The sequence below is a fragment of the Sapajus apella genome, unplaced genomic scaffold, assembly GCF_009761245.1.
Source record: "Sapajus apella isolate SASKATOON/1434 unplaced genomic scaffold, GSC_monkey_1.0 scaffold47, whole genome shotgun sequence".
NCBI classification, from domain to species: Eukaryota; Metazoa; Chordata; class Mammalia; order Primates; family Cebidae; genus Sapajus; species Sapajus apella.
Genome location: NW_022436987.1, coordinates 9,655,448 through 9,722,005, shown reverse-complemented (window position 1 = coordinate 9,722,005; position 66,558 = coordinate 9,655,448). Strand labels below are relative to the sequence as shown.

The 66,558-nt window shown below is 38.7% G+C and overlaps 2 protein-coding genes, 1 non-coding gene and 1 pseudogene across 4 annotated transcripts in view; 2 read left to right on the top strand and 2 right to left on the bottom strand.

The window, feature by feature from the left end:
• PSMA1 (proteasome 20S subunit alpha 1) overlaps nt 1-680 on the top strand; it is a 14,052-nt gene extending 13,372 nt beyond the window's left edge. The window contains exon 10 of the mRNA XM_032241026.1: nt 310-680. Coding sequence (XP_032096917.1) covers nt 310-366 — 57 coding nt within the window. The 3' untranslated portion in view covers nt 367-680. The remainder of the gene's footprint in view (nt 1-309) is intronic.
• Nucleotides 681-5,970: 5,290 nt separating this feature from the next.
• On the top strand, nt 5,971-49,871 carry COPB1 (COPI coat complex subunit beta 1). Of its 2 annotated transcripts, none has more exons than XM_032241023.1 (22): nt 5,971-6,131; nt 6,819-6,966; nt 9,922-10,151; nt 10,869-11,038; nt 14,475-14,589; nt 16,936-17,028; nt 19,308-19,445; nt 20,466-20,585; nt 22,797-22,904; nt 22,989-23,135; nt 24,172-24,317; nt 26,772-26,868; nt 27,806-27,966; nt 29,127-29,247; nt 38,429-38,656; nt 39,139-39,318; nt 42,240-42,384; nt 43,126-43,245; nt 46,760-46,905; nt 47,809-47,898; nt 48,681-48,836; nt 49,487-49,871. In XM_032241023.1, exons 2-22 carry the CDS (start codon nt 6,876-6,878, stop codon nt 49,544-49,546), a joined length of 2,862 nt encoding a protein of 953 aa, XP_032096914.1. In that variant the 5' UTR covers nt 5,971-6,131; nt 6,819-6,875; the 3' UTR covers nt 49,547-49,871. The 2 variants fall into 2 exon arrangements, with proteins under 2 accessions (XP_032096914.1, XP_032096915.1); XM_032241024.1 differs by having other exon boundaries at nt 5,997-6,096.
• LOC116525385 lies at nt 24,911-24,972 on the bottom strand. The gene has a single exon (XR_004257669.1). It is a non-coding gene; the product is annotated as a U7 small nuclear RNA (small nuclear RNA).
• LOC116524958 lies at nt 32,255-32,992 on the bottom strand (annotated as a pseudogene).
• Nucleotides 49,872-66,558: the final 16,687 nt, after the last annotated feature.

The window sequence follows — 66,558 nt, the reverse complement described above, 5'->3', positions numbered from 1 at the left end:
GCAACCTCCGCCTCCCGGGTTCAGGCAATTCTCCTGCCCCAGCCTCCTGAGTCGCTGGGATTACAGGCACGCACCACCATGCCCAGCTAATTTTTTGTATTTTTAGTAGAGACGGGGTTTCACCATGTTGACCAGGATGGTCTCGATCTCTTGACTTCATGATCCACCCGCCTCGGCCTCCCAAAGTGCTGGGATTACAGGCGTGAGCCACCGCGCCCGGCTACTCCATTTTTTATAATATTTGTGATTACATGTATATATTGATCAGGTGTTCATTTTACATATTTTCTTTTTTCTTTCCCTGTTAAGCCTGCTGAACCTGCTGATGAACCTGCAGAAAAGCCTGATGAACCAATGGAACATTAAGTGATAAGCCAGTCTGTATATGTATTATCAAATATGTAAGAATACAGGCACCACATACTGATGACAGTAATTATACTTTGAACCAAAAGTTGCAGAGTAGTGGAATGCTATGTTTTAGGTATCAGTCCAGATGTGAGTTTTTCCAAGCAACCTCACTGAAACCATATAATGGAATACGTTTTTCTTTGAAAGGGTCTGTATAATCATTTTCCGGAAAGTATGGGTATCTGTACTAATGTTTTTATATGAAGAAAATAGGTGTCTTTGTGGTTTTAAATACAACTGTGAAATAAAATTGTTTCACCACTCTGGTATATTGGGTTTTTGTTTTTTTCAAGTAGCTTCAACTATATATATTAGTATGGGATTACAACTGATCACTTGTCAAATTAAATCGCCTTATTTTTAGTGATGGAGAAAAATATTACCTCTTATCTGTCATAGCCTTATAACAATTCTCCAGTGTATGGACTGGCTGCCTAAGAATCCGTGGAGATTTGGTTTAGAATACAAGTTTCAGGGTTCAACCTTGGTGATTCTGATTAAAACCTAAGAAACCACCACTTCCTGACATAAACATCAGTTATCATATGAATGGTTTTCTTTCCAACCAGCAGATGGCAGTAGTTGTAGCTCTGGTCTTTGTAGGGAACTTCTTCAAAAATAACACTTGGGAAATTTTAATCCCAAACCTTTTATCCTCTCCAGTCCCACTCCAGCATGATCTTTAATTTGCCTTCTTTTATTCCCATGAGTGGTATACTCAGGTGTTGCAGAACCATTTTTATCTTAGACCATGCAAAACGAAATTAAAGGAAATCTGATTTTTTTAAAAAAACCTCATAATCCAAAATTTGGCTGCTGATGTCTAGAGGGGTTATTTTATTTTCTGAGATAATACATCTTTCTGAAGAGAAGTTCATTTATAGATGGTAACCTATTTTAGATCTATTTCTAATTAGCTACTATTGGCTTTGGGCAAGTTACTTAGCCCTATTTTAAGGAAACCCTTTGGAGAATCATAGTGAGGGTTAAAAGGGTGAATTTATGTCATAACACCTTTTTTTTTTTGAGACGGAGTTTCACTCTTGTTACCCAGGCTGGAGTGCAATGGCGCAATCTCGGCTCACCGCAACCTCTGCCTCCTGGGTTCAGGCAATTCTCCTGCCTCAACTTCCTGAGTAGCTGGGATTACAGGCACGCACCACCATGCCCAGCTAATGTTTTGTATTTTTAGTAGAGACGGGGTTTCACCATGTTGACCAGGATGGTCTCGATCTCTTGATCTCGTGATCCACCCGCCTGGGCCTCCCAAAGTGCTGGGATTACAGGCTTGAGCCACCGCGCCCAGCTGATAACACCTTTTAAGCGCTAAAATTCATAAAATGTTATTCCCCCCCCCCCAACTTTTCTCAAATCTTAAAAAGCCTTAGTAGGTTTAAATCACTCTGATTTCTTAGAGAGTGGTAAAAGTAGCCCTGGAGTCTTATTAAGGAAAAGATTCTTAAGTACCGTAGTCTTATTAAGGGAAAGATGTCTTAAGTACTAGAATGTATGAGATGTCCGTTTCTCCAGCAGTGGCCTCAAGAATCTACCATGTCAGCTTGGGAGTTAGACGCAAGTACCATGTGGCTCTTTGACCTACAACGGATTTCATCAAGCACATGTAACTTTACACACACACACACAATAAAACAGTGAACTCAGGAACTCCCACCTGCCTCCACACTCAATGGGTATGTAGTCTGGGGAGGGAGCATAGTGGGAAATTTAATAATCTGCCCTTTACTTAGGCAGGTCTCTCTTCCATTGTGTCTTCCATTGGGTAAGCCTCTGTCTTCACTGAATGATTCTGTTGTTTAAAGACATTGTGGCCGGGTGCAGTGGCTCATGCCTGTAATCCTAGCACTTTGGGAGGCCAAGGCAGGCGGATCACCTCAGGTCAGCAGTTTGAGATCAGCCAGGCCAACATGGTGAAACTCCATCTCTACTAAAAAATACAAAAATTACCTGGGCATAGTAGTGCGCACCTGCAGTCTCAGCTACTTGGGAGACTGAGGCAGGATAATTGCTTGAATGTGGTTGGTGAAGGTTGCAGTGAGCCAAGATGGTGCCACTACTCCAGCCTAGCCAGGCGACAGAGTGAGACTCCATCTCAAAAAAATAAAGATACTGTGGCCGGGCGCGGTGGCTCAAGCCTGTAATCCCAGCACTGTGGGAGGCCGAGGCGGGTGGATCACGAGGTCAAGAGATCGAGACCATCCTGGTCAACATGGTGAAACCCCGTCTCTACTAAAACTACAAAAACTTAGCTGGGCATGGTGGCGCGTGCCTGTAATCCCAGCGACTCAGGAGGCTGGGGCAGGAGAATTGCCTGAACCCAGGAGGCGGAGGTTGCGGTGAGCTGAGATCGCGCCATTGCACTCCAGCCTGGGTAACAAGAGCGAAACTCCATCTCAAAAAAAAAAATAAATAAATAAATAAATAAAAATAATTAAAAAATAAAAAAATAAAGATACTGTATGTTTATCATTGTGGAACATGCATCTGTTCCACAAATGCAAACCATTAGTTGGCTTGTATTCAGCTGAAAAAAAAATTATTGTACTTCGGGAGCAATTTAAGTAATTTTTTCCACGTGACTTTTAGTCATATACTGACTTTAAAACTTAAAATCGTCTCCACTCCAGTAATTCTCAACCCCACTGTATATAGAGTTCATTGTGATGCCCTTTCATGTTTGAGTTTGTTGTACTCACATATTCCATTTACTCTTTTGAATAATTACAAACAGTAAAATTCCTAATGATTTTTTATAAAGCCTGTCACTTTGTTACAAAGATACTCAATTCACCTGGAATTTATTGAGCATGTATATGTGCAGCTCTGAAGAACTGGCATGGAATAAAAGGCAGTGGCTGGGTGTGTTGGCTCACACCTATAAATCCCAACACTTTGAGAGGCCAAGGTGGGAGGATTACTTGAGTTCAGGAGTTCAAGACCAGCCTGAACAATGTAGTGAGATCCCCATCTCTACAAAATTTTTTAAAAGTTAGCTAAGCGTGATAGTACACACCTGTAGTCCCAGCTACTCAGGAGGCTAAAGTGGGAGAATCGCTTGAGCCAAAGTCTGAGGCTGCAATGAGTTATGATCACACCACTGTACTCTGGCTTGGGTGACAGTGAGACTCTTGTCTCAAAATAGTAAAAATAATAAGTAAACTAAATAACAGGATTCAGGTTCTAGTTCTAACTCTTTGGCCATTACATGATTTAGGGCAAGTACCTATTCTCTAGGCCTTGACTTCTTAGATACCACAATTTCTATGGTCCTTGATCTAATGACAGGGTCCTTCCATTTATAATTTAAAAGGCGTTCAAAATGATACAGTTACATCTTACAGTAAAAAAGCCCAAAACAAAATGTGTTTTACAACAGGTCAGGAAGAGTTAGTGAGGGCAATATTAAGGTCCTGATATCCATTTAAGTAGCTTTGTACTTAAGAATATGGAAAATATATATATACTGCCAATGACAATTTTAGGGTCAGATCTAAATAATATGTAAAACATTACATTGTCTTGCCTTTTCATATTCAGTACTTTCCTTAATGACTTGAGTTATGAGAAACCTCAAAGTTATTCTGTAACACAGTGAACCTCTGAGGCAAATGAAGTCTGTATGGTTTAAGTCCTATACCATGATGGCCCTAAACTGAGCTTTCTTACTGTATACTAGTTTTTATTCCTTTTTTGGCCTCATTTCTTGCTGACAGATTGTCACTTCTTGGTAAGTCAAGTTGGCTTGGAAACCAGATAACTGCATTTGTAAAACTTCCACGTTAAAAACGAATACACAGGCTGGGCGTGGTGGCTCATGCCTGTAATCCAGCACTTTGGGAGGCCAAGGTGGGCAGATCATGAGGTCAGGAGATCGAGACCATCCTTGTTAACATGGTGAAATCCCGTCTCTACTAAAAAAAATACACAAAATTAGCTGGGTGTCATGGCACATGCCTGTAGTCCCAGCTACTTGGGAGCCTAAGGCAGGAGAATTGCTTGAACCCCGGAGGTGGAGGTTGCAGTGAGCCGAGATTGCGCCACTGCACTCCAACCTGGGTGACAGAGCGAGACTTCTGTTGTACATACATCTTGGACTGATCTCAAGGGAATCATGCTGAGTAAAAACAATCCAGTCTCAAAAGATTATATTGTATAATTCCATTTATATAACATTGAAATGATAAAAATCATAGAGAATTATTAGTGGTTGCCGCCGGTTGGGGAGGGAGGTGGCTATGGCTAACAAATGACAGCATGAGAATCCTTGTGATGGAATTGTTCGGTGTCTCAGCTGGGTTGGTGATCACACAAATATAACCATGATAAAAAAAAAGTCTACAAGTAAATATAAAAACAAGTGCATGTAAAACTATTGAAGTCTGAATAAAGTTGGGTGAATTACATCTGTCAATTACCTGAAACTGATATTGTACTATAACTATGCAAGATGTACCATCGGGAGAAACTGGGTAAATAGTATATGGGATCTCTGTATTCTTGTCACTCTATAATTAAGATTAAATGTTTTTAAAAATGAATGCATAGAATCACAGGGGGGCAATCAAAGTGCTGTCAATACATGGCCTTTGTGATACATTTTGTGTGCTCAAAGAATTTATAGTTTGGTTGATGTTTCTAAAAAGAGAAATCTCAAAAGAGCTAGATCCTGCATAAATGAGGTACTTTTTGTGTTCTAACTCCCTGAGATGAACCTGTTAATTAGGGCAGTTTCTGTCAGACCTGTTTTTATTCACGATATTTTTCTTAAGCTTTAAAATATTTTTTTATTAATAATTGGTCATAAAACCTTTGTGAGGGGAGCGGGGGTGCAGGGGTGGGGCGTGCTATGGAACTTCAAATGGGCAAAACCGAAAGTACTATGGCTGATTGCAGCTGTAATAATTAGGTCTTTGTAGATACGTAAAATCCTTTAAAACAGTGACTGTCTCCCTTTATGCATAAAAATTTTTTTCTGATCTACTTGGTGCTCAGAAAGGATCACGAAAGAAGTCATTATTAAATAAAGAGCAGAAATTATACCAATGTGACTTTCGATGTTCAAATAACTCCAGCCCTTCCTGCATAGAGGCAGATTTAAACTACTAGCGATTTAAGAACGGAAATGGATTTTAATCTAGTGATCATTAATAAAATAACTGAAATTACTTTCCCAATAATATTAGTTACTTTCCCAGTTTATTAGCAGGTGAGCAAGAAAAAGGATTCCTGCGTTTCCACTTTCCAGTCCTGAGCTCTTTTTCACGGCGGGAACACAGCCCTGTAAAAGTTTCCCTCTCTCCAAGCACTTCCTCCCCTTGATTGTTACTGTAAGAAGGAACGATTTCCAGTTAGCTTTTAAATGAGACAGTGCTTAACTCAGCGCTCGGCTTGCAGGAGAAACTATAAAATAAGTGGTTTCATTGCTCTGCGGCCTAATCCACCCCTAGACGAGAGAACAGGAAGAAAATAGGGTATACTTGAAGCGCGCAAGTGCTGCACATAGAAAGCATGTCCTCTCTGAGTCGCCGTAGGTGCTAGGTGGCTGTGGCTTCTGTCGTTACCCCACCCCCTTCCACGTCAGCGGAGGACTCTGGAGCCGCCGCTGCTGCGAGTTGGAGTTGGAGTAGAGGGCTCCGCGGCTGCCCCAACCACTGCCCCCGGAGCCTGGTAATGGGCCACAAGGCTCCAATCCCGAACGCTTGGTGGGTCGGGCAGAGTCGGAAGAACTGGCTCTCCAGATGGAAGATGAGGAAGGGGAGCAACTAGGCCGCTTGCGTCTGGGCCTGGCAGAGGGGACCGGGTGGGGGCGGGGGACTAGGAAATTCCGAGTCCGACGCTCCATCCCGCCCTCTGTATTGGCCAGGGGTCTTTTCCCTCCCAAGACCCTGAGGCTTACCCTTTCTGGCCGAGGTCTGCTTTGCTATAGGAAGGGGAGGAGGAAGCGGGTGGGCAGAGGTAGGGGTTTCACGCGCAGATTAAGGGACACGCAGGCAAAAGTCGGAACCCACCAGGGACCGCGATAAAGCGCTTTAGGGTTTTGGCAGAGTATTCAGGCACAAGGTCTCTTAACTTGAGCATGCAGATTGTGTGTTGTGTAAAAAATCTTATGTTCCATAACATTGTGGGGTGGGGCTGGGGGACTGTCACTGCTCTGTGGGCCTTCGTTCTGCTGTACAACATTCTCAAACACCGGACCCGGATTCGATGAGGGAGTGGTAGATAATATACCTTATGCTGGAGCTGACAGTGTGGTTTTTACTAAAATTTATTTTTATGGGAACACGATATAGATTGACCTGCCCTTTCTAATACTTTAAAGATCACTATAGTTACTGGTTTGCGGGTTAAAAAAAAAAATTGTCATGATATCTCTGTGTTTATTTTTCTAGATTTTCTGACATCCTTAAATCTTATATCGAGGATTGATTATAATATAACCAGAAATCATGACGGCTGCTGAGAACGTGTGCTACACGTTAATTAACGTGCCAATGGATTCAGAACCACCATCTGAAATTAGCTTAAAAAACGATCTAGGTAAACTTTGATATTATTTTGAAAATGAAATAAAAAAGTAAAAACCTCATATTTCATATTCTTTTATAATTAGAAATGCTTAATTTTTGTCTAAGTTTTTCTAGGATCTCTTCAATAGACGTTTTATTAAAAATGTGAACTTCTTTAGACTAAATATTGGTTGTTTGAAATAGAACATCTCAGTTTATGTAATAGTTTAGATAGTCCTCAAAATGTCTTAATTTTTGTGCAGCTCAATATATTATACTTAATGTAGCTAATGGTTTTTTCTAGGCATCAGGTTGAGGATGTATATTGGAATATATTAATTCCATCCTGCACTTAACTTCATGTTACTTAGCTTGTAAACCAAAATAACTGTTCTTTGGGTTATAAAGAAATTGTAGTAGTTTAGATATTCCTCAAAATGTCCTAATTTTTGTGCAGTTCTATATATTTAATGTAGCTGATTATTTTTTCTAGGCATCAGGTTGAGGATGTGTATTGGAATATGTTATTTCCATTGTGCACTTAACTTCATGTTACTTAGCTTGTAAAACCAAAAAGAACTTTGTTCTTTGGGTTACCCACCCAAACACTTAACACTGGAATAAACATGTGTTTTCCAGTAAGGTTTAACTTTTCATTTTTATAAGCATTTTTGCAAATAAGAAAATAACTATATTTCTGAATTTTATTTTATTTTATTTATTTTTTTTTTTTTTTGAGACGGAGTTTCACTCATGTTACCCAGGCTGGAGTGCAATGGCGCGATCTCGGCTCACCGCAACCTCCGCCTCCTGGGTTCAGGCAATTCTCCTGCCTCAGCCTCCTGAGTAGCTGGGATTAGAGGCACATGCCACCATGCCCAGCTGAATTTTTGTATTTTTAGTAGAGATGGGGTTTCACCATGCTGACCAGGATGGTCTCGATCTCTTGACCTCGTGATCCACCCGCCTCGGCCTCCCAAAGTGCTGGGATTACAGGCGTGAGCCACCGCGCCCGGCCTGAATTTTATTTTTTTAATGTTTAATTTGTGTGGGTACACAGTAGGTATATATATCTATGGGATACATGAAATGCTTTGATTTTGCATAGGCATGCAGTGCATAACATCATGGAAGAATGGATTATCTATCCCCTCAAGCATTTATCCTTTGTGTGACAATCCAATTATATATATTTTTAGTTAATTTTAAATGTACAATCAGATATTGACTGCAGTTACCCTGTTGTGCTATCAAATATTGGGTCTAACTTATTTTTTCTAACTTTTTTTTATACTCATTAACCATCCCTACTTCCCTCCGACTACCCTTCCCACCTCTGATAATCATTTTTTTTACTCTATCTCCATGAGTTTGTTTTGATTTTTAGCTTCCACAAATAAGTGAGAACATGTGAAGTTTGTTTTTCTGTGCCTGACTTATTTCATGTAACATAATGACCTCCAGTTCCATCTTTGTTCTTCCAAATTACAGGATCTCATTCTTTTTTATGGCTGAGTAGTACACTATTGTGTGTATGTACCACATTTTCTTTATCCATTTATCTGTTGATGGACACTTAGGTTGCTTTCAAGTTTTGACTGTTGCAAACAATGCTGCTCAAACAGGACTGCAGATATCTCTTTGATGTACTCATTTCCTTTCTTTTGGATATATACCCAGCAGTTGGATTGCTGAATCATGGTACTCTATTTTTAGTTTTCTGAGGACCCCCCCCAGCTGTTCTCCATAGTGGCTGCACTCATTTACATTCTCACACAAAAAAAATGTATGTGGGTTCCCTCTTCTCTACATCCTCTCTAGCATTTGTTATTGCTTGTCTTTTAGATAAAAGCCATTTTAACTGGGCTGAGATGATATCTCATTGTAGTTCTGATGTGCATTTCTCTGATGATCAGTGATGTTGAGCACCTTTTCATATGCCTGTTTGCCATTTGTATATCTTTTTTTGAGAAATGTCTGTTCAAATCTTTTGCCCATTTTAAAATTAGATTATGAGATTTCTTTCCTTCCTGTAGAATTGTTTGAGCTCTGCCAGGTGCAGTGGCGTGTGCCTGTAGTTCCAGCTACTCAGGAGGCAGAGGCTGGAGGATTGCTTGAGTCCAGGAGTTCTGGGCTGTAGTGCGCTATGCCGATCGGGTGCCCGCACTAAGTTTGGCATCAATATGGTGACCTCCTGGGAGCGGGGGCCAACCAGGTTGCCTAAGGAGAGGTGAACTGGCCCAGGTAGGAAATGGAGCAGGTCAAAACTCCCGTGCTGATCAGTAGTGGGATCATGCCTATGAATAGCCACTGCACTCCAGCCTGGGCAACGTAGCAAGACCCCATGTCTTTAAAAAAAAAAAAAAAAGAAGAAGAAGAATCGTTTAAGCTCCTTATGTATTCTGGTTATTAATCCCTTGTCAGATGGGTAGTTCGCACATATTTTCTCTTATTCTGTGGGTTGTCTCATTATGTTGATTGCTTCCTCTGCCGTGCAGAAGCTTTTTAACTTGATTTAATCCCATTTGTCCATTTTTGCTTTGGTTGCCTTTGCTTGTGGGGTATTACTCAAGAAATTTTTGGCCAGACCAATGTTCTGGAGATTTTCCCCAATGTTTTATTGTAGTAGTTTCATAGCTTGAGGTCTTAGATTTAAGGCTTTAATCCATTTAGATTTTATTTTAAAGTAAGTTGAGAGATAAGGGACTAGTTTCTACATTAACTTGGTTAGGAACCAGAAATCTAAACTATTGCCTTCATATTGTGTATAAAGAGTCTGAGATCCAGAGATAAATGACTTGAGCAAAGACAGCTTGTTTGTGACAGAGCCAGGTAGAGAACTCTTGTCACTTGGGTTTGTACTTTTATTACCATTGCTGATAGCAAAGTAAGAAGGTATGTTTTATTTTGTTAATTGGTTTTAAATTTATGTGATGAGTTTTCTTTTGAAATAATTGTGCTTTTTTTTTTTTAATTTTTTATTCAGAAAAAGGAGACGTAAAGTCAAAGACTGAAGCTTTGAAGAAAGTAATCATTATGATTCTGAATGGTGAAAAACTTCCTGGACTTCTGATGACCATCATTCGTTTTGTGCTACCTCTTCAGGATCACACTATCAAGAAATTACTTCTGGTATTTTGGGAAATTGTTCCTAAAACAACTCCAGATGGGAGACTTTTACATGAGATGATCCTTGTATGTGATGCATACAGAAAGGTAAACCAAATTATAATTATTTCTGAATATTGCTTTGAATTTAATTGTAAAATTGGTAGAATGGGCTTTGTTTTATTTTTATTTTATTTTTTTGAGACGGAATTTCACTCTTGTTACCCAGGCTGGAGTGCAATGGCGCGATCTCGGCTCACTGCAACCTCCGCCACCTGGGTTCAGGCAATTCTCCTGCCTCAGCCTCCTGAGTAGCTGGGATTATAGGCACGTGCCACCATGCCCAGCTAATTTTTTGTATTTTTAGTAGAGACGGGGTTTCACCATGTTGACCAGGATGGTCTCGATCTCTTGACCTCATGATCCATCCGCCTTGGCCTCCCAAAGTGTTGGGATTACAGGCGTGAGCCACCGCGCCCGGCCCCTTATTTTAATTTTTCAAATTGATTCTTTGATAAGATGTAAGTTGTAGAGATTTGGAATTAAAGTTGTAAAGAGTTATTGTAAGAAGTTTTATTGTCACTCTTTTCAGACATTTTCTATGCATTTTGTGTGTATATATTAATTAAAAAACAGACATACGTGTAAGGCATTGATGAGATAGGTAAAAATTGATTCAGTCAACAAGAATATGAAGGAAATTGTCTGTTAATTTAGGTCTTTATCAAGCTTATTTTGATTTTTTTCATTGGAAAGTTTTGCATTAAAATTTTCTTTTTGTAAAAAGCTAAAACTCAGCATTTCATATTTAAATTTTTATATCAGGATCTTCAACATCCTAATGAATTTATTCGAGGATCTACTCTTCGTTTTCTTTGCAAATTGAAAGAAGCAGAATTGCTAGAACCTTTAATGCCAGCTATTCGTGCATGTTTGGAGCATCGACACAGCTATGTTAGAAGAAATGCTGTTTTGGCCATCTATACCATCTATAGGTAAACAAAGATACTGCTTTGGCTTCGTTCTGTGAGGACTGTTTAGTCTCAACCTTTTAGACTAGTGGTTCTAAAGTGGTTGCTTACGGACTGAATATAGCTTGGAGATATGTTTTGTTTGGCCAGCACTGTATGTTTTCTTATTAACAACATTGAAAAGTCAAAAGATCTGGCAGCGCTGGCTTTAATTTCCACATGACAACGTTCTGCCGAAATTGAATAACAGTAACCCCTGTTAAATAAGCTATATACTTTCCAGTTTATGACAGTGCCTATCATTCTCAACCATATTACTCCAAGCCACTTTATATGTTCACTTGCGTAGTCTCTATAGGCTTTGAACTTTTGACCTTGTTTTATAATTCTTTTTGTGGAATGTTGGTGTTTTCTTTTTACCACTAGAAGGTTTGAGGGGGTAACTTTTTTTTTTTTTTTTGGGGGGACGGAGTTTCACTCTTGTTACCCAGGCTGCAGTGCAATGGCGCGATCTCGGCTCACCGCAACCTCCGCCTCCTGGGTTCAGGCAATTCTCCTGCCTCAGCCTCCTGAGTAGCTGGGATTACAGGCACGCGCCACCATGCCCAGCTAATTTTTTTTTTTGTATTTTTAGTAGAGACGGGGTTTCACCATGTTGACCAGGATGGTCTCGATCTCTTGACCTCGTGATCCACCCGCCTCGGCCTCCCAAAGTGCTGAGATTACAGGCTTGAGCCACTGCGCCCGGCGAGGGGGGGAGCTTTTTAAATGAGAAGGGCTACAGTTCTGATTCCAATTCTTAGCTGAAGATTTTGGATTTTTATTTGTTTTGTTTTGAGACGGAGTTTCGCTCTTGTTGTTCAGACTGGAATGCAGTGGCGTGATCTCAGCTCACAGGAACTTCCATCTCCCAGATTTAGGTGATTCTTCTGCCTCAGCCTCGCAAGTAGCTGGGATTACAGGTATCCACCACCATGCCCAGCCAGATTTTGTTTTTTTTTAGAGACGGGGTTTCACCATGTTGGCCAGCCTGGTCTCGAACTCCTGACCTCAAGTGATCCACTCACCACAGCCTCCTAAAGTGCTGGGATTATAGACATGGGCCACTATACCTGGCTGAGATTTTGAGTTTTTAAACCAACTTAAGGAACCAGTTAGATGAAGCTAGAATGCTTAGTTTTTACAGTCACAGGTATCAATCCATTAAGAACTACAATGTCATTTTTTTGTGGGGGGGTGGGAGGAGACGAAGTCTCACTCCATTGCCCAGACTAGAGTGTTGTGGTGCAATCTGAGCTTACTGCAACCTCCACCTCCTGGGTTCAAGCAATTCTCCTGCCTCAACCTCCAGAAAAGCTGAGTCTATAGGAGGATGCCGCCATGCCTGGCTAATTTTTTTTTTTTTTTGGTATTTTAGTAGAGACAGGGTTTCACTATGTTGCCCAGGCTGGTCTCAGACTCCTGAGTTCAGGCAATCTGCCCGCCTCGGCCTCCCAAAGTGCTAGTATTATAGGCGTGAGCCACCGTGCCTGCTCTACAATGTAATTTTTGTAAGCATCTTTGTACTTCAGCAGATTTGTTGGTTAAGGTATAATTTTAGGCCAGGCACAGTGGCTCACTCCTAATTGGAGAGGCCGAGGCGGGCGAATAACATGGTCAGGAGATTGAGACCAGCCTAGCCAACATAGTGAAACCCCATCTCTACTAAAAAAGAACTATAAAAAATTAGCCAGGCATGGAGGCACATGCTGGTAATCCCAGCTACTCAGGAAGGTGAGGGACAAGAATTGCTTGAACCCAGGAGGGGGAGATTGCAGTAAGCCAAGATTGCATCATTTCTCTCTAGTCTGGGCAGTAAGAGTGAAATTCCGTCTCAAAAAAAAAAAAAAGATATAATTTTATAGTTATTTTACTATTAGATTTTGTCTGTTAAGGCAAGTGGTATTCTGGTTGATAATGTAGATTAGTTCCTTTAATGTTCCCATACAGACTACACAAATTTTAGAATTTGTGTAGTCTGTATGGGAACATAGTGCACATACAGAAATGAGGACATTTATAAGACAGTTGGAAATTTGAACACTGCCTATGTCATATTAAGAAATTATTTCATGAGATAAGATGAGGAATAATTAATTAGTTTAACAAGAAAAGAGTCCTTGATTTTAGAGAAACCTACCAGTATATTTACAGAAGAAAAGATATACTGCCTGTGATTTACTTCAAAATAATATGAAAAGAGGGAAATTTGACAATGATATAGATGAAACAAAACTAGCTGTGAATTAATAATTGTTGAAGCAAGTTGATGGATTTCATGAAGCTAGTGTTCACTCTTCTGTATACTAATATTTCTAAATTTCCAAAAGAAGAGGTGAGTCTGTAAGTAAATATCGAGCACAACTAATAAAATTCAAGGGACTATTTTTTTCCTCTTAATGTAATTCTTAATATATTGATATGCTCAAAATGTATGTACAATGGCCAGGTGCTGCAGTGGCTCACACCTGTAATCCCAGCACTTTGGGAGGCCAAGGCAGGCGGATCACAAGGTCAGGAGTTTGAGACCAGCCTGGCCTATATGGTAAAACCCCATCTCTACTAAAAATACAAAAATTAGCCAGCCGTGGTGGCAGGCCCCTGTAATCCTAGCTACTTGGGAGGCTAAAGCAGGAGAATCCCTTGAACCCAGGAGTTGGAAATTGCAGTGAGCTGAGATTATGCTACTGCATTCCAGCCTGGGCAACAGAGTGAGATTCTGAAAAAAAAAAAAAAAAAAAAATGTATGTACAACAGTTATTAGAGATACTAGTTAACAGATGGCATGTTGAATAAATCAGCTTTTTCTGTATTGAATTAGAAAACATATAATTTGATAACTTAATAGGTGTAGGTGTAACTTTGTGTTCCCTTCCCCCAATTCTAATCGATTTAAAGTTTCAAAAAGCAGACTGGGTGTGGTGGCTGCTGTCTGTAATCCCAGCACTTTGGGAGGCTGAAGCAGATGGATCACTTGAGGTCAGGAGTATGAGACTAGCCGCCTGGCCAATATGGCAAAACCCCGTCTTTACTAAAAAAACACAAAAATTAGCTAGCCGTGGTGGTGCATGCCTGTAGTCCCAGCTACTCAGGAGACTGAGGCAGGAGAATCCCTTGATCTGGGAGGTGGAGATTGCAGTAAGCCAATGTCACTCCACTGCACTCCAGCCAAAAAAAAAGTCTTAAAAAGCATAAGAATCATTTATGTTGTAAAGTTTGATTAAATTTAACTTTGGTGTTGTCAAGAGAGTTACTATAATAGTAAAGTAGGTTTTTATTAAATACAGATGTTACCTGTTTTATTTAAAGAAATTTTGAACATCAAAGTTTGATTAAATTTAACTTTGGTATTGTCCAGAGAGTTACTATAATTGTAAAGTAGGTTTTTATTAAATACGGATGTTACCTGTTTTATTTAAAGAAATTTTGAACATCTTATACCTGATGCTCCTGAACTGATACATGATTTTCTGGTGAACGAGAAGGATGCAAGTTGCAAAAGGAATGCATTTATGATGCTAATTCATGCAGACCAGGTGAAGTACTTTTTAAAAAATACTTTTATAACTGTATTTAAGTGAGAAAAGTATTACATAGGCTTAATCATGATTTTAGTCAGTAATTTTGTTTATAGTTCATGTGGTTTGTATAGTTTGATATTTTTAGATTTTTGGACTTATATAAAAATACATTTTTTTCTTAACCTTTCTCTAAAAGAATGCATGTGTATGCATTCTTTTTTTCAATTAAACATTGAAGAGGCATTTTAGAACAACCACCTTACAGTTTTTAAAAATTAAAATTATTATGACCGTGTGCTATGGTCCTCTATCTTGGGGCTTTGGTTACCTGTTCTTTCTTATGTTGGTATAGATCTAAAATTGTTTAGTAGAGAAAAACAGTAGCTTTGCATAGGTACACCCTTAGCCTTGCCTGTGGAAATAGGGTGGCCTTTGGTATAAATGTGTATCCTGTTAGACTCTTCAATTTTCATGTGTGGGTGCCAACTCTACATCCTGGTCTCCTGGTGGTTAAAGTATATGGATCTACTTTTGGTTAGCAGTTACTCTGTATATCTTGATGCCATCTAACCTTGAAATTTTTTAGCCAATATTTATCACCAAAATATGGGCAGTGATATGCATGAAAACTGAAAAATATGGAGTCCTTCCATTCCTCTGAAATCTAGATACTGTCGCTTTTTTCCACCCAGATCTTCCTTTAATGGATTCCCCCCCAGTTATTTAAAATTTTGGTAACATATACATAACAAAAAAATTTACCATCTTAACCATTTTTAAGTGTTCAGTGATTTTAAGTACATTTGTAATATTGTAGAACTATCACTACATTCCATCCCCTAATTTTTTTGTCTTCCAACACTGAAACTCTGTACCCATTAAAAAATAACTCCCAATAGCCAGGCGTGGTGGCTCACGCCTGCAATCCTAGTACTTTGGGAGGCTGAGGCAGGCGGATCGCCTGAGGTCAGAAGCTCGACCAGCCTGCCCAACATGGTGAAACCCCATCTCTACTAAAAATACAAAAATTAGCCAAGCCTGGTGACAGGCGCCTGTAATTCCAGTCACTCGGGAAGCTAAGGCAGGAGAAATCACTTGAACCCAGGAGGTGGAGGTTGCAGTGAGCTGAGATTGCGCCATTGTTCTCCAGCCTGAGTGACAAAGAGTTAGATTTGGTCTAAAAAAAAAAAAAAAAAAACTCCCCATTACCACTTCCTCTCAGTCCCTGGCAACCACCATTTTACTTTCTATCTCTGTGATTTTGACTACACTAAGTATTCCATATAAGTGGAATAATACAGTATTTGTCCTTTTGTGACTGGCTCGTTTTACTTAGCATAATGTCTTCAAGGTTCATTTATGTTGTGGCCTGTGTTGTAATTTCTTTCCTTTTTAAGGCTAAGTAATACCCCATTGTAAATATATGCCTCATTGTGTTTACTTGTTCATCCACTGGTGGACACTTGGGCTGCTTCAACCTTTTAGCTATTGTGAATAATGCTGCTGTGAACATAGATGTACACATATATGTTTGAGACTTTGTTTTCTGTTCCTGTGGGTATATACCCAGAAGTGGAATTACTGGATATACAGTGATTCTATTTTTAATTTTTTTAGGAACTGCCATACTGTTTTCCACAGCAGCTGTATCATTTCACATTCCCATTGGTAGTGCACAAGGGTTCCAACTTCTCCACATCCTTTCCAGCACTTGTTATTTTGTGTGTGTTTTTTAATAGTAGCCATGTTAATGAGCACTTGAAGTGGTATTCGATAATGTCATTTTGTCTTCCTAAACAAGATTGTGAAAGCTGCTTATATGAGCCACAGTGTTTTGTCCTCTTGTGTAATTGGTTTTACTAACCAGTGCTTTTGGCATTATGCTGTTAACCTACATTGAGGGACATAAATAGAAATAGTCCAATAAGATTTATTGATACTTTTACTGGAGAGATGTTTTCAACATCGTAGTTCTCTATATCACAGTGTCCGATATGTGATAACACATAGGAGATTTTTCTTTTAGGTCTCAGTAATAGGAATAACTATACACCTAAGCAACTGATTTTGATTGTATGGATACCCTGAATCCCATAACACATAGTGTTTTCCCTCTTTGGTTTAGCTGCTGGAAAATCAGACCCCAGGCTTGTGCCTCATTTCCAGAAAATACATTTAACGTTATATCTTTTATATGTTAACTTTATTCTTGGTTTCTTCTTTATTTCTATATTAGTTTCTCTTTGCCCTAATCTCTTCATTTGTTTTATATTGAGTTGTAATGTGTATATATTTTTAAGATGCATTAAGTCCTTCTATTGAATGAGGTGGAGTATGATAAATATATTCTTATTTTTTTAGGATCGAGCTTTGGATTACTTAAGTACTTGTATTGATCAAGTTCAAACATTTGGAGATATTCTGCAGTTGGTTATTGTTGAACTGATTTATAAGGTAAGAATGACAATCTATGATGAGTAAAATAAACTCAGCAGTTTAAGACAGTTTAAGGGTTAGTTTCTTTCTGGGATGATAATTGCTAGGATAATATATTTCAGTAGTATAAATATTTTATAGCATAGCCTATTAAAGTTTTTTTTTTTCTTTTACTTTTGGTTTATTGTATTTTCCAAGTAGAATACTTGCTTGTATCCTTTCTAAACCTCCATAAAGATTTCAATAAAAATCCATGGCTTGAGCCAGTACAGCTACAAATAAATCATTGTGAACTTCCCAGTCACTGAATAGATTATGAATTAGGCTTTAGAATAAAATTCAAGATTTTCTTGAGCATATATGAGACTACTCAAATCAAGCAAAAAAAGGCCTTAAATACTTGTTATGTTCCCTGTTTGAAAAAGAGAGTGGAAAAACTCTACTAAATACATTAATATGACATTGTAAGGCATTGACAGGAAATCTAAAACCAGTTAAGAGTTTTGGATTTTTAAATGAAGTACTACATTGGCAATACTTTAGTATGATACATTCTTTGAAAGAGCTGATTACAATGTAAATGTTCTGATAAAAGGTACAGTAAGATTCAACTTTGCTATTGATCCATTGGAGGCCAACAAAATGTAGGTCCAGAATGGCTTTATTAAATACTGTGGTCAAAACACCTATGGTAGACACACTGATTATAGCTGTCTTTGCTTCTGTAAGAAAGGGGTTCCTCTTAAGATGCCAGGATTTTGGAAATTTAAGATGAAACCAAGACTATAAATATATAGTTCTTTTTTTTTTTTTTTTTTAGGTGGAGTCTCACTCTGTTGCCCAGGCTGGAGTGCAGGGCGTGATCTCAGCTCGCTGCAGCCTCTACCTCCTGGGCTCAAGCGATTCTCCTGCCTCAGCCTCCTGAGTGGCTGGGATTACAAGTGTACGCTACCACGTCCGGCTAATTTTTGTATTTTTAGTAGAGACGAGGTTTCACCACATTGGCCAGGCTGCTCTCAAACTCCTGACCTCGTGATCTACCTACCTTAGCCTCCCAAAGTGCTGGGATTACAGGCATGAGCCACCACGTCCAGCCTATAGTTCTTTCTAATTCATGTGTGTAGTTTAGGATGCCACTGAGGTTCTCAAAATTAGCAGTTCTCTGCTATCTAATGACTTGTTTAGTAGGGTCTATGTTATAGTAAATGGGGATAGCTTTTAAGTCATGTTCATGTAATAGAGATTTGACTATCTATATTTTAGGAAAATCTAATACGAATACTGACTTCAAAAGAGAAATAAGGGACATTTGCTTCACAAGTAAAGGTATCAGGATGCATTTAGAATGGGATAGAAATTTGTAGTTTTCTCTCCAGTATTGAATATCATTAAGAAGTAGTAGTACTTGGAGAAACTGTGTTACCTTTTTTGCTTGAAAAACTAGTATTTTGCTTTTATTAGCTATTGAGATTTATATCATCATCATGTTTTTCTTTGGCATCCAGAATAAAAATTTACAACCAAATTTAATATCCTGTGACAGTACCCACATTAGTGTACTGTGTTAATGTGTCCTTGCTTTTGTTACTTTATATTTTCTTTTTCTCTTTCACTGTGTATAGCATACACATATTTTAAGCCATCAGAAAACCTTTTGTGAAACATTAAAAATATAAATTATGGCCGGGCGCGGTGGCTCAAGCCTGTAATCCCAGCACTTTGGGAGGCCGAGGCGGGTGGATCACGAGGTCAAGAGATCGAGACCATCCTGGTCAACATGGTGAAACCCCGTCTCTACTAAAAATACAAAAAATTAGCTGGGCATGGTGGCACGTGCCTGTAATCCCAGCTACTCAGGAGGCTGAGGCAGGAGAATTGCCTGAACCCAGGAGGCGGAGGTTGCGGTGAGCCGAGATTGCGCCATTGCACTCCAGCCTGGGTAACAAGGGCGAAACTCCGTCTCAAAAAAAAAAAAAAAAAAAAAAATTATAAATTATGATAAGATGAATAAATGAGTGAGTAGCTGTAAAAATTATTTTGTTCACACTATCCTATCTAGTAAAACCATTTCTTATCTATGTTTTTGTTGGCGTCTAACTTCTTTCTGAAATTACCAATGCTATGTCATAGTGTCTCATCCTATGTTGGCTGACATTTTCATCTGTCCTCATAAGACAACTGTTCTTAGCTTTGAGATTGAGAAAACTAGTGTCCCATAAGCCGACATCCTTAAAAAAATTCCATTTGAAAACCAGCATTCCTGAAATAAGTTGAGGTCTTAATGTTTTCTTCTCTAGGTCTGTCATGCTAACCCATCAGAAAGAGCTCGTTTTATTCGCTGCATCTATAACTTATTACAGTCATCCAGCCCTGCTGTAAAATATGAAGCTGCTGGGACATTAGTGACACTCTCTAGTGCACCAACTGCAATCAAGGTACTGTGATTCCTTTTGGGGCCAGATAAGATGATAGATTTCTGTCTTAGCACTTGTGATTTAGTGACGTTGCAATTCACTGTGTGGTTATATGGCACAGAGAAAACAACTACAAATTTTATAAAACGATTTGATGCCTTATGTTGTCCAATCTTCCCTTCTTCCTTCCTGCTTTCATACACATATATAGATGCAGATAGAGAATGAGAGTACAGTTAACCCTTGACAACACAGTTTCAAACTGTACAGGTCTACTTACACATGGCCTTTTTTTCCACCCCTGCTATTCCTGTGACAGCAAGACCAATCCCTCCTCTTCCTCTTCTTCCCCCTCCTCCTCAGCCTACTGTGTAAAGAGGTTGGGGATGAAGACCTTTATGATGATCTATTTTGTCTTAATGCAGTAAATAATTTCCTTATGATTTAACATTTTCTTTTTTCTAGCTTACTTTATTGTAAGAATACATTATATAATACATTTAACATGCAAAATATATTTTAATCGACTGTGTTATTGGTAAGGCTTCTGGCCAACAGTAGGTTATTAGTAGTTAAGTTTTTAGGGAGTCAAAATTGCATGTGTGGCGAGGCGCAGAGGCTGACACCTAAAATCCCAGCACTTTGGAAGGCCAAGCTGGGAGGATTGCTTAAATCCAGGAGTTTGAGACCAGCCCAGGTGACAAAGAGAGACACTGTCTGTAGAGAACATTTTTTAAAAAATTAGCTGGTGCTAGGTGTGGTGGTGCATGCCTGTAGTCCCAGTACTTTGGGAGGCCAAGGTGGGATGATCGTTTGAGGCCAGGAGTTTGAGGTTGCAGTGAGCTATGGTGGTGCCACTGCACTCCAGCCTAGGTGACAGAGCAAGATGAAAAACAATATAAATTAGCTGGGCATGGTGGCGTTTGCCTATAGTCCCAGCTATTCTGAAGGCTGAGGCATATTCGTCTGCGTACTTATTTTCAGATTTTATGCTTATGATAGATGAATAACTTCTTAAAATGTATTTCTTTTATTATATAGGCTGCTGCTCAGTGTTACATTGATTTAATTATTAAGGAGAGTGACAACAATGTAAAACTCATAGTTCTGGATCGCTTGATAGAGTTAAAAGAGCATCCTGCTCATGAACGAGTGCTACAGGTAAGAGTTATCTGAAACAGAGAGATATTAAATAAAATATTTTTCAAATTTAGGTCATTCTCAAGCTTTGCCCATCTTGGTTAACCTAAATGCTTGAAAACTGAGCAGTTTACAGTTTGATCAGCTAAAGTGTAACTATTGAGTCATCACTACTTTTTGGGGTATTACCTTTACCATAAAAAATATTCTAAAATGGTTCGGCACGGTGGCTCATGTCTGTAATCCCAGCACTTTGGGAGGCTGAGGCCGGTGGATCAGGAGTTCGAGACCAGCCTGACCAAAATAGTGTAACCCAGTCTGTATTAAAAATACAAAAATCAGCTGGGTGTGGTGGGGTGCACCTGGAATCCCAGCTACGTGGGAGGCTGAGGCAGGAGAATCACTTGAACCCAGGGGCAGAGGTTGCAATGAACCAAGACTGCGCCACTATATTCCAGCCTGGGCAACAGAGTGAGACTCTGTCTCAAAAAAAAAACAAATTCTAAAATGAATTGGTATTATCTTTTTTATCTTTTCAGTTTGTACTGTATTGACTATTCTTTTTTTTTTTTTTTTTTTTTTTTTTGGAGATGGAGTCTCACTGTATTGTCTAGGCTGGGGTGCAGTGGTGCCATCTCAGCTCACTGCCACTCCAGCTCCTGGATTCAAGCAATTCTCCTGTCTCAGCCTCCTGAGTAGCTGGGACTACAGGCGCATGCTACCACCCCTGGCCAATTTTTTATATTTTAGTAGAGAAGGTATTTCACTGTGTTACCCGGGCTGGTCTTGAACTCCTGAGCTCAGGCATTCCGCCTGCCTCAACCTCCCAAAGTGCTAGGATTGCAGGTGTGAGCCACTGCACCCGGCCGACTATTCTTAGCAATTGTGACATATTCATTTTAATTTGAATATAATTTATATTTCTTGGAAAATCATTATACCAATTGATTGAGAATAAAACATGATCGGATTCTAGAAAGTTATCATCATATTTGTTGAATCCATGAGAATAATAGTGGTTATAAAAATAAGACCCCGTGACAAGTAAGTGCAATGCTGATCTTGGATCACAACAAGAGCTATAACAAATTGCTATGAAGGACATTATTGGGACAGATTGAGAAATATGAATATAGTGTGTATATTAATTAATAGTATTGATCAATGTTAAATTATCTCATAATTATAATGTGATTATCTAAGAAATTATCCTTATCCTTGAGAGAGATACACTACAGTGATTAGCAGTAAAGAGCAAATGTGGGCCGGGTATGGTGGGTCACACCTATAATCCCAGCACTTTGGGAGGCTGAGGTGGGTAGATCACCTGAGATCAGGAGTTCGAGACCAGCCTGACCAAAATGGTGAAACCCCATCTCTATTAAATATACGAAAATTAGCCAGGCGTGGTGGCATGCGACTGTAGTCCCAAGTATTCAGAAGGCTGGGATAGAATTGCTTGAACCCAGGAGGCTGAGGTTGCATTGAACTGAGATCTTGCCACTGCACCGCAGCCTGGGCAACAGAGTGAGACTCCATCTCAGAAAAAAAGAAAAGAGCAAATGTGGAAAATATTAACTGGTAAATGTAGGTGAAGGATATACAGGAGCTTATTGTTAGATGTTTTAGAGCTTTTTTATCAGTTTCTAATTGTCTTGCATCTTTTAAATGTTACATTTTCTTATGGAGCCAAATAATATCACACTTAACAAAATTGTTAATAATTTATTAGTGTTATCTAATACCACATCCATATTTAAGATTTTCCCAGTTTTCCTAAAAGCCCTTTTTGTTTAGTTTGTCCAGTTTGTGACCATATATCATACCTGATGGTTATGCCCATTCAGTCTCTTAATTTTGAACAGTATCTTTCTTTCATGACACTGATTTGTTGAAGAGACCAGACCAGTAATAATATAAAATGCCCCTCTTTATGGATGTGTATGACTACTTTCTTATGCTTTTTAGCTTGTTCTATATTAACTGTAAGTTGGGGCCAAAGCTTGACAGAGTTAGAGTAAACATTGTCGGTTTGAATGTGTCATGTACTATTATTTCATATTGCAGTATATCAGGAGAGCCAAAATATCTAGTTTTTCCACCACTAGTGGTTTTGTTATTGATTAAAGGATTTAAGTGATGATGGATAAAGCCCACCGTTCTGCAGTGAAGACTTTCTTCTTGTGACTAGAAAGATCAATGTTAATTCTTGATTTTTTTGTCCTTTTTAAGGACCTGGTTATGGATATCCTAAGAGTATTAAGCACGCCAGACTTAGAAGTACGAAAGAAAACTCTGCAGTTAGCACTGGATCTTGTCTCTTCTAGGAATGTTGAAGAGGTAAAACGAAATTCTGGGAGCACTTTTTAAGCTACCAGGCCTAAGTATGATGTAACTCTCACTTATTTTTGCTTTGTTCCATAGCTGGTTATTGTCCTGAAGAAGGAAGTGATAAAAACAAATAATGTGTCTGAGCATGAAGATACTGACAAATACAGACAACTCCTGGTGCGAACATTACATTCCTGTTCTGTCCGATTTCCAGATATGGCTGCAAATGTTATTCCTGTGGTATGTAATTCTGATGACTTTAATTTTGAAATTCTCTAAAAGAATATTTTTTTAAAAATCTAGTTATTTGATAGTCAAACTCCAGAAATCTCAACTGTCTGGAACCATTAAATCTCATGGTCAGAAGTGATCTTTATGTTTGCCTCTACCTTTAAGCTTAGAAGGATGAGGACTCTGACTTCTTTCATTTACGTATTCATCAAAAAAACAAAAACAGTGACTAAAGAAATAGCTTTGCATATTATTCTAATTGATGTTATAGTTACCTAAAGTAAAATTATACTGTGTATATACTTTTCAGTAAGGCAAATAGATATTTATTTGAAATAGCTTTAGCCCTTAAAAGAATCAGTTATAGGAAAAATTCATGTACCTAGAAATATTTTGCTTTCTGTCACTATCAGATAAGTGAGGTATGTTATTATAATTTGATTTTTGCCTTTGAGCTCTGAGTGTTCTCTAAAATGATTTTATTTTAGTTATAATTTAGGAGGATCTAATTAATTTATTTTGAGTTTTTAGTCTCTAGCCTATCTTTTATAGTGAATTTTATAATTTTGTTGCATATAAAACAGGAAAGTCATGGTGACTTTGTTTACATAATAGTACTAGTCTCTCAATTTACATTTTGTTGTGTATTTGAAAATTATTAAGAATTTCAAGGGCCTGGCATGGTGGTTTATGTCTATAATTCAAGCCCTTTGGAAGGGCTAGGCAAGAGAATTACTTGAGACCAGGAGTCCAAGACCAGCTAGGACAACATAGGGAGACCCTGCCTCTACAAAAAAAATTAAAAATATTAGCTAAGCATAGTGACATGCCTGAAATCCTAGCTACTGGGGAGGCTGAGGCTGCTGGAGGACCACTTGAGTCCAGGAGTTCTAGGCTGCAGTGAGCTATGATTGTGCCACTGTACTCCAGCCTGGGTCTCTTAGAAAAAAAAATAATTATATTCTTTATTAATTTATTTCTTGTCCTAGATAAGTTTCTTTTGGAAAATTGTTTGTTCCATTTTCTCTTTTTTATTCTCTTTTAGTTAATGGAATTTCTCAGTGACAATAATGAAGCAGCAGCTGCTGATGTCTTGGAGTTTGTTCGTGAAGCCATTCAGCGTTTTGATAACCTGAGAATGCTTATTGTTGAGAAGATGCTTGAAGTCTTTCATGCTATTAAATCTGTCAAGTAGGTTTAAAATACATTTAAATGTAAGGTCAAGTAAGCATTTTATCAGTTTTTATCTTTAAGGGGTCAGTTGATAGAAAATAGAATGGAGGGAATGATCAAGCCAAAATGTGACAAGTGTAACAACAAACATCATACTACCGCCACTCTCAGTTAATCTATAATTTATGGCCTAAAATAAGTTTTTTAGGAGTGATTTAGCTCAGTGTCTCCATTTTTTATTATCTCTAAAACATTGTGAATCTTAAAGTAACTAAAGAACATATTTTTAAATGACATCACTTTTTGGATATTACTATTATTTACATTTTCCTTTCACATTTAATGAAGAGAAAGATTGAAAATGCAACCTAAATCTATTCCTTCAGAGAGCCTTTGCTAATGAGAAAGGATTGTTGCATCTAAATTTTGCTTCATTTAAAGCATCTGATGGATAGTCTTTAACAGACTTGAAGTATGTCTACTTAGATAGGAAGGAAAGGACAAGTACAAGATTGTTTTTATGATATGAAAATATATTTGTGGAAGTGAGCAGGATTTGCTTTATTTGTGAGAAAAAAAAAATTAATGATTTTTTTTTTTTTTTTTTTGTGAGTGGCTTTCCAGCAAATACCAGAAAGCCTGCTAAACAAATTCTAAAAGAGCTGTAACACTAAGGATTTGCTTTTGACAGCCATAATCTCTTATAGCTTTGGTTTCTATGATTAATTTTTTCTGAATAAATTTAATTAAAATCTTAGGGGAAAGATGACTTTATTTGGTTTAACATTTTAAACTAAAGAATTGTTGGCTGGATATGGTGCTCACACCTGTATTTCCAGCACTTTAGGAGGCCAAGATAGGAGGATTGTTGGATGTCAGGAGTTGGAGACCAGCCTAGGCAACATGGTGAGACTTTGTCTCTCTATATATTTTAATCTAAATGAATGAATGGTTGCTTTCTTTACTATTATTTTTTAACTGATCCTTTGTACTTGTTTTGTATTCATTGTTTTATTCATTGAAGAGACACCTTGCCTCGTCTTTTCAGTGACTGAAAATAAAAAGTGAATTACTTTACTTTAAAATAATATATTCCGGGTTTTTTTGCTTTTTTACTTTATTTGATTTATTTTTTTTTTAGAGAGATGGTGTCTTGCTATGTTGCCCAGCCTGGTCTCAACTCCTGCACTCAAGCAATCCTCCCACCTCAGCTGCCCCAAATGGTGGGATTACAGGCGTGGGCCACCTTGCCTGACCATAAAATAATATATTTCTTTTTTTTTTTTGAGACGGAGTTTCGCTCTTGTTACCCAGGCTGGAGTGCAATGGCATGATCTCGGCTCACCGCAACCCCCGCCTCCTGGGTTCAGGCAATTCTCCTGCCTCAGCCTCCTGAGTAGCTGGGATTACAGGCACGCACCACCATGCCCAGCTAATTTTTTGTATTTTTAGTAGAGACGGGGTTTCACCATGTTGACCAGGATGGTCTCGATCTCTTGACCTCGTGATCCACCCGCCTTGGCCTCCCAAAGTGCTGGGATTACAGGCTTGAGCCACCGCGCCCGGCCTAAAATAATATATTTCTTATAGTAGTAAGTGATAAAGCCAAATTTATCTTCACTGTGTCCTAAATGATCACTTTTCTGGGAAACATTTTGGTGTTTTATTTTTACTGCTAGGTTTACCAGTTTTAGAATGTTCCTAATAATAATTAATAAGAACAGTTATTTTACTTTTAATCTTTATGATTTCTGGAGAGAACAGAAACCTAGTTTTTGTTAGATTCTTTTAGAAATGTTACCTAAAATACTTTAGAACTGCAGAATCTTGTTGTTTTTTGTTTTTTGTTACTGGAACAGATGCTTGCTCAGTCGCCCAGGCTGGAGTACAGTGGTGCAATCTCAACTCATTGCAACCTCTGCCTCCTGGGTTCAAGCAGTTCTTTTTTTTTTTTTTGGAGAGTCTTGCTGTGTCTCCCAATGCCCAGGCTAGAGTGCAGTGGCACGATCTCGGCTCACTGCAACCTCCGCCTCTCAGATTCAAGCTATACTCCAGCCTCGGCCTTCCAAGTAGCTGAGACTACAGGTGCGTGCCACTGTGTCCAGCTAATTTTTTTGTATTTTTAGTAGAGACCGAGTTTCACCATGTTGGCCAGACTGGTCTGAAACTCCTGACCTCAGGTAATCTGCCCACCTCAGCCTCCCAAAGTGCTGGGATTATAAGCATGAACCACCACACCTGGCTGATTTTTGTATTTTTAATAGAGATGGGGTTTCACCATGTTGCCCAAACTGATCTTGAGCTCCAGGGCTCAAGTGGTCCCGTGGCCTCAGCCTCCCAATGTGCTGGGAGTACAGACATGAGCGACCACGCCTGGCCTTTGTTTTTTATTTGAGCTTAAATTCACAAAGAAAGATCTCTGCTTCAAGATTGGTTTGCCAAGTTCATATTTCAGCTCTTCTGCTGTCCTAGAATTTACCGAGGAGCATTATGGATCCTGGGAGAATACTGTAGTACCAAGGAAGACATTCAGAGTGTGATGACTGAGATCCGCAGGTCCCTTGGAGAGGTATGTTTTGCTTTAGTAAATGCTACTTTATATGGTAGTTTTTACTTGAGAAAATCTGACTTTTTTGTGGTGATTTGCTTGTTTTTATTTACGTTATTTACACTTCTGGATTTTGTTTGAACAAAATGTTCTGTGTTTATTAAAAAAAAAAAAAAGCAGCAGCTTGTAAAATTCTGCTTTAGCCTGTATTCTGGAGAAAGAATGCCTTAGAGTAAGTCTGACTTTAGAATATTTGTGTACTAAAACTGACAGTATTCTTCATGCTAACAACCTTGTGGTAGAATAGAAAGAACAGTGGACTAATTGTCAGGAGACTTGGGTTCTAGTCATTGTTCTGTCGACAGTTCCTCAACCTAACTGGACATCAGTTTTTTCACCTATAAAACAAAGGAATTAAAATAGGTAATGCTTAAACACTCTTAGTGCTCTTACATTAGATGATGGGCTGGTATTGAGTAATAAATACATGATAGCCATTCAGTTAATTTAAAAGATAGTTATTGAAGTTACTATGTACAAATAAGAAGGATTTTATTTTAGAAGGATGAGTACTGTTTTGGTTAAAATTTCAAGGAAGGGAATGAAGAAGAGGAATAAGGCTTAGTGAGCATCTACTTTGTGTTAGACACTGTCAAATGCATTTTTCTGTTAGGTAAAATGTGTGGAAAGAATTAAGATTTCCACTCAACAGATTAAGAAACTGAGGTCTAAAGTAGGAAGTGGCACGGAGAGAATTCAAACCCTGGAATGTCTAACTCTAAAGCCCCTATTCTACCTACTACATTATCCTGGGAAGGAAAGAAATTGAAAGCAAAGTTCGCAGTACCAAAAGTCGCATTAGGGTAATGCATTTTTTAGAGAAATGATTGAATATTTAAATATAATTTTGTTTGCTGTTGATACTATTACTAAAATGATATTTCCAATTGACTTTTAGATCCCAATTGTAGAGTCAGAAATAAAGAAAGAAGCTGGCGAATTAAAACCTGAAGAAGAGATAACTGTGGGGCCAGTTCAGAAATTGGTTACTGAAATGGGTACCTATGCAACTCAGAGTGCTCTTAGCAGTTCTAGACCCACCAAGAAAGAGGAAGACAGGTAATTTAGGCACATATACCCTGCCAGCTACACTACTTTTATTATTACTCTTGTATGTAAAACAGTCAAATGATTTCTTTCCTCTTTTTTTTTGCAACCAAAATGAAAATCTTTACAGTTAAGTTACTTGAGAAGAGGAAGATGTTTGAGTTCTTCCCCCTAGGAACTGTACTGATGGTTTTAATCCTCTATCCCTTTCAATATTTTTATGGAAATAACTGTTCTGTTTAAACTCAAATTATTTTTACTCAGAAAATGCTAAGTGGGTGAAACTGATGATATTTGGGTTTTATTGTTTATTAGCATCTGAAAATATTTTCAAAATTTTTCAGTTTCTAAATGATGGAATAAAATTTTGCATTTCTCTGTTAAGTAAATTTTAATGGTGAAAATGGTGAAATTTCTGTCTAAAATGTTGAATACCCACTGTGTGCTAGGCATTGTGCAAAGTAGTTTGTCTCATATAGTTTTGATAATAGGCCTTTGAGATAGAATATATTACCTCCATTTTACGGAAGAGAAATTTCAGACTTACCGAATAAATAAATAGGTAAGCTGGAATTTGGATGTACTTCATTAGCTGCAATTACATATGCTCTTAATTAAGTATTTTCTCTTTCCATATTCTTTTGGCTCTTGTGTCATTTGAAGGTAAGTTTTTTCGGTTTTTTTTTGAGACAGAGTTTTGCTCTGTTGGCCAGGCTGGAGTTCAGTGGTGCGATCTTGGCTTACTGCACCCTCTCTCTCCTGGCCTCAAGCAATTCTCCTGCCTCAGCTTCCTGAGTAGCTGGGATTACAGGCATGTGCCAACATGCCCAGTTAATTTTTGTATTTTTAGTAGAGACAGTATTTTAATTTCACCGTGTTGGCCAGGCTGGTATCGAACTCCTGATCTCAGGTAATCCGTGTACCTCAGCCTCCCAAAGTGCTGGGATTATAGGCGTGAGCCACCACATCTGGCCAAAGATACATTTTAAAGTCATGTATTATTTTTCCTTTTCCATTTTCCTCCTGGGAGCTAAGGAGTTAGTTAACTGAGGTATCCTTATCACTGAGGGATAGTAGTAAGAGTGTTTAATTGGAGTATGTAAAACATTTATACAAAAGCTATATGCTGCTTCACAAGTTGGTGGGTTTGATTTTCCTTGATTGCTTTGCAGACCTCCCTTGAGAGGATTCCTTCTGGATGGAGATTTCTTTGTTGCTGCCTCCCTTGCCACAACTCTGACCAAGATTGCATTGCGCTATGTAGCTTTGGTTCAGGAGAAGAAAAAGCAAAATGTAAGTACATTTATCATACATTTATCCAACAACTAAATATTAAGTGCCTACTATATACATTGAACTCACTAGTGAGGGATGCAAAAATTAATGCTAGGTTTCTATCATGAAAGAGTTTATTATTTAATAGTGGAAGTGGACACAGCAATATATTACTCTAAAATTGATAAAGTATATTCCTCTTCTGTTTGGGCTTAAAAAAAATTAAAATTAACAAAGTAATACAATAATAATGTCATGTGATTATTCCTGTGGAAGAGATTCACGGATTTACGAAGTCACTTGGTTTGCTAGGATTAGTTCAGGACCAGTGAAGGAAATGTCCTTCTCTCCAGCTTCTGCATCCAGTCTGTCATTGTCTGTTTTATCCCAGAATGTCTCTTAAATTATTCTCATCTGTAGTTCATACCTTCATTGTGGCTTCTGACTGTTTTGAATGAACACCCATTTACAATGGTATGTGGTTGGTCCTCCATATTCACAGCTTCTGCACCTGCAGATTCAACCAACTGTGGATCGAAATACCTTTTTAAAAAAATGATAAACCGAAAAAAAAAAAAATAGAAATTTGAAAACAATACAGTGTAGCAATTTACAGGCATACTTTATTACATTTTGCACATACTGCATTTTTTTTTTTTTTAAACAAATGAAGGTATGTGGGAACCTTGAGTAAGTCTGTTGGCACCATTTTTCTAAGTAAGCATATGCTTGCTTCATATTTCTGTGTTATGTTTTGGTACTTCTCACAGTATTTCAACTTCTTTCATTATTCTACATCTATTATGGTAATTCGTGATCTTTGATCTTTAATGTTACTATTATAGTTGTTTTGGGGAGCCAGGAAACATTCCCATATAAAACAGTAAACATAATTGTGTGTGTTCTGACTACTCCACCAACTGGCTATTACCCCATCTCTCTCCTGCTCCTTGGGCCTTCCTATTCACTGAGATACCACAATATTGAAATTAGGCCAATTAATAATCCTACAATGGCTTCTAAGTGAAAGGAAAAGTCACTTGTATTTCACTTTAAATCAAAAGTGAGAAATGATTAAACTTAGTGAGGAAGGCATGTCAAAAGCTGAGCTAATCCAAAAGCAAGGCCACTTTTGCCAAGTAGGTAGCCAAGTTGTGAATGCAAAGGAAATACTCTTGAAGGAAATCAAAAGTGCTACTCCAGTAAACACATGAATAAGAAAGTGAAACAGCTTTATTGCTGATAGAAAGTTTGAGTGGTCTGCATAGAAGATCACACCAGCCACAAGATTCCCTTAAGCCAAAGCCTAATCCAGAGTAAGACCTTAACTCTCTTCAATTCCATGAAGGCTGAGAGAGGTGAGAAAGTTCCAGAAGAAAAGTTTGAAGCTAGCAGAGATTCGTTCATGAGGCTTAAGGAAAGAAGCCTGTCTTCAGAACGTACAGGTTTGGCCTGAAGTAGCTAGTCCTGATGGAGAAGCTGTGGTAAGTTATCTGGAAGATCTAGCCAAGATCATTGATGAAAGTGACCACTCTGAACGACAGATTTTCAATGTAGACTAAAGAACCTTATCTTGGAAGAAGATGCCATCTAGGACTTTGAAAGCTGGAGAGAAGAAGTCAGTGGTTGGCTTCAAAGGATAGGCTGACTCTCTTGGTAAGAGGTAATACAATCAGTGGCTCAGTTGAAGCCATTACTCATTTCCCATTTTGAAAATCCTAGGGCTGTTAAGAATTATGCTTAGTCTACTCTGCCTGTGCTCTGTCAGTGGAACAACAAAGACTATGTCAGCACATCTCTTTACAGGATGGTTTACCAAGTATTTTAAGCTCACCATTGAGACCTCCTGTTCAGAAAAAAAAAGATTCCTTTTATTTTTTTATTTTATTTTCATTTTATAATTTTTAATTTTAAACCCTGGCCCTGCTAAACAGACCCCCTTTAAAATATTTTTAGCTAGTCACCCAAGAGCTCTGATGGTGATGTAGAAAGATATTAATGTTTTCACAACATCCATTCTGCAGCAACAAATCAAGGAGTAGTTTCAACTCTTATTATTTAAGAAACAAAATCCACAGAACATTTGTGGTAGTAGGGCAGAGTTGGTCACAATGTCTTACCACAGCAATTTCTAACATTCACGTTGGGCCTGTATAAATGTGACTCCTTTTGATTCCTTCAGCTTTGTATTATGTTGATTTTCTGTACAGCAGTTTTTGAAATTGAAATAGTTTCATTAACATCACTCTTGTTTCCTTAGTTTTTGGAGAATAACAGGTTGGTCTAATTTTTTTTTTTTGAGACGGAGTTTCATTCTTGTTGACCAGGCTGGAGTGCAATGGCGTGATCTTGGCTCACTGCACCCTCTGACTCCCCAGTTCCAGCACTTCTCCTGCCTCAGCCTTCTGAGTAGCTGGGATTACAGGTGCCTGCCACCACAATAGTTTTTTGTATTTTTAGTAGAGACAGGGTTTCACCATGTTGACCAGGCTGGTCTCAAACTCCTGACCTCAAAGTGATCACCCGCCTTGGCCTCCCAAAGTGCTGGGATTACAGACTCACTTGGCCTGATCTAAAATGTTTAAAAGTTGATAGGCTAAAAGAAAAAAATAAATAGCTAAAATAAGCTACCAGGGCCAGTCAAGAATGGCTTAGTATTATTCATTTTCTTTGAACATTTTACTTAAGTGCTTTATTAGAGCTTCTAGTTCATGGTTACCAACATGTATATCAATTTCTTTACAGGCTTTGTTTTTATTTGTATAAGGGATACAGTGCAGCTTTATTACATGGATTTATTACATAGTGGTGATGTCTGGGCTTTTAGTGTAAACATTAGCTGAATGATGTACATTATATCTTATTTATAGGCTTTAGATTCAAGCTCTTTTTTTGTTTTTTTTTTTTTTTTTTTTTTTTTTGAGACAGAGCCTTGCTCTGTCACCAAGGCTGGAGTGTAGTGGTGCGATCTCGGCTCACTGCAACCTCCGCCTCCTAGGTTCAAGCAATTCTTCTGCCTCAGCCTCCCGAATAGCTGGGACTACAGGCGCCTGCCACCACGCCTGGCTAATTTTTGTGTTTTTAGTAGAAATAGGGTTTCACCATATTGTTCTTTGCATTGTGGATTAGCATAATCATGTCTAATTGGGAAAAGGAGTCCACTAAAAGTAACTTTAAATCTGCTTTGTAATCAGAGAACAACTTCATGAGGCCTACTGCTAAACCAAATAGTTCACCTGTCTTTTGCACCTTGTAGCTTATAGTTTTCTACAATGATACAGGCATTATTATCCCTCCAGAAAATACTGTACACCTTGTCTTTGATGAAGTTCTAGAAGCTGAAGAGTAGAAAGTTTCACTGCATCTGAATGATCAAGGGTTAAGGCTTTCTTTAAGCCAAGGAAATATACGTAATAGGCACAATTGATGACGGATGGAATTTCATAGATGCTGTGTGCCACAAGAAGCCATGTTGGAGCTTGAGTTGTCTTCGATATTGATGAGTAAATTGGCATTATGCCACATTTTTGTCACCTCAGTGATAATCTGTAGCTTGTCTTCTGGAACTTTCAGCCAGTGATTAAATTGCCTGCGAAAGTTTGGTTCATATCTGTTTACCTGGTAACTGAAATATGTACTTAAAGATTTCTAGAATTCTTTGGACTGTTTCTTGAGTCTTTATTGTTTTTAAATTACAAACGAATAATTCAACAATGATAGCATGAAATTCACTCTGCTGGTCCTGGAATAGCAGAACCAGCATCAGCTTACTTCTTTATAGTTCAGACCAAGGCTACATGAATACCTACACGAATCCCTCGCTTTACTTCATGACAGAACTCTCCCCTACTCAGCCACTAGCAACACCACATTTACTTGGTGCAAGAAAATGTGCCATCCCAGTCACACTCAAGAAACACATTTCTTAAAGGCTATAGCTGTTACAGTGATTTCTCTGATGGAGCTGGGCAAAGTAAATTGAAAACCTTCCGGAAAGGATTCACCATTCTAGATGCCGTTAACAACATTCGTGATTTGTGGAAGGATTTTTTTTTTTTTTTTTTTTGAGACAGAGTTTTGCCCTTGTTGCCCAGGCTGGAGTGCAATGGGGTGATCTGGGCTCATTGCAACCTCCACCTCCTAGGTTTGAACGATTCTCTTGCCTCAGCCTACCAAGTAGCTGGGATTACATGCATGCACCACCAAGCCTGGCTAATTTTTTGTATTTTTGGTAGAGACAGGGTTTCGCCATGTTGGTCAGGCTGGTGTTGAACTCCTGACCTCAGGTGATCCAACCTCCCAAAGTGCTGGGAATACAGGCATGAGCCACCCCACCCAGCCAAGATACCAGTATTAACAGGAGTTTGGAAGAAGTTGATTCCATCCCTCATAGATGACTTTGGAGGGGTCCAAGTCTTCAGTGGAAGCAGTAACTGCAGATGTGATGTAAATATCAAGAGAACTAGAATTAAAAGTGGATCCTGAAGATATTTTCTCACAAGACCAAGAAAATTGTCAGATGAGGAGCTCCTTCTTATAAATGAGCAAAGAAAGTGTTTTGTTGAGATAGAATCTATTTCTTGTATAGATGCTGACTCCTTGAGAAGATGTTGAAATGATAACAAAAGATTTAGAATATTTTATAAACTTAGTGATGGAAGCAGCAACAGGATTTTTGAATTGCCTTCAATTTTGAAAGAAGTTCTGCCGTGGGTAAATGCTATAAAACCTCATTGCATGCTATAGAGAAGTCTTTTGTGAAAGGAAGAGTCATTTGATGCAGCAGACTTCATTATGTTATTTTCAGAAATTTCCACAGCCACCCCAGCTCTCTCCAATCACCACCCTGATCAGGGAGCAGCTATCAACATGGAGGCAACACCTTCCACCAGTGTAAAGATTATACCTTGCTGAAGGCTTAGGTGATTATTGGCATTTTTCAGCATAAAGTATTTTTAAATTACAGTATTACAGTATGTACTTTTTTTTTTTTTTTTGAGACAGAGTCTGGCTCTGTCCCCTAGGCTGGAGTGTAGTGGGGCAATCTTGGCTCACCACAACCTTCACCTCCTGTGTTCAAGGGATTCTCCTGCCTCAGCCTCCCGAGTAGCTGGGATTACAGGTGCCTACCACCACGCCCAGCTAATTTTTGTATTTTTTAGTAGAGACAGTTTTGCCATGTTGGCAAGGCTGGTCTTGAACTCGTGACCTCAGGTGATCCGCCTGCCTCAGCCTCCAGAGTGCTAGGATTAAAGGCACGAGCCACCACACCCAGCCTTTACATACATTTTTTTTAGACATAATGCTATTGCACACGTATTACACACTTAATAGATGACAGTATAATGTAAAACATAACTTTTTAAAACTGAAACGGGAAGAGAACATGCATAGCCAGGTGTAAGCTGAGAGTTGGGAGCAGGGTGGAGCTAAGTACCTTCTGGGTGTTTTTATTCTTTCTTTTTATATTGTGGTAAAATATGTATTACATATAAGTAACCTTTTTTAACTTTTTTTAAGTGTTCAATAAGTACATTCGTATTGTTGTGTGACCATCACTGCCATTCATCTCTAGTGCTTTTTTTTTTTTTTTTTTTGAGATGGAGTATGGCTCTGTCGCCCAGGCTGGAATGCAATGGCGCACTCTTGGCTCACTGCAACTTCTGCCTCCGAGGTTCAAGCGATTCTTCTGCCTCAGCCTCCTGAGTAGCTGGGATTACAGGTGTGCACCACCATGCCCAGCTAATCAGGGAGCAGCTATCAACATGGAGGCAAGACCTTCCACCAGTGTAAAGATTATACCTTGCTGAAGGCTTAGGTGATTGTTGGCATTTTTCAGCATATTCATTTCAGTACATTCCAAAAATACTAAAATTTTGGTATTTTTAGTAGAGATGGAGTTTCACCATGTTGGTCAGGCTGATCTCGAACCCCTGACCTCATGATCTGCCCGCCTCAGTCTCCCAAAATGCTGGGATTACAGGCGTGAGCCACCGTGCCTGGCTTTCTAGTGCTTTTTTATCATTTCAAACCGAAACTCTACCAAGGAAATAATAACTCCCCATTTCTCCTCCCCACCCCCGCCGCCCAGCCTCTGGTAACCTTATACTTTCTGTCTGTATGAACTTGGCTATTCTAGGTACCTCATATAAGAGGAATCATACAATATGTGTCCTTTTGTGTCTAACTGATTTCACTTAACATTGTGTCTTCATGGCTCATCCCTGTTACATATCAGAATTTTCTTGCTTTTAAGTTAAATGACATTCTGTTGTACATATGTATATATGCCACTTTCTGTTTATCCATTTGTCTATTATAAATAACTTTTAAAGTTTATTTTTTATTTATTTTTTTAAACAGGATTTTGCCCTGTTACCCAGGCTGGAATGCAGTGGTGCGATCTCGGGTCACTGCAACCTCTGCCTCCTGGGTTCAAGCAATTCTCCTGCCTAAGCCTCCCAAGTAGCTGGGGTCACAGGCATGCACCACCACACCTGGCTAATTTTTGTATTTTTAGTGGAGACGGGGTTTCACCATGTTAGCCAAGCTGGTCTCAAACTGCTGTCTCAGGTGATCTGCTTGCCTCTGCCTCCGAAAGTGCTGGGATTACAGGCGTGGGCCACTGGGTCCGGACTCAATATTTTTTTAGTATGAGAAAAAGTCTTATATTTACTTGCATTTTTACCACTTATGTGCTCTTTATTCTTTAGTATAAATTCAGACTTCTATCTGATATTTCCTTTCTGCTTAAATAACTGATCATTCTTATAACACAGGTCTGCTGGTTAAGAATTTTCTCACCTTTCATTTGCCTGAAAGTCTTTATTTTGCCTCCATTTTAAAAAAGTCTATGATAGAATCATGAATGTTGTTTTTCATTTATTTTTTGGTATTACTAAAACAAGGAATGATGTTAAAACTACAAAAAAAATTACTCATAGTTATAGCACTCAAGTACAAATCTTGTTAATATTGTGGAGGAGATAGAAACATCAAAAGATAGAATTATATTACCAGATATAATAATTGAAATATTTCCTTCCTCCAAAAAGAGTTTAAGTTGGCTTTTATCTGTAAACTACTTTTTCCCCTACTAGTAATCGTTTTGTATTTTACAATAGTGCAGTTGCACTTAACATTATAACATTTTCCCATGTTCCTATAAACTCTTCTTAGTCATAATCATAATATTTAATAGCTATGTAATAGTCCATTAAGTATATGGTCCCTTCATTAATCTTAAATACAATTGGGCATTTCCATTTTAGATTGGGGATTTTCAAAGGGTTTTTGTTTTTTTAATTCCATCATAAGAAAAGCCATAAATGAGAGCCAGATAATTTACAAGTATATTATCCCTGATCAATCGATTTGATTTATGAGCAGTAATTTATGTTGTAACTCTCTTGTGGGCATTTATTTATTCAGATCTGGTCACAGGGTAATCTTAAAGTATGCTTTTTTAAAGCCTCCAACATATTTTGTATCTCAGAGTTGAGTTTGCATTCCTCTCTTGGTTGCGTCACTTCTGGAAGTTGGGAAAGTGTTGCTGATATCTCCTTAAAAGAGCCAGTTTCTTGTAACATACCGAATTAACAGTATTTGCAGTGTTTGGTACAAGAAGGATGTTTGGTTGCTTATCTCACTGGTGCTTCTTCATTCATACCATTTCCAACACTCCTCATTTGTTTGTGTAGAACTGAGTTTCTGGTATCATATATCTTTTGCCTAAAGAATTTGCTTTAACTTTTCTTACAGTGTAGATTTGTTGGCAACAGATTCTCCCAGTTTTTGTCTGGAAAAAGTTTATTTTTTGTACAGTTTTGAAAGTTACCTTTGTAGGTATAGGATTCTTGGTGTGGTTTTCTTCATGCTTGCTGTACTTTTGGTTCATTGATTTTGTTGGGTCTGCAGTGAGTTTGTTGGGTCTGCAGGTTTGTATCTCTATCAGTTTGGGAAATTTTCAGTCATTTTCTTAGATTTTTTCTGTCCCCTCCTCTCTTTCCCCTCCTTTTGGAGACAGCATCCAAGTTTGGAGGATACATACTTTACCCTTCTGCAGGTTTTCCTCCAGGCCTCCACTAGGTTTTCATGCATGTGTGCGGGTTAATACTCAGCCAAAGGCAATTTGGCAAACACATAGAGCATATTGTGTCAGGATAATGCTACATGAGACTAAAAAAGTAAGTTGCAATCACTTATGGAAGACTTTGAATAGCAGGCTAAGTAATATGAACCTCAATATGAAGGCCGATATTCATTAGAAGTATTTACATGGGGAGTGAAATTATTGGTGCAGTATAAAAATTAAGATAGTAGCAGCAGGTAATCATGCTTAGCAGCACCAATAATGGGACAGCCTAATTTTAGATACCTGTGATGCAGTACCGTGTGAAATACAAAACATCATCTATCTAGTATTCTGGTCAAAAGTGTGGGACATTCTACAAAACAACTGGCTTCAGTTCTTTAAAAAAGTGTAATTAAAAACAAAAAGGCAGAGAACTGGTCTAGATTAAGAGGGATGAAAGAGAACAATAATCAAATAAAATTCATGAAGCTGACCCTGGATTTAAAAAATAAAAAACATTTTAAGGCAGTTTAGGAAGATTTATTTGGATTCAGAGTATAGAAGACATATTTTAAGTTTGTTGGATTTTTCAGGTGAGATAATGATATTTGTGGTTTGTGGGAAACTGTTCTGACTCTTAGGAAATGAATGCTAAGTATTTATGACGTGAAGACTTTCATATGTCAGACAAAAAAATAAGCGTGTATATATATATATACATATATATATATATGTATATATATATAGAATAGGTAAGCAAATGTGGCAAAATGTTAACAATTAGTAGAGTATATCATTCTTTTAACTCTCCTGTGGTTGGGATTAAAAACGACAGCATCAGCACGTGAAGTGGTTACAGGGAAGGACTGGAGCAAGGGAAAACAGTTAAAAAGCCATTGCTGTCTCAAATTGAGGACTAATGCAGGTCTTAGAGAGTGGCAGTTAAGAGTAGAAAGGAAAGAGAAGGATGCAAAAACAGATACGGACATAAAATCCAAAGAATTTGAAGTCTTAGGTAAAGTGAAAATTTAGGTTTATTTCCTAGATTGTGAGTTATACTTAAGTGACGTGATTGCAATCTGAGAATCATGACAGTGTCAGTAATCCATTTCTCTCCTTTTTTAGTCTTTTGTTGCTGAGGCTATGTTGCTCATGGCTACTATCCTTCATTTGGGAAAATCTTCTCTTCCTAAGAAGCCAATTACTGATGATGATGTGGATCGAATTTCCCTGTGTCTCAAGGTCTTGTCTGAATGTTCACCTTTAATGAATGACATTTTCAATAAGGAATGCAGACAGTCTCTTTCTCACATGTTATCTGCTAAACTAGAAGAAGAGAAATTATCCCAAAAGGTAAGGTATCTATGATGAGGCAACAAAAGTGCTTTGTGTGTCTGGGTACAGTGACTCACACCTGTAATCACAGCACTTTGGGAGGGTGAGGCAGGAGGACTGCTTGGGGCCAGGTGTTTGAGAACAACCTGGGCAACATAGCAAGCCCCTGTCTCAACAAAAAATGAGAAAATTAGCCAGGCATGGTGGTGTGTGTCTGTCATCTCAGCTACTTGGGAGGCTAAGAAAGAAGGATCGCTTGAACCTAGGAGTTCAAGGCTGCAGTGAGCTGTGATCACACCACTGCACTCCAGCCTGGGCAACAGAGTTAAGACTGTCTCAGAAAAAAAAAAAGAAAGAAAGAAAAGAAAAAAAGTGCTTTGTGGGTTTTCTTGTTGTTTTGTTGATTTTTCAGTCTTTTTATGTGAGGGCTGTCCTTATTAAAGGCCTCTAAAAACTGTCTTTTCTTATTGAAGAGAGACTTTGTTCTGTTCTCAACACAGAAAGAATCTGAAAAGAGGAATGTGACAGTACAGCCTGATGACCCCATTTCCTTCATGCAACTAACTGCTAAGAATGAAATGAACTGCAAGGAAGATCAGTTTCAGTTGAGTTTGCTGGCAGCAATGGGTAACACACAGAGGAAAGAGGCAGCAGATCCCCTAGCGTCTAAACTTAACAAGGTAACAGAATGTCTGATAGACCCTAAATTATTTAAATTGGCTCCTTAAGGAAGTTGTTAGTCCTGCTATTTTTAAAAGAAAAGTAAATAGTTATACAGCATTAGTTTTTATCAAGTCACTGTGACAGGTCCATTAAACCTCATTTGAAACTCAGAAGCTAATGAAGTACTTTACTACTATGTATGATAGTAATGTAAGTCCATCAGATGGTTTTATAACTTGATCCAGTTGTGTGTGAAATCATGGACCAATAAATAGAAGTTGAGGGGAGGGGATCCTTAAAGGTTAACTGAACTTTTTAAAGGGAAGCTGAACAGGCAGAGCCCTGGCCTCTTCCCACACCTTGACCTCAACTTCTCTTGTTCCCCGCTACTTGAAATAGAGCAAATTTACTTTTATATCCTTAATATATTGAGTTCCATATGGAATTTTATTAGGAAAATGATTCTATTTTCTTAAATATATAAATTTAAGAATCAGTGATCTAGTTTAATCCCTCATCTGTTAGATTGAGTGAACTATCTTACATTGATTTTGTTTAAGATAAGGTTAGTAGCAGAATTGGAACTACTATAACAATTTCTCTCCCTTAAAATTGGGAATTGATATTAATAATATTACATTTATAAAATTAAAAATTTTTTTGAATTATAAAAATTACAAAAGATTTTCCATGTTAACCTATTTGTAAGTGTGGAGTTCTTTGGTATTAATTAAATTCATATTGTTATGCATTCACATTGTTATGCACCCATCTCCAGGACTGTTTTCATCTTGCAAAGCTGAAATTATACCCATTAAACAATAACTCCTCATTCCTACTTCCACTCAACCCCTGCTTCCCCCCAGCCACCAGTCCACTGTGATTTTCACCAGTCTCTGTGATTTTGACTATTTTAAGTACCTCATAGAAGTGGAACAATACAGTATTTTTCCTTTTGTGACTGGCTTATTTTACTCAGTATAATGTCTTCAAGATTCATTCATGTTATACCATATATCAGAATTTCCTTCCTTATTAAGATTGAATAATATTTCATTGTAAGTATATGCCATATTTTGTTTATCCATATATCCATCCCTGGGTACGTGGATTGCTATGAAGAATGCTGCTTTTAACACAGATGTACAAATATCTGTTCAAGTTTCTGCTTTTACTTCTTTTGGGTATATGTCTAGAAGCAGAATTGCTGGATCATATGGTAATTGTACTTTTAATTTTGTTGAGGAACCTCCATGATGTTTTGCATAGTAGCTACACTATTTTACATTCTTAAAAGGGTTCCAGCCCTTTTCACAAGATGGCGCCGAAAGCGAAGAAGGAAGCTCCTGCCCCTCCTAAAGGCGAAGCCAAAGCGAAGGCGTTAAAGGCCAAGAAGGCAGTGTTGAAAGGTGTCCACAGCCACAAAAAAAAGAAGATCCACACGTCACCCACCTTCTGGCGCCCAAGACACTGCGACTCCGGAGGCAGCCCAAATATCCTTGGAAGAGCGCCCCCAGGAGAAACAACTGGACCACTATGCTATCATCAAGTTCCACTGACCACTGAGTCTGCCATGAAGAAGATGGAAGACAACACACTTGTGTTCATTGTGGATGTTAAAGCCAACAAGCACCAGATCAAACAGGCTGTGAAGAAGCCCTATGACATTGATGTGGCCAAGGTCAACACCCTGATTCGGCCTGATGGAGAGAAGAAGGCATATGTTCGACTGGCTCCTGATTACGATGCTTTGGTTGTTGCCAACAAAATTGGGATCATCTAAACTGAGCCCAGCTGGCTAATACTAAATATATATGTATATCTTTTTACCATTAAAAAAAAGAAAAAAAGGGGGGGTTCCAATTTCTCCATATCCTTGCCAATACTTGTTTTATTTTTTTGATAATAGCCATCTTAATGGGTATGTGAAGTGATATGTCATTGTGGTTTTAATTTGTATTTTCCTAATGATTAGTGATGTTGGGTGTCTTTTCATGTGCTTATTGGCCATTTGTATATTTCCTTTAGAGAATTGTTTGTTCAAGTCCTGTGCCCATTTTTAAATTGGGCTGCTTGGTTTTTTTGTTTGAATTTCAGGAGTTCTTAATATTCTGGATGCTAACCCTCTTACCAGATGCATGATATGCAAATATTTTCTCCTGTTCTGTAGGTTGCCTTTTCATTGTGTTGATAATACCATTTGATGCACAAAAGCATTTAATTTTGATGTTTAATCTATTTTTTCTTTTATTGCCTATGCTTTTGGTGACAGTATTACATTTTTGAAGTGCTATACTTTAGGTGTGTTTAAATTTAGAGTGGGAGGGCATTTGTAATTTTATCTTTGTGGTATTTTAATCATTTCTTACTATATTATTTGTTTAGTTCCTGAGTGTAGGTAGCAAGGGCTACCACATGATTTGGATTTTATTTGAATCCTGAGTTTCACAGAGCAAGTAGTGAGTTTAGATACTTACTGAGGGATTTAAATAAAGGTGTATCCAAATGTATTCAGTTGGTTAAATTGGGATAATGTTTAATGTGTTTGCTAAACATATTTAACATCTTTCTACTACTGAATTTATAAGCTTAAAAATCAACATATATAATACCTTATACTGAGTTATTGAGCTTAAAAACAAATAGATGTTTGGATGCCATCTTTTAAATCAGAGTTTTAAATTCTGTATTGTTTGAGTAACTTTAAAAACAAACAAACAAAAAACAAAAAAAAACCCTCTAGGACCTGTTATTTCTGATGTCGTAGTTTCAATTTCCATTTCTGCATTACAAAACAATTTTATTTTACCTATCTCAAAATGACTTTTCTAATCTAAGCAACTCTGTTAATAACCTACCAGACTTAATCATTTGGCTAGGATATGTTTGGTGAAATTGCAGCTGTCATTTGATTATATCTTTATTTTTGTTTTGACAGGTCACCCAGTTGACAGGTTTCTCAGATCCTGTGTATGCAGAAGCTTATGTTCATGTCAACCAATATGATATTGTCCTGGATGTACTTGTTGTGAACCAAACCAGTGATACTTTGCAGAATTGCACATTAGAATTAGCTACACTAGGTAAGGAAATTTACCATTAAGGAAAGATGTCACATAGTACCTCCTTATGACAGATTAAGGGAGGTGCACAGGTTTCAGTATAAAAATTCTTTCTTGAACCTTTATTGACATTTTGAACCAAGGCGTAGTTTTTCATTACCATTTAGTTTCCTTCAACTCCAGTTTTTTGAACCTCTGTCATACTGACTTTCTTATGCTCTTGGCACATTCAAATGGATTCATTTAATAAGCTTAATCTAGTGAATGTCAGTCTCTCTAGACATAATTAGAGCTATTTAAGTCACAGATTGAGCAGGTGGCTCACTTAAATTTCTGATTGCCTCATTACAGAACTAAGTATTTTCTGAATGTATAACTATTAGATACCACATGTGACCAAAGTAATAAATCATACCACATTTAGCAACATGAGATATATATTTTTTTCTTAATAAAGACATATGAATCAGACTGCCCACTTTCACATCTGGTTGTGAGGTTGGAAAATGTAAATTATATATGGGAGCAGTGCAGTGCCTCCATCAAATTTCATATGGCTTATGCAAGAGTTAAGGAACTTCAAGACATCAAGGGGAAAACAAGAAACTGTTAAGCTGCATACATTTTAAGGTTTTATGGGGTGTGTGTGTGTGTGTGTGTGTGTGTGTGTGTGTGGGTGTGTGTAGAAAAAAATACATCTCATGTTGCTAAATGTGATAACATGTATATATATTTTAACCATATCCAAACTCTTTCTTTCAGGGGATCTGAAACTTGTAGAAAAGCCATCTCCTTTGACTCTTGCTCCTCATGATTTCGCAAATATTAAAGCCAACGTCAAAGTAGCATCAACAGAAAATGGAATAATTTTTGGTAATATAGGTAAGGTGCTGTTTCATGGCATGTAATGTGTGAATATTTTTACTAAAGAATTTCTATAGTGACTAGCTGCGGACATTGTATGAGGAGAGGATCTAAATCCATTTATTCTTAATTTATGAGGCACTCTCTATGGTACCAGGCATTGTAGTATGTTCTGGATGTACAGAAATGAACCAGATAGGGTCACTGTCCTCAAGAAACTGTCAGGCAAAAGGAGATGGGTAAGGAAATATATAATTATAGTCCAATGTGATACAGGATGGTTTATTTACTATATGCTTTGAGGTTAAGAAAAAAAATGCTAACAGCGTGGAAGGCTTTATAAAGGAAGATGGTATGTTATCAAAGGATAATATTTGACCTGAGTCATTTGTTGCTAGGCACAAAAGGGTATTTCAGACCTAGGGATTAGCTTATATAGAGTCATTCAGTCAATAAGCTTATTTTGTTGCAATTTCTGTCATAAGGATAGGGCTACCATGGTGAGGAAAAAATGATAGATTGTGTTTGAGTAAGGGAAAGCAGTTATATAAAATAGATATGTGCAATAAGTAATGGTAAGTGCTGTGGGGAAAAAAAAAAAGCCTGTACTAAGTAAGATAGGAATTCGTAAAGGGATTTGGTCAGTTGTCAGAATGTTGGGGGATTGGGGAAAAAGGTTAGAAAAGATTTCATGGAGGAGTTAGTGCTCAGTAGAACACTATACATAGACAAGGATGCAGTTAGAACAAATGTAAGTGATTTGATATACTTGGAGTTTAGAATGGGTTGGAGAATGACGGCAAGAAAAAAATGAAATTAGGAAGGTTAGCAGGATAACTAACCTTCCTATTTTAATTTGTCATGCTAAGGATTTCAGACATTATCATTGAGCAATTATAAATGAGTGGCTTATAACATTATATCTTTCTGTGATAGTACTATAGAAGATTGATTGGAAGAGGCAGGAAGATTAACTGGTAGACTATTACAGAAGCCCAAATGAGAGATGCTAGAGGACTTGAGCCAACCCAGTAGTGGAATGGAGAGAAGGATGAATATTTTGTTAAGGGTATGGTTAGTGGTGGAAGTGGCTAGAGTAACCCTCAGATTTCAAGATTGAGTTTTTTGGGTTGTTTATGTTATTACCAAAACAGGATATACAGGAGAGAAGAACAAACTTTAGAAAGACATAATAGGTTAAATTTTGAGCAGGTTCAGTATTAGAGTGTCTAAAGATATTCAAGGACAGTTTGATGTGAGTGTGGGACTCGAGCAAGAGGTCTAAACTAGAGATAGACCAGGCACGGTGACTCATATCTGTAATCTCAGCACTTTGGGAGACTGGGGTGGGTGGATTACCTGAGGTTATGAGTTCAAGACCAGCCTGACCAACATGGCAAAACCCTGTCTCTACTAAAAATACAAAATTAGTTGGGCATGGTGGCGCACACCTGTAGTCCCAGCTACTTGGGAGACTGAGGCAGGTGAATAGCTTGAACCAGGAGGTGGAAGTTGCAGCAAGCTGAGATTGCATCATTGCACTCCAGCCTGGGTGACAGCAAGGCTCTGTCTCATTGTTTAAAAGCCACAGGAATAGGAGAAATCACCCACAGAGGGCATAAAGACTAAAAAGAGGGGAGATTTGAAAACAGAATCCAGGCCGGGCGCGGTGGCTCAAGCCTGTAATCCCAGCACTTTGGGAGGCCAAGGCGGGTGGATCACGAGATCAAGAGATCGAGACCATCCTGGTCAATATGGTGAAACCCCGTCTCTACTAAAAAAAAACAATACAAAAAATTAGCTGTGCATGGTGGCACGTGCCTGTAATCCCAGCTACTCAGGAGGCTGAGGCAGGAGAATTGCCTGAACCCAGGAGGCGGAGGTTGCGGTGAGCCGAGATCGCGCCATTGCACTCCAGCCTGGGTAACATGAGTGAAACTCCGTCTCAAAAAAAAAAAAAAGAAAACAGAATCCAAGCAAACAATACTGAAAGCTTGGTCAGAGGAAAAAGAGCCTACAAAGGTATCTGAAATCTGAAGTATGGTTAGAAAAGTAAGGAAAAACCTTCAGGAAGTATTTGAAGCTGCACAGGATCAAATAACTAGTTATTAAAGTCTGAAAGAGAGGTCTTTTGGATTTGGCTATTAGGGATTTAAAAACATTTATTGTGGGATATCTTGGGCATTGGTGGTAGGTTGAAGACTAAATAGAAGATGAAGAAATAAAGGTAGTGTAGACTATTCTGAGTGTAGGAACTTGGCTTTAATTAGGAATAGGAAAGGGTAGTACCAAGAACAGAAGGCAAGAATGAGTGAGGATTTATTTTTTGAAGATAAGGACAACCTTGAGTATATTTATAGACTATAAGGGAAGAAAGTTGGTAGAGAATGGGAAGGTAAAGATGTAAGAATGAAAGAGATAATGATTGGAATGGGGTCCTGGACCAAAGCAGGGATCACAGATGGCAGAAAGTATTAATCTTGAAGAAAAGAGGCAGTACTTCTCTGATAACGTATGAGAGGGAAGGATGTGAAAGTTGATTCAGAGAGAGATTTGTTTTTAGATGTGGGGCTGAAAATTAAAGGAGCCTCTTGGTAGCCTCAGTTTTCTCTGAAAGTAGAAATGTGGAGGAATGTCAAGAAAAGAGCCTGGAAAGAGAAATGCAGGCTCCAATCAGATTATAACTCTCTACTGTGGAAGAGATGGTCATAGAAGCAAATATGGTCATAGATACTCTATAGCCAGCCCTCTGTATCCATGAGTTCCACATCCATGGATTCAATCAGCCACGAACTGAAAATATTTAAGAAAAAAAAATGATGATTATGTCTATACTGAACATATAGAGATTTTTTTCTTGTCATTATATCCTAAACAATACAGTATAACTATTTACATAGCATTTATGTTGTATTAGGTACTGTAAGTAAGCTGGTGAATGATTTAAAATATGTGAGAAGATATGTATAGGTTATGTAAATACTGTGCCATTTAATATCAGGGACTTGAGCATCTACAGATTTTTGTATACATAGGGGGTCCTGGAAGCAATTCCCCATTAATACTGAGGAATGACTAATCTTGTATCATTAAGTAGTGTGGGTCAGCAATATTTATTCAAAAATATTAGTTAAGCATCTTCTATGGGAACATCGTCTACTTGTATATCCACTGCAGTGCCTAGTACGCTGCAACTGCCTTGTAAGTACTCACTGAATTGAATTATTGGTTTAACAACAAAAAATAAATTCTGTCCCCACCACTTATCAGTTGTGTGATCTGGAACAACTTATTTAAAACTCTCCGTGCTTTCATTTCTTCATGTGTAAGATGGAAGATAATAATACTATAAGATAGAATTGATGGGAGAATTAAGTAACATTTGTAAAGCATGTAGAATAGAGCTCTGTACATAGTATTATATAAACAATCTTATTGTTAATATTGTAGTTATTTGGATATTTGGATATTAAAATTTTTAAAACTGAAGCTTCCCCAGTTATTGTGGATCTTTTTGTGTATATAATTGCAGTTTATGATGTCTCTGGAGCAGCAAGTGACAGAAATTGTGTGGTCCTCAGTGATATTCACATTGACATCATGGACTATATCCAGCCTGCAACTTGCACTGATGCAGAATTCCGTCAGATGTGGGCCGAATTTGAATGGGAAAACAAAGTTAGTCTTTGGGAGATTTTCTCATACTCCTTTATCTTTCTTCCTTTTGCCCGATGTTGAGAAGTTTGCTAATAAAATTAATCTTGCTAAAAAGTATCTGACATGAAAAGCAAGTAGTCTTTAAGTATTTATTCTTGCAAATTAGCCTTAACTAGAAATCATGTAAGTAGTTTGGTAATTTGCTGTTATAAATTGATTAGAGTAGCAGTTCTATAGCAATCTGATAGGTCTGGACATTATGGATGATATTCCATACCTTCTATGTATGACTGAAAGTTAACCATTTAATCTAGTGTCTGAAAAAGGCTTTACAAAGTTCATGGTCTGTTGAGGACCTTTGGCCCTTTAAGCCTTGACTTTTATTAGAAATACTCTTTATGAGGCTAGGTGCGGTAGTTCATGCTTGTAATCCCAGCACTTTGGGGCACTGAGGCAGGCAGATTGCTCATACTCAGAGTTCTAGACCAGCCTGAGCAACATGGTGAAACTCCATCTCTACAAAAAAAAATTACAAAAATTAGCCCAGTGTGGTGGTGCATGCCTGTAGTCCCAGCTACTCCGGAGACTGAGGTGGGAGGATCACTTGAACCTGAGAGGTCGAGGCTGCAGTGAGCTGAAATCAAACTACTGCACTCCAGCCTGGGTGACAGAATGAGACATTGTCTCAAAAAAGAAGAAATAATCTATATGCTTCATATTGAATCTCTGAAGTTATCTTTATTGGGAAGTACTGATGCCAACCTGCAGCTTATTGGATTTTATAGATGTTATTTAGTTTCTTGGTGTCTACTCTTTCCAACCTAAACAGTAGGAACAAGTTTTTAATATGACATACCAGTAATTCACAGCTTTCTCACTATAAGATTTATGATCTCCTTGACTTTTTTTTTCCCCTCTCTACAGGTGACAGTTAACACCAATATGATTGATTTAAATGACTACTTACAGCACATATTAAAGTCAACCAATATGAAATGCCTGACACCAGAGAAGGTAAAATTTGACTAGGAAATTCTTAAATCTGATGGAATTACATAGTAGTTTCCTGGCCCTCCTGTATTTCCTCTAGTACATTTTCTGTTATTCAGCATGAAAAAAGCAGTGCCATTCATAGGATGTTTGAATCTGCTTACCTCTTTCTATTGGAATATAGTATCCTACTTGTTCCTAGTGCAGTGACTCAACTAAATAGTCAGATTAGTTTTTTTGTTTTCATGTCAATCTTCTCCCTTATTCAGCTAGAGGCACATTCTAAAATAGTTGATTCCAGGTGTGGTGGCTCATGCCTGTAATCCTAGCACTTTGGGAGGCTGAGATGGGCGGATCACCTGAGGTCAGGAGTTTGAGACCAGCCTGGCCAATATGGCGAAACCCCATCTCTACTAAAAATATAAAAATTAGCCGGGCATAGTAACTTGTGCTTGTAATCCCAGGTACTCAGGAGGCTGAGGTGGGAGGATCACTTAAGGTCAGGAGTTTAAGATCAGCTTGACCAACATGGTGAAACCTCATCTCTACTAAAAATAAAAAATTAGTGTGGTGGCATATGCCTGTAATCCCAGCTACTTGGGAGGCTGAGGCAGGAGAATTGCTTGACCTGGGAGGTGGAGGTTGCAGTGAGCTGAGAATGTGCCACTGCACTCCAGCTTCAGCTTGGGCAACAGAGCGAGACTCTGTCTCAAATAAAAAAAAAAAAAAAAATCACCTATGCTGTTTGGTTTTTCCTATATGTAGGTATCTAGTAAAGTAATGAATTTATCACAAATTTTTTCCAGGCCCTTTCTGGTTACTGTGGCTTTATGGCAGCCAACCTTTATGCTCGTTCCATATTTGGTGAAGATGCACTTGCAAATGTCAGCATTGAGAAGCCAATTCACCAGGGACCAGATGCTGCTGTTACTGGCCACATAAGAATTCGTGCAAAGAGTCAGGTAACGATTCCTGTTTTTGAGAGTACATATCTCTGGACAGAACAAAGGGAGGAGGAATTTATGACTTTCTTATTTCTATATGTAATATCTTTTTAGCATTAGATGCTTATACATATATAATAATAGTATGCTGTAAAGTATAACCTTTCTCATTAAAATTTCTCACCTTTTGGGCCCCTTATTCTGGGATATTTGCCTAAAACCAGATTGACTTCTGTGGAGTGTTTGTGAAATGGGTTCTCTAGAATTTTTTGAAAGCCAAGGTATAAATATAGTGACTTATTAGCTGGGCATGGTAGCACATGCCTGTAGTCCCAGCTACTCAGGAGGCTGAAACAGTGGAATCACTTGAACCTGGGAGGTGGAGGTTGCAGTGAGCCAGGATCATGCCATTGCACTCTGGCCTGGGTAACAGAGCAAGACTTCATCTCAAAAAAAAAAAAAAAAATCTAGTGACTACTTGAAAATCTAGCACTAAAAAGTAATTAACCCAGTAAAAGTAATTAACCCATTATCAACAATAAATCAAACCCTAGTATGCCTTTGATTTATTGTTGATAATGGGGTCATTGAATGGGGGCTTTATATGGAATAACCTACTGATTATATGTAGTTTAAATAAATATAAATATCTTCATTCTTCTTTACAGGGAATGGCGTTAAGTCTTGGAGATAAAATCAACTTGTCACAGAAGAAAACTAGTATATAAAAATAAACAAAAAGTTCTTGAAGCTTTACAGTTAAAATTTAGGTATGGGCTTACTGGACTCCAACATCTTTTGTACTCTTTCATGCTTATGTGTTATATAGAATCTGAGTTCATGCTGAATGCCTTCCAGCCAATAATTTATAGCCTTTCCCTTAAATCAAGATTGAGTTTAAAATTATAGTTTGTCTTTTGTCTTAACCGTTCTGAATGCTCTCCTCAAAGTATATAATGTTTCTCTCATGTACCAAGACCCTTTTCACAGTACAATAAACAGATCTATTCATAAATGTTTGTTATTTTATAAATAAATGATTACATAATTTTAGTTATGTAGCAATGGATTTCTTTTAGTTGGGTTATAAATTTCTATTATAAATTTAAATTGCTGAGTTGTGAATTTATACAGCTCATATTAAGAGAATTTACAAATTCAATGAAATAAAATAAGGTAGGCCTTGATTCACTTGATTGTTTTTTACTTATTTAATATTCCAGCATTGCTATCTCTAAAAATGCATTATTATGTTTTGAAGGGATTTTCTCCCAAATTTAGCTCCAGGGAGAAAGTATCAAAATAACTTGAGAAAACAGATCGCTCTTCAGTTTAAAGAAGTATTATGTACCCTGACTGAAATAGATACACTTGAATCATAATGAAGAGCAGATAATCCAAAATAGATTTTTAAATCATTCACATTTAGTTTGGGGTGTTCTAGGTTTGTTAGGAATTAAATTGGTTCTAACCAATTACTGAAGCTGGTACTGGGAGGATTCAACTATAGAGGATTCAAAAAGCTGTCTTTTTCTCTATCGCCTCTGTGCCTTACTCACTCCTCCCCTTTTTTTCACTTTACACTGGGGCTGGGTACCATCACACTGCAGTATAATTCCAAATGCTTCTCCAAGTTAAGTTTCCCAGAGTCTGATTGTGCTGTCCATTTTGCCTTTACGTTCACTGAGGATGACAGATAGTCTGATTTTTTTTAGCAAAGTCTAAACTTAGAAACTTAGACTATTATTTGTCTACCAGCTAGGCTTTAGGCTGCATTTCCTATGAGTCTATAGATAAGGTCTGTGAAAGACTGAAAGCAGCGTCTCCTATTTCAGTAATAATGAAATGATTTATTTTGCGTTCAAGGAGATTGATACCTTGTATGTGGGGCCACTTGCTTTAAAATAAAAAAACCCGGAAGATTACAGGGCATTTGACATTCCACAGCACTGAGATCTTAGAACAAAGCCAGGGCTTATCAAATGGGAAAGATACTGGGAATGCAGAGAAGGGATGTTGGTTCAAAGGTAGAGATTTGCAGTGAGAGCAAAGGAGCCAGTGCAACTTTGTTTGGATTAGATCATTTCCCAAACTGTTCTACTGAACATTAGTTTCCTTAGATGTCATTAGATATTCTGAGCGAAAAAGTAGTTCCATAGTCAAGTAAGTTGGGAAAAGCTTCATACTGTCCTGCACCAGGGATTCATGGTGCACGTTAGCATACCAGAGATTCTGAGAGGAAAGCAAACTAGTTTGGTTTAACCTAATATATTCTAATCTTACTTTACCAGGGAATCCTTTTTCCATGACCTATTGACAATATGTGGGACAGGAAAAGTGACTTAGCCTGTTAATGATATTAGTTTTGTAATCACAGTCAACCAGTATCACATTTCAAATCTGAAGGATTATGCATGTGTACATCCTAGAATATATCTCTGTTGATATTCTTAGAAAGTTGACATATTGAGGCCATTTTTGTTGGAATCAGATTTCCTCACATTGCCATTTTCTTAAATTCATAAATAAGGAGAACAAAGAGAAGTTAACACAGTTATCACATACATTAAACTGTTTACTTCATTAGTATTTCATTAGCTTTGTGCATGTAATAAATGTGAACTGAATTGGATAGCAGTACATTGTTTAGAGAAACTGTTTACACTATGCCCTATTATTATAGAATATAATATACATTCAAGGGTAGTAGCTGTTCACATTATAAGATACCATATAATTAGGACCATGATGTCTGGTAAGAGAATAAAGATTATTCAATACCAAATGAAAGTTTAATATATTAATATATTGAATGTGGATAAACCCGTAAAGCTTGCAAGAGAATTAAATGGCTTGCATTGCACTAATGTCACAACACTAGAGGGAGATCTATGCAGTAATTTTCATTTTGCAATTAGAAGTGATTTGCACTTTAAGTTGTTTTGTAAGAAGAAAAAGGGCCAAGTGTGGTGGCTCGTGCCTGTAATCCCAACACTTTGGGAGGCCAAGGCTGGAAGATAGATTGAGGCCAGGAATTCAAAACCAGTCTGGGCGACATAATGCGACCCTTTCTGTACAAAGAAAATTTACAAATTAGCCTGGCACAGGCACAGCCTGTATTCCCAGGCTGAAGCAGGAGGAATTCTTGGGACCAGGAATTCAAGGCTGCAATGAGCTGATTGTGCCACGGCAGTCCATCCTGGGTGACAAGGTGAGACACCCTGTCTTTTAAATAAATTAAAAAAAAAAAAAAGTCTGGGCATGATAGTTTATTCCTGTAATCCCAATCCTTTGGGAGGCTAAGGTGGGAGGATCACTTGAGCCCAGGAGTTCAAGACCAGACTGGGCAACAAAGAGATCTCCCATCTCAAAAAAAATTTTTAAAAAGAAAAAGCAAGATTATTTTTCCTTTTTTAAAAAAATTTTTTTGAGACAGGGTCTGGCAGTGGCGCAATTGCAGCTCACTGCAACCTCCACCAACCAGGCTCAGGCGATCCTCCCACCTCATTCTCCTGAGTAGCTGGGACCACAGCCACATGCCCCCAAGCCCGGTTAATTTTTGTATTTTTTGTAGAGACTGAGTTTTGCCATATTGCCCTGCTGGGTCGCGAACTCTGAGCTCAAGCAGTCCACCCACATTGGCCCCTAAAGTACTGGGATTACAGGCTTGAGCCACTGCACCTGGCTATTTTTCAATTAGCAAGGTAATTCATAAATAAGGAGAACAAAGAGAAGGAAGCTAATATAGTTGGCAGATACATAAAGCTGTTTACTTACCTTACTAATAGAAAACTTGTTTTTTCTTCTTTTAAAAAAAAACTTCAGGTCAGGCACAATGGCTCACACCTGTAATCCCAACACTTTGGGAGGCTGAGGCAGGCAGATGGCTTGAGCCTGAGGGCTCAAAAATTAGCCAGGTGTGGTGGCATGCATCTGTAGTCCCTGCTACTCAGGAAGCTGAGGTGGGAGGACCAATAAGGCCTAGGAGGTCAAGGCTGTAGTGAGCTGTGATCACCCCACTGCATTCTAGCCTAGGCCACAGAGTAAGACCCTGTCTCAGAAAAAAAAAAAAAGCCAAGATTGATAGTGATATTTTGCCACCTGTCAGAAACTTTTCTACTTAAGTGAGAAATAACATGGGAGACAAACTCATTTTAGGGGCATCAGAAAGGTAAGAGAACCAAAATACAGTATCTTTACAAATTCAATATCAAAGGTGAAATATTTGTGCTATGTATTGGGTAAAGTGAGTATTTTTATTTGTGAACTGTTCCTTCCACATTGATGAGTGTTCTAATCAATTAGCTAGTAATGTATAGCCTTTCTCTTAAGATTGACTTTAAATTATAGTTTATCTTTTAACAGTTCTGAATGCTGTCCTCAAAACAGGGTTAGGGATACCGGCGCCCTGCCTTACTTTCCTCTCCCAGATTCTTAGTATGCCGTCAATGTCACCCAACTCCATTCTCTACTTCCAGGACCTCAGGAGCCTACAGAAATAACCAGGTATGATACAGAAGCTCAGTTTAGAGTTAGGAAAGTATGGAATCCTATCTGCTACTTATTTGCTGTGTGGTCTCAGACAATAGCTAACTTAGTGAGTGCTTCCTTGTGCCAGGTATAACTGTGTGTGCTTTTTCCATGACATTTACAATGTTCACAATGACCCTCTAAGGCAAATAATGTTAATATTGTCATTTACAGATGATGATTATGGTCTTACAAGAGGTTAAGTCACTTATTCAAGGCTTAATAGTAAGAGACAAACTCAGATATAAAGCCAGGGTATCTGACACTAAAGCCTGTGCAACTAGTCACACATTGACACCACAGTCTAATCAATTTGTACCTCAGTTTCCTCATTTGTAAGGTGCTTTTAACATGTATTTAACAGAGGTGATATGAAAATGAAATGATATAATTTATTTAATGAATATTTGGCACACAGTGGATGCTCATCAGTAAGTATTCATTTCATTTCACCCCATTCACCTTCCTTACCTTGTGGAGAAAACTGAACCCTGTTCTCATTATCTTTATACTTCCCTCAGAATTTAGGTCTTCATTTTATACTGTACTTGAATGCTTTTGTTTTATAACATCAGTAACTTACTTAAAAGAATCTTCATGTCTTGAGAATTATTGAGGTATCATTGGCCCTTGACTTTGTAACTATTTGTTGTGTAGTTCTTTTAATAAGCTCTTGGCACTTTTACCTGTCAACTATTGTTAGCTGAATGTGATTGTCATAACCCATATTCCTCACGTGATGATAGATCATCTATGATAAACATACTGGCTTTGTTTGCTTTCAGAATGACAATCAAATGACTGGTTCTTTAAAGTTGAGCCCAGGTTACAGGAACAGTGTGATGTTTAGGGGTTACTCACTGTGATCAAGAGTCACTTCTAATAATCTGACCACTTTCTCTTTGTTTTCTCCATCTAGCAATGGCAGAATTTCTGAGAAGTCAGTCATGCAGTGACAAAAGAATGCAAGTGGGATTTGTGTCTTTTATCTAGGGCTCTGTCTATAATTATAGGATTCTGAGAAAACTTTGTATTGTATATATTTTGGAATAATTATTGTATTAGGGTCCTCTAGAGGGACAGAATAATAGGAGATAGATAGATAGACTAATAGGAGATATATAGATATATTAGATAGATATAAAGGATATATATAGATATATATATAAAGGATAGATATATAAAGATATGTATAGATATATATATGAATGATATATATATGTGTGTATATATATATGTGTGTGTGTGTGTGTATGTATGTATATATATATATATATATATATATATATATATAAAGGGGGGTTTACTAAGTATTAACTCACACAATCACAAGGTCCCACAATAGGCTATCTGCAAGCTGAGGAGCAAGGAAAGCCAGTCTGAGTTCCAAAACTGAAGAACTTGGAGTCTAATGTTCGAGGACAGGAGGGATCCAGCACTGAAGAAAGATGTAGGCTGGAAGGCTAGGCCAGTCTAGTCTTTTTTTGAGATGGAGTTTCACTCTTGCTGCCCAGGCTGGAGTGCCATGGCACTATCTCGGCTTACTGCAATCTCTGCCTCCTGAGTTCAAACGATTCTCTTGCCTCAGCCTCCGAGTAGCTGAGATTACACGCACCCACCACCACACCCAGCTAATTTTTTGTATTTCCAGTAGAGATGGGCTTTTACCATGTTAGCCAGGCTGGTCATGAACTCCTGACATCAGGCGATCCGCCTGCCTCGGCCTCCCAAAGTACTGGGATTACAGGCGCAAGCCACCGTGCCTGGCCTCAGAGTAGTCTTTTTCACGTTCTTCTGCCTGCTTTGTATTCTAGCCACACTGGCAGCTGATTAGATGGTGCCACCCAGAGTAAGGGTGGGTCTGCCTTTCCCAGCCCACTGACTCAAATGTTAATCTCCTTTGGCAGCACCCTCACAGACACACCCAGGATCAATACTTTACATCATTCAATCAAGTTGACAGTATTAACCATCACAATTGTAAAACCAACACAATACACAAATGGAATGCAGCATGGCGAACTGAAACAGTCCTGAATCAATTTTTCTAAATTTTTTCTCAATTCACTAAGTAGCTTTGTGAAAACAGACAGGTGTCCCTGTATGGACCTATCTCCTTATCTGTAAAATGAAATAATTTAGTTAGCTGACTTTATGAGTTTCTAGCTTAAAAATCTGTACTAAAAAGCCTTGTGTTTTGTTTTTATCTTTTTAAAAATATCCTTATTGCCATAAACAAGGGCAAGAAAGCCTTGTGTTTTTACAGCTGCCTCTTCAACAAGCTCTATAAATCAACTGGGATATCTCTACCTGGATGTTACCAATGGGCACATCAAAATGAAATGGAATTTATCTTGTTCCCCTAATTTGTTCCTCTACCGTGCTCTCCGGTCATTTATGCTAGACACCCAGTAGTCATCCTTAAAACTCTTCCCTCACACCTATATCTCATCAGACACCAAGCCTCATTTTTTCCCTTCTTCAGTATTTTTCTAATCTCTCCCCACTCCCAGTGCCATTGTCCTGGTTTAGACTCTTGTCATCCTTAACATGGTCTACTACAGTAGCCTAACCATAAATTTCACATATAATTTTAAAGTTAAAGCTTATGCCTTAATATTGATCATATACAACAGTATCTATACAATTTTTGGACCTGGTCAGACTCTTCCCTGCTAATACTATTTTTAAGAGGCATACTGAAAAATGAACAGTCCAAAGATTTAATAATATTTTTAATAATAAAAATGAAAAATGGTCAAGATGCTCCAAAATGAGCAATAGTGGTGTGTCTATAGTCTGTACCAGAGTACCCAATAGATAGTAGATGTTTAATGAATATTTGTTGAGTGACCAAATGAATGATGCATACAATCATAAAGATAACTAGAGTGTGGACTAAATTACACCATGGGCATGTGCCTAGGAAATAATGTTAGGTGAGAAAAAAGACAGCACTCTCCTGCATTATGATAATGTCTCCTACGTAAGATGAATCAGGGCCAGGGGCAGTGGTTCATGCCTGTAATCCCAGCACTTTGGTAGGCCAAGGTGGGTGGATCACCAGAGGTCAGGAGTTTGTGACCAGCCTGGCCAACATGGTGAAACCCTGTCTCTACTAAAAATACAAAACAATTAGCTGGGCATGATGGCAGGCACCTGTAATCCCAGCTACTCTGGAGGCTGAGGCAGCAGAATAGCTTGAACCTGGGAGGTGGAGGTTGTGGTAAGCCCAGGTCGTGCCATTGCACTCCAGTCTGGGCAACAAGGCAAGACTCTGTCGCAAAAGAAAAAAAAAAAAAGATGAATCAGTGTATGTTGTAGATACACTGCCCATCTCTCCAAGTGAATACGAAATTGAAATATCACATCAGTCTTATCTCCAGTACATCTTGAAAACAAATGCTGTCTAACCCACCCACCCTGTTACTGGGTGTAGCTAAGATATTTTGTTGGCTGGAGTTCCTGATTCCAGCTTTTGTGATTTTTAGATCTGTGATCTTGATCTCTTGGGCTTCAAAGTAGCTGAAACCTCAGCCTTTTCTAAGCATCCTCTTGTGAGTAAACACTGCATTCCCTTATAAAAGGGTGGGGACAGACTCCTACCACATAGGACTTTATCAAACAGGATGTAGGGAAAATGCCCATCTGGCTCAAGGAGTCTGGGAAAATTACTACCGCTACTGAGCCAGGCAAACCATTTCTGAAAGCCCAACAACATTAAAAAAAAGTGAATTTAATGAATTGTAATCAAAATTTTCTCTTTTTACAAAGTTGTTTAAGGTCACACTTTTTTTTGCTGTTTTGTTTTGGTGACCCCTTGCTTTGAGTAAAGGTATGACTGCTTTCTGTTAGGCTAAGAGCATGTTTTCCATACTTTTCCTGCCAGAACACTAGTATTCCACAAATTAGACAAATGTGTTCCCACAGCTAAAGTCAGATAGCAATGATCTTTTTCCCAAGTTGGTAGAACAAATTTTGTCAATTTTATGTTTCTTCCCTATAAAGGTTTTTAACACTTTAATATCTGCTACCAAACTTTAAAAGTTCTGAGGAAGGATTATGGAAATATTAATACTTGGTTAGATGAATGTTCTTGGTCTAACAGCTTGTCTTTGTGGCCATGTGTGTTCCTTGTGGTTTTATATGGCATGAATATATTTTCAGTCAGTAAATCATTTCTTGTTTATCAAATTGAATGGAATATCTTAGTATTTCATGGTTGTAGCAAAGGACAGTTTGATTTCTAGATGCCCCACTACTATCCTAGATGTTTGTATAAAATACAAAATTCAAATGTCCTTATATAATCCATATATAATGCCAATAGACACTATTTACCCTAATGAAATAAGCCTTTGTAATGGAAATATAAATTCAAGTTCAGGTAGCCCCCTTCAATGTAAAAGAACTCTGGAAACGCCTTGGAAGAATGCACCCTTGTTTTTGGCACTCAACCCATATACTTTTTCCCTCATTCCCCAAACTAAGATGCAACATAGGGACTTAGTACCAAGGACCCTTGGGTTCTGAGTGGTAATAACTGCTGTACATCTAGTGTTACACTATATCCGGATGTTACTAAGACTAAGATACAGTTTGGTGACTATTTTAAGGGCACAGAAACACCAAATGCTGTGAGAGCAAAGAAAACTGGTGGCTATCAGAGGAGAGTCAGGCATGATTTCATAAAGAGGTGACATTTGAATTAAGCCTTGAAAAGCATAAATTTGCCTGTTTAATGTCAGGTAAGGAATAGGGAAAAGGGGTGATAAAACCGTTCCAGCCACAAAACAGGTGGGATAAAGTCACAGAGGTGTATGACACAGAGAGGTAGGTTCTATTCAACATAGCATTTTTGGGAGGCAATACAATTACGCTGGAGACGGTAAATTTGAACACATAAGTGACAGATTTGCCTTTTTTTTCCTCTTTTTTTTTTTTTTGAGATGGATTCTCACTCTGTCACCCAGGCTAGAGTGCAGTGGTGCAGTCTCAGCTCATTGCAACCTCCGCCTCCTGGGTTAAAGCAATTCTCCTGCCTGAAGCCTCCTAAATACCTGGGACTACAGGCACATGTCACCACGCCAAGCTAATTTTTGTACTTTGAGTAGAGACAGGGTTTCACCGTGTTAGCCAGAATGGTCTCAATCTCCTGACCTAAAGATCCACCCACCTCAGCCTTCCACAGTGTTGGGATACAGGCATGAGCCACTGCGCCCGCCTGGCCTGCTTGTTTGTTTTTTAAAACACAGAGTCTTGCTCTGTCACCCAGGCTGGAGTGCAGTGAGTGGCATAACCTTAGTTCACTGTAACCTTGAACTCCTGGGCTCAAGCAATCCTCGCACCTCAGCCTCCCAAGCAGCTAGGACTCGGGTGTATGTGCCATCACACCTAGCTAATTTAAAAATTTTTTTCTTTTTTGTAGCAATAGGGGTCTTGTTGTGTTGCCCAGGCCGGTCTTCAACATCTGGCCTCAAGTGATTCTCCTGCTGCACCCTCCCAGAGTGCTGGGATTACAGGTATGAGCCATTGAGCCCAGCTCAGATTTGCATTTAGAAAAAAACCTTTGAAGAATAGATTGGAAGTGTGGGAGACCACTTAGAAGCCAACTGTAGAAGCGAAAGTTCAGGCCAGGTGTAGTGGTTCATGCCTATAATCGTAGCATTTTGGGAGGCCAAGGTGGGGGTATTGCTTGAGCTCAGGAGTTTGAGACCAGCCTGGGTAACATAGTGAGACCCCTGTCTCTACAAAAGCTAAAATAATCAACCCAGCATGGTGGCCCAGCTACTCAGTAGACTAATCATTTAGCTATGATTGTGCCACTGCATTCCAGCCTGGGCAACAGATGGAGACCCTGTCTCTTTTTAGAAAAAAAAAGTGATTTTGACAGAACATGATGTGGAAAGTGGGACATGGAAGCAGGAGGGAGTAAGGGACAGGTGGAAGCCTTTAAGAAAAGTTACCTGTTTTCGTAAGGGAAATACTGCTCTGAAAAATGTATAGGGATACCAAATGTGCTGTTCTTCATACGTAAAACCCTTCCTGTCTTAAGCCACTACTAAAGTGACATGAAATTTAATCAGTAAAGGTGTGTACAGATGGGTGATGGAGTAGTTATTAATAGGGTTTGTCATGGTGATCTTTATCCACAGAACTAATACCATACTATGAAGTTGAAGGATATGAAATTGTTTCTTTTATGGGTTAAAAAAAGTCAAGTATCAGCAATTTTATGTGATTCAACCTAATAGTTTGTGAATTACTTAGTTTCTCCTATTACTTCCTGCTTCCTTTTAGGCCATCTTATTGCCTTTTTTATTTTTTTTTAAGATGAACAATATATTTCATCAAGGGGAATTCCAGGAATGCTGGAGAGGCAAGTGTGGTAAATAGAAAGTATGCAGGCTCTAGAATCAAATAAACCTGGAATTAGATTTTCCTCTGTAATTTATTAACTATGATCTTAGGTAAGTCAGTCTGTTTTAGCCTTATTTTTTTGTTCTGGAAAATGGAAATAAATAGTGCCTGCCTTGTAGGGTTATTAAATGAGAAAAGTCATGGCTTTTGTTAGTGTGTGGCATAGAAAAGATGTTGAATGAAAGTCTCAGCTGTCCCCTCTCCCTTTCATTTTTCCTACTTGCTTATTCACAAAAGGTTTGACATAAAACTCAGATTTCTCTGCTTCCTTGTGTCCCAGAAAAACTCAGTTATGCCAGGGATTTTGATGTGTATAAGAAATATTCATGGCCGGGCGTGGTGGCTCACGCCTGTAATCCCAGCACTTTGGGAGGCCGAGGTGGGTGGATCACGAGGTCAAGAGATCGAGACCATCCTGGTCAACACGGTGAAACCCCGTCTCTACTAAAACTACAAAAAATCAGCTGGGCATGGTGGCGCGTGCCTGTAATCCCAGCTACTCAGGAGGCTGAGGCAGGAGAATTGCCTGAACCCAGGAGGCGGAGGTTGTGGTGAGCCGAGATTGCGCCATTGCACTCCAGCCTGGGTAACAAGAGCGAAACTCCGTCTCAAAAAAAAAAAGAAAAAAAAAAAAAAAAAAAAAGAAATACTCATTTAACTTCAAGCCAAAATCTTTTAAACTAAGTGGCCATTTAAACTTTTAAATGTCATTCCATGGAATTGCTTTAGTGTACAGTTTGCATCAAGTTTTTTCCAGAATGCCACAGCCTCATCACTTTTCACATCATTCAGGAAGTTACTCATTTAGCCCAGACTTCCAATAAGCTCATACATAGAGACTGTGTCATATTCTTCTGGAAGTGTCATCACCATTTTTTAAAAATGTGATAACTGCTTTTTGAAAGGAAAAAAGACCATTGAAATTGTATGTATTTGCTTATATTCCTCACTTTGAATCCAACCCCAAAAGGTGAACACATAGTTGCTGACCCCTCACATTTCTGAATCCCAAAGGCACAACTGAATTTCTGCCTCAATTTCCCTGCTTATTTTTATTCCCTGGTGGGTTTTGATTTTACATTAATTCTCTGTTTTTAATTGAGCTCCTCCTTTGTGCAGGCACTCATGTCACAGCATGTATGTGATGAATAAGACAGACAAAATCTTTGCGCACATGTGCTTACATTCCTGTGACAACCAGCAAATAAGGTGTTGTCAGAGTGAGTAAGTCCTAGGAAGGAAATAAATTAGGCTAATGGGGTAGACATTGGCTGGTAGATGGGGAAGGTAACTAAAAAAGGTTTTCAGGGAATTAAAGTAGTTAACAAGGACCCGAGTTGCTCTGGCCCCCAACTCCCCTCGAGGGTTGGATTCTGGTATCTAGCCACTGCCTAGGACTGCCCCTTAAACCCAAAGTATCCATCCAGATGTCTGATATGACTGCTATCCTGACTTCATCCCCATTTTGTGGAACCTGGCGGCCTTGTGCTGTCTGCTTGAATTTGCCCCTGGCTGAAATCAAGCCTTGATTCTCCACTAAATGATGGCCTTTTTAAACTTAAAAATTAGTAACTACTAACTAGTGTCTGTTCGATGAAAATAGAAAATGACGAAAGGCAAAAATAAAATATCAGAGATAAATACTGAATACTTATACGATTTCAGGTGTATTTTATTCTTTTTTTTTTTTGAAACAGAGTCTTGCTATGTTGCCCAGGCTGGAAAGCAGTGGTGTAATCTCAGCTCACTGCAACCTCCACCTCCCAGGTTCAAGTGATTCTCCTGCCTCAGCCTCCCAAGTAGCTGGGATTACAGGCGTGCACCACCACATCAAGCAAATTTTTGTATTTTTATTAGAGACAGGGTTTCACCATGTTGCCCAGGCTGGCGTCAAACTCCTGGCCTCAAGTGATCCACCCACCTCAGCCTCCCAAAATGCTGGGATTAAAGGCATGAGCCACCATGCCCGGCCTATATATATATATTTTTAATCAAAGTATGATCATAATATGACCTTTTTATTCAACCATATAAACCAGTTTCTGTTTCAATATCTGCTTCCATATTACTTTATTTTTATTTATTTTTTATTTTTTGAGACGGAGTTTCGCTCTTGTTGCCCAGGCTGGAGTGCAATGGCGCGATCTCGGCTCACCGCAACCTCCGCCTCCTGGGTTCAGGCAATTCTGCTGCCTCAGCCTCCTGAGTAGCTGGGATTACAGGCATGCACCACCATGCTCAGCTGATTTTTTGTGTTTTTAGTAGAGACGGGGTTTCACCATGTTGACCAGGATGGTCTCAATCTCTTGACCTCGTGATCCACCCGCCTCGGCCTCCCAAAGTGCTGGGATTACAGGCGTGAGCCACCGCGCCCGGCCTTCCATATTACTTTAAATAGTTTCTGTCATGCTGATGATATACCACAATTGATTCAACCCATTCATTGGGGACTAAAGAATAATTATGACAATCAGAGCAGTAACTAACCACTGAGCACTTAACGCATGTTAAGAACAATGGTGATTTTACACACATCATTTCTTTCTTTCTTTTTTTTTCCCAAGACAGAGCCACTGTCTTGCCCAGGCTGGAGTGCAGTGGCACGATCTCAGCTCACTGCAACCTCTGCCTCCCTGGTTCAAATGATTCACCGGCCTCAGCCTCCTGAGTAGCTGGGATTATAAAAGCATACCACCACACCTGGCTAATTTTTGTATTTTTAGTAGAAACAGGGTTTCACCACGTTGGTCAGGCTGATCTTAAACTCCTGACCTCAAGTAATCCACCCACCTTGGCCTCCCAAAGTGTTGGGATTATAGGCGTGAGCCACTGCACCGGCATGCACACATCGTTTCTGAGGCAAAGAATGTTAGGTAGCTTGCCTGACACCATTCAGATGGTAAGTAAAGAAACTGCTTAAAAAAAAAAAAAAAAAAAAAAAAAAAAAAAAAAGGGCTGAGCAGAAATGACATTTGCTAAACATGGAGTATGGGCTAGGCTGCATACTAGTTTCAGCAGGGAGGTAACTTGTGCTATTTTCCTTAATCTTCAAAGGTCAGAATTCTGTAGCCCTTCCCTAACTGTAGTGGGAGACATGCCTCTGAATGTCCGCTCCCACTAAGACTGCACATAATGTGTGCAGAAATTAGGGTACTATCAGGAAGTGGGGAAATAGATGCTGGGCAGCCAAACATTGACAGATAGCCATTATTGCCTTGCCTTAGGCTATATTCCTGTCTCCTGTTCTGGTTTTTCTCCATGGTGGCTTCCCTACCCTGAGCGTCTCACCTCTTACCCTCTCTGAGGTTTAGCTTGTTCATCTGTAAAATGGATATACCATGGTTATTATTATGCCAGGCTATTAAACAGAAATATGGCCCACCACTGGGTAACCATGTTTTGAGGAATGGGTGGGTTACTGGGTCCCCACCAGTGCCCTTTGAAAAAGTATGAAGGGAACAGTCAGACTTTAGGAACCTAAGAGATTGAGGAAGAAGGAAACCAAATAGGATTTGGTTTTTCTCCAAAGTCACTGAAGGAAATAGGGAAAGAGGGGATAGAATGGAGGGACCTCTAGCAACCTCATTTAAGTGCAAAACAATCAGTGTATGTGACAAGTCACGATTCCTTTAAAACCCTGCTGGTTTCCTGGGAGAGCTGCTTACAGTTGACCTACTGGTCTCATTGATTCCCAGATAAGGCATGGCAGTCAGCCAACAGCAGGCATCATCAGACAACTGGGAAGACGCTTGGAGGCAGAAACTGAAGTGTGATGCCACATATACGGGGGATCTGAGCTGTACATTTGCACACTGACAGTAAGTTGTTGACAGCAAATTGCAGAGACTAAGCAAGAATGGTGGTGCTCCCATGGCAGCTAGGCCCTTAGCAAAGACAAAGAATATGCTCTGTCATGGGGGATCAAAGAGCACTGGGAAGCAGCACCTAACCGCATGTTTGTGGCCCTGGCTTCTACTTTGATTTCTACCACTAACTAAGGAGAGTGAAATAGCTCTCCCTTTCTCTGACTTAATCTTCAGGGCCAGCTCAAATGGCATTTCCACTATAAAGTTCACTTAGGCTCTGAATTGTTCCTTTTTCTGTGTTCACACCGTACTCTCTATTCCACCATTACACAACATAGCACAATTTAGCGTCGTACTTTATCTCACCTCTAAAATAGAGTTAGTATTTGCCCTGTGTTCCCCCCAGGACTGTTCCAAACTGAGTCAGGAATAAGAACATTGATCCAAATGCTGGCATGAACTCACTGTACATTAATGATAACAACATGTGGGGACCACACTTTACACTTTATAATGCAGTTTTGTACCCATTATCTCATTTGATCCTCAAAGTAACCCAATTATTAGGTTACTGTTTCACAAATGGGAAAACTGAACTCAAAGAGGCGAAGTAATTGGCTAAAGTTGCTTGGCTAGTAAGTAATAGAGCCAGGAATGGAACCCTGACCTCTGACCAGGGCCTATCCTCTGTCTACAGCTAGTGCTCGACTTACGACCACGATTGGGACCGGCAGACTGGTTGTAACACGATTTGGTCTAAGTTGAGTAGGCTATATGTACAGTTGAAATGGTGCACGCGGAGATGGTAGTGCTGCCGGAAGCTGGTCCGCACTGTCATACGCCCAGCTGGGCAACGTTTGCACTGCCAGACGCGGAGCAGTCGTGGCTAGCGATTGTGGTGGTAAAGTCGAATGGTCATAAGTTGCATAGGTCGTAAGTCGATCAATACCTGTATTACATGTTGTTACTTTTACTGCTGGAACAATCCTTGATTCATTGAAAAATAGGCAAATAAACAAAAACCGCCCCTTTTTTTTTTTCCCAAAAAACTTTAATTTTTTGGCAGTTTACTTTCTCTGCCTCCTGCTTAAAGGAAACCTAGCTCTTTCTCAATGCAATACCTCCCTTATATCTTCTTCCAGCTTCTTGATTAGACACTGCCTTTTCTCACTTCTTCCATATACTACTGGGGACTTCACTGGCAGTCTTGTCATTCCCCATTGACACTAACCTACCACCATACTTCTCCCACTTGCAAAATTTACTTCTCCTTTGAGGCTTATACCATCCAGCTCAGCCTATCAGACCCTCTGTCCTGGAACTTTTGACTGTTGAATGACTGATGCAAGAATGTAAGGAACGAGAGGAAGGGCCTGTGTTTGAGGCTTATGCTATCTTCTCTGCTATCTTTATAGGAGTCATCCTCTGACCACTTCAGTCCTTAAAGATTTTGGTACTTGGCACACAGTCTTCTTCACTTTAAGTCTCGCTGTCACCTAGGTAACTTCACTATATGGAACCACTTAACATCCTAGCCTCCATATTCCTTATTTCTGGCAACAGTAACCACCACCTCACAGCCACTCCACTCATTCATTTCCATGATTATGTCTTGGATCCTCTAAAGACCTGGCACTGCTCCACTTTTGAGATCTTCAGGTCTGGAGTACTAAATCTCTGACTATCACCCCCTGGCTCCCTAGCTCTCTCACTCTTACTCCCATCACACATTCTCCTTCATATCCGGGACTCCACCAGGTCTTTGGCCTCACTATTTTCCACCAGGTTCATCATTCCTCTCGATATTTCCCTTCCCTATTCTGCCTAGACCTTATTGTGCCACATGAAGACCAACATTGTCTTCTTTCTTCCACACCCACTCTGAAAACTCTCAACCTTGCATCAGTTCGACTGTCTGCCTTCTTCACCCCAATAATGGAGCTGCTGAGCATAACCCTGCAGACTGACTCTGCAGCAGTGCTGTGGTCTCCATTCTTGACTGGGCTCTCATAAGAATTGTGACCTTGATTATCTCTTCACAATATATATGGATTAATTAACAAAATTTATTAACCTATTCATTTAACAGCTATTTATTTGACATCTGTTACGTGCCAGGCAATGTGCTACATGTTAAACTTATAACAGACCAAACAGACACAGTGCCTACCTTCATGGAATTATGATCTAGTGGAGGACAGACCCCTTGTTCACTATATACAAACATATACAGTTGACCCTTGAACAACAAGGGGGTTAAGGCACTGACTCCCTGCACAGTTGAAAATCCATGTATAGCTTTTGACTCCACAAAAATATAACTACTAATAGCCTACTGTTGATCTTATTGGTAACATAGTTGATGAACACACATTTTGTATGTTATACAAATTATATACTATATTCTTACAATAAAGTAAGCTAGAGAAAAGAAAATGTTAAGAAAATCACAGGGGGCCGGGGGCGGTGGCTCATACCTATAATCCCAGCACTTTGGGAGGCTGAAGTGGGTGGATATTTGAGGTCAGGAGTTCAAGACCATCCTGACAAACATGGTGAAACCCCATCTCTACTAAAAATACAAAAAAATTAGCCAATTAGTCCTAGCTACTTGGGAGGCTGAGGCAGGAGAATCGCTTGAACCCGAGAGGCGGAGGTTTCAGTGAGCCAAGATCGCGCCACTCCAGGCTGGATGACAGAGTGAGACTCCATCTCAAAAAAAAAGAAAATCACAAGGAAGAGAAAATATATTTACTATTAAGTGGAAATGAATTATCATAAAGGTGTTTATCCTTGTTATCTTTGTGTTGAGTAGCCTGAGCAGGAGGAAGAAGAGGAGGGATTTGTCTTGCTGTCTCAGGGGTGGCAGAGGCAGAAGAAAATTTATGTAAACATGGACCCATGCAGTTCAATCCCATGTTGTTCAGGCGCCAACTATAATTACAATTGTGAAGAGTGCTACCAAGGAAAAAACTCCCAAGTAT

Coding starts and splice junctions, on each gene's coding strand:
- COPB1 (XM_032241023.1), top strand. CDS start 6,876: ATGACGGCTGCTGAGAACGTGTGCTACACGTTAATTAACGTGCCAATG. Junction 24,318..26,771: donor CATGCTATTAAATCTGTCAA/GTAGGTTTAAAA, acceptor CTGCTGTCCTAG/AATTTACCGAGGAGCATTAT. Junction 26,869..27,805: donor TCCGCAGGTCCCTTGGAGAG/GTATGTTTTGCT, acceptor ATTGACTTTTAG/ATCCCAATTGTAGAGTCAGA.